Source organism: Papaver somniferum, chromosome 8 (genome assembly GCF_003573695.1).
Source record: "Papaver somniferum cultivar HN1 chromosome 8, ASM357369v1, whole genome shotgun sequence".
Lineage (NCBI taxonomy): Eukaryota > Viridiplantae > Streptophyta > Magnoliopsida > Ranunculales > Papaveraceae > Papaver > Papaver somniferum.
Genome location: NC_039365.1, coordinates 74,396,558 through 74,468,646, shown reverse-complemented (window position 1 = coordinate 74,468,646; position 72,089 = coordinate 74,396,558). Strand labels below are relative to the sequence as shown.

Sequence of the window (72,089 nt, the reverse complement as noted above, 5' to 3'; positions counted from 1 at the left end):
AATAGCAATTTTTTGGGGTATATGAAATAATTTTGGTTGTAAATAGCCAAAAATTCCCGGGTGCCTTTATCAACTTTTCCGGGACATTTCTGGGGGTGCCCTTATCCAAAATTGGGGCGCCTTTAGTACTTTTATGGTACCAAATACCACTTTTCGAGTAGATTTCTCCGTAAAAGCTTATTTCTCCAAAAATACCTACAGAGACATAAAAACATAAAATAAATACAAAATTGAGCACTAACAATATAAAAAATCGAGACTAATTAGACACATAAATGCGTCTATCAATTGGTGTAACCGAACCTAAGTAATCACCATGTGATGGTATGATCGATCCTTGTAATTGGTGTGACCGATCCTAGTAATTGGTGTGACTGATCATGAGTGTGTGTGTGTGATTGATCCTTGTAATTGGTGTAACCGGTCCTGGTAACTGGTGTGACTGATCACAAGTAATACCATGTGTAGATGGAACCGATCCTTGTAATTGGTGTAACCGATCCTAGTGATTGGTGTGACCGATCACAAGTGTTTCCATATTTAGGTATAACGGATCCTAGTGACTGGTAGAACCGGTTGAATCCATGTATGTGATTTGGTATTTGATCAATCACATAGTAGTCTTGGAAAACAGGCGAACCAATTCAAAACTTGTTTGGAAATGTGGTATAACTGATTCTGAAAAAGCGGGGGTCTAACAACCTCACCCAATATTTCGCGTAGCAATATGTATGGACTAAACCAGTATACTTTCAAGAGAATCAACTAGACAGTCAGACTCAATATTAAGAAAAAGTATATCAAAGAGTTATATCTCAATTTCTCATTTCAATTTGCAATCAAACAAATAGGAATTTGCGAGCCTGATTGAATACAAGAGAAATAACTTGAACGGTACCAAAGACCAATGTTCAAGGATCAATCAATTTAAATCAACAACTAAAGGTTGGATTTACCAATTGATTGATTCAACGCACAACCTGTGATATTTCAATTATATGACAAAATATAATGCGAAAAATACATAACACATATACCAGAAGTTTTGTTAACGAGGAAACCGCAAATGCAGAAAAACCTCGGGACCTAGTCCAGATTTGAACACCACACTGTATTAAGACGCTACAGACACTAGCCTACAACAAAGCTAACTTTGATCTGGAATGTAGTTGAACCCTAATCAATCTCACACTGATTCAAGGTACAGTCGTGCTCTTTACTTCTCTGATCCCAGCTAGATACTACGCACTTGATTCCCTTAGCTGATCTCACCCACAACTGAGAGTTGCTACGACCCAAGGTCGAAGACTGTATCACACAGAAAAGTCTATTGAATATATAAATCTGTCTCCCACAGATATACCTACGAGTTTTTGTTACGTATTTTGATAAATCAAGGTGAACATGAACCAATTGATAACCCGGACTTATATTCCCGAAGAACAGCCTAGAATTATCAATCACCTCACAATAATCTTAATCGATTAATGGAACAAGATATTATGGAATCACAAACGATGAGACGAAGGTGTTTGTGACTACTTTTCTATCTTGCCTATTGGAGATATAAATCTCAAGCCAATCTTACGATTGAACTCAATCACGATAGAAACAACAAGGTCAGATTACGTAACTACAGAGAAAATAGTTGGGTTTGGCTTCACAATCCCAATGAAGTCTTTAAGTCTTTAACCAACAGGGTTTCATGAAAAACCTAAGGTTAAAGGAGAATCGACTCTAGCTTATACAACTATTATCACACAGGAGGTGTGGGGATTAGGTTTCCCAGTTGCTAGAGTTCTCCCTTATATAGTCTTTCAAATCAGGGTTTGCAATCAATGTTAGCTTAGTAACAAAGCATTCAATATTCACCGTTAGATGAAAACCTGATTAGATTCAAGCTAATATCTTTCAACCATTAGATCGAAAACTTAGCTTGTTATACACAAATAAAATGTAACTTCATTTAGGTTTGAGTAACCGTACCTAAACGTGTATACCTAGTCGGTTCAACAATAGTTAACCAATGGTTAGCCATATGAACACTTTCATTTCAACCTTATTCATCTTTACCATAACTAGTTCAAATGACTCAAATGAACTAGTTAGAGAGTTGTTTAATTGCTTAGATCTCATAGAAGTATACAAGACATAATCGAAGCAAAATTGGTTTTGATTCACTCGAATCAATTCATGAACATTATAGCCACGGTTTGCAAAGATTGCATTCCTTATTATATAAATGTTTTAGTTCATGAACAAACCGATTTTAGAAAGTAACCTACCTAAGTATGCAAACGGGTACGCATACTTAAGTAGCCGGATTGAGTTTGTTTTTCACTTTCAAACTCCAGCAGAAATTCACGGACGTGAAACTTCCGCCAGTATGCGTACGGGTATGCATACTTACCCCGATTTCCAACAACCGCCAGTACGTGTACGGGTACGTATGCTTTGGGTTCCCGGTTTTGGACTTTTACGCAAATGTGAGAACACACTATGTTTATATCCAAAGATGGTTACTTGTTCTAAACTCTCATTTCAATCATTGAAACTTTCTTAGAGGATGTTAAAATAGTTGTTATTCACAAACTATTTTCATCAAAGCGATTTTCAAGTTATTGAAATAATCAACATGACTTTCGTCACGAGTAATAATGAACTTGGCTAAAGCGAAAGCTTACCAACACATATTTAGAGAAATAGATAGGCGAGATAAACTCGGCTCGAAATAGTAAATGTTTATTGAAGTCTATATAGCAATACGACTTTTGTCTCAAATAGGAGATATAGTAGATAGACTTTTGAGTGATAGGTAAGTTCAAGTCTCCATATACCTTTTTTTGATGAAGTTCCACAAGTCCCCTTAAGTATTTCTTCGTCTTCAATCGACGAACGCCGTGGAGTCTAAGGCTCAACTACACTTATTATCCTAATCCGAGACTTAGCTGTAAGTAGACTGGAAATGATCAAGACTTATAGTTTTGGAAACTAAACTTGTCAAACAAGCTTGAGATAGCAACGCTTGCAATTTCGACCGAGCAATGCTCTAAAAATCTCCCTCTTTGTCAATTTTAGTGACGAAACTATCAATACATATGGAATACAAAATAAATAAACTTTGTAGCTTCTCATCCAAATGCTTGATCTCCTTGGTTCTTCAACATTACTCGAAATGTTCGTCACTTCCAAGTACTCCAATGATTCTAATGGTATTCAACTTAGCATCATCGTTGTTGAAGATCCGTAGCTATAACAATGAGAAAACAATATCTCTCAGTCATTGTTATACACTTATACATTGTCATAGTATTATTACACGTCATCGAAGTTCAATTGTATCACAACTTCGACAACAATATTATGGTGATATGTATCACTTCCCCTTAGTCAATACTTCATCTCACATGAAAACCACTCCCCTTTACATAATGATCCGAAAACTATATGTATTTGTAGTATGAACTACACATTAATTCTCCCCATTTTTGTCAATAAAATTTGCAAAGGTACGAAAATTAGTGGGATCCTAATGAAATTTCCATAGAGATACTTCATGACCAAAAGAAAAGCACATATCAACTTGTTTAGATGCAATCATATAGCCTAAACTAAATGCATTCATCAAGGAGTTTATAAAGATACAAGATAAGCCCTATAGTATTCCAGAGCCCCACTCCCCACAAAGATTTGGCAATTAAGCACAAGTTCAATTAAGAACTCTCCCCCATAAAACGTCATTCCCGAAAGAACAACAAGAGCGACCTTACTTTCACAAGAAAAAAAGGATTTCTTTGGACATTAACAAATTTCATGAAACATGAATTTTGTATCCAAAATACTCAATTAAATTAACTACAAGAGAACCCATGATTGATATAATGGGAAATGCTCACGTAAGAGAACTTGAAAAGGAGGGGGTACAACAACCACAACCAATACTTCGATTAGCAATCTGTATGGACTAACTCCAATATACTTTCAAGAGAATCAACTAGACTCAATCTTAATAAAGAATATCAAAGAGTTATATTTCTCTTTCTCGATTCAATTCTTACTCAAGCAAATAGAAATCTGCGAGTCTGATTGAATACAAGAGAAATCACTTGAACGGTACCAAAGACCAATGTTCAAGGATCAATCAATTTTAATCAACAACCAAAGGTCAGATTTCCCAATTGATTGATTCAAACGCACAACCTATGATATTTCAATTATATAACAAAATATAATGCGGAAAAGAAATAACACAGGCACCAGAAGTTTTGTTAACGAGTAAACCGCAAATGCAGAAAAATCCCGGGACCTAGTCTAGATTGAACACACACTGATTAAGTCACTGCAGACACTATCCTACTACAAACTAACTTCGTTCTGGACTGTAGTTGAACCACAACCAATCTCACACTGATCCCAGGTACAGTTGCGCTCCTACGTCTCTGATCCCAGTAGGATAATACGCACTTGATTCCGTTAGCTTATCTCACCCACAACTAAGAGTTGCTACGACCAAAGTCGAAGACTTTAATAAACAAATTTGTATCATACAGAAAAGTATATGGTAATAGATAAATCTGTATCCCACAGAAATACCATCGAGTTTTGTTCCGTCTTTTGATAAATCAAGGTGAAATGAACCAATTGATAAACCAGACTTATATTCCCGAAGAACAACTCAGTATTATCAATCACCTCACAATAATCTTAATTGACGCGGAGAAAGAAGATATTGTGAAATCACAAACGATGAGACGAAGATATTTGTGATTACTTTTATATCTTGCCTATCGGAGATATCAATCTTAAGCTAATCGTTACGATTGTACTCAATACGATAGAATCATCAAGATCAGATCACACAACTACAAGAAAGTAATATCGGTCTGGCTTCACAATCCAATGAAGTCTTCAAGTCGTTAACCTACAGGGTCCCGGTAGAAACCCAAGGTTAAAGGAGAATCGACTCTAGCTTATACAACTAGTATCACATAAGAGGTGTGGGGATTAGGTTTCCCAGTTGCTAGAGTTCTCCCTTATATAGTCTTTCAAATCAGGGTTTGCAATCAATGTTAGCTTAGTAACGAAGCATTCAATATTCAGCGTTAGATGAAAACCTGATTAGATTCAAGGTAATATCTTTCAACCGTTAGATCGAAAACTTAGCTTGTTACACACAAATGAAATGCAAGTTTTAGGTTTGTGTAACCGTACCCAAACATGTACATTCGTTGTTTCAATAGTAGTTAACCAAATGGTTAGCCATATGAGCACTTTCATATCAACCTTATTCCTCTTTACCATAACTAGTTCAAATGTCTCAAATGAACTAGTTAGAGAGTTGTTCAATTGCTAAGATCTTATAGAAGTATACAAGACACAATCGAAGCAAAAACGATTTGATTCACTCGAATCGATTCATGAACTTTATAGCCACGGTTTGCAAACTTGCATTCCTTAGTTTATATAAGTCTAAGTTCACGAATAATCGTTTTTAGAAAGTAACCAACCTAAGTACGCGGACTAGGTACGCGGGACTTAAGTACCCGGAATAAGTTTGTAAATGGTTTACAAACTCCAACAAATTTTCTCGGGAAGAGAACCTCCGACAGTACGCGGACTAGGTTCGCGGACTGGGTTCTGGTTTTCCTGAGCAGCAAAGTATGCATACTTTGGTCCAAGGAATAATGACTTATATATATATATATATATATATATATATGTGTTACCACAAAATGCTTATATCCAACAATGGTTATATAATCTAAACTCTCATTTCAATCATTGAAACATTCTTAGAAGACGTTATATAGTTGTTGTTCACAAACTATTTTTGGTCAAAGCCATTTTCAAGTAATTGAAACATAATATGACTTTCGTCACTAGGTAAAGATGAACTTAGCCAAAGCGAAAGCTTACCAACACATATTTCGAGAAATAGATAAACGAGATAAACTCAGCTCGAAATGGCAAATGTGTATAATCAAAGTCTATATAGAAAAACGACTTTTGTCTCAAGATAGGAGATAGAGTATATAGATTTTTGAGTGATAGATAAGTTCAAGTCTCCACATACCTTTTAGTCGATGAAGTTCCACCAGTTCCTTGAGTAGTTCTTCTTCTTGTATCATGATCGCCATGGAGTTCTTCAGCTCAACTACACTTTCTATCCTAGTCCGAGACTTAGATATAGTATACTAGAAATCAATACTTATAGTTTTGATCACTAACATTGACAAACATGCTTGAGATAGCAATGCATGCGAGTTCGACCGAGCAGTGCTCTAACAATCTACCCCTTTGTCAATTTTAGTGACAAAACTATTAATACATATGAAATACAAAAATAGATAAATGAACTTTTCTAGATCTTCTTCCACATGCCTAATCTTCAACATTACTCGAAATCTTCGTCACTTCCAAGTACTCCAATGATTCCAAAGGTTGTAAGTTTAGCATCATCATTGTTGAAAATCCATATCTATAACAATGAGAAAACAAGAATTCTCAATCATTATTACACAGTGTCATGGTATTATTACACAGCATCAAAGTTCAATTGTATCACAACTTCGAAAACAATACTATGGTGATATGTATCACTCCCCCTTAGTCAACACTCCATCTCACATGGAAACCGCTCCCCCTTACATAATGATCCGAAAACCATATGTATTTGTAGTGTGAACTACACATTAATTCTCCCCCTTTTTATCAATAAAATTGGTGAAGGTACGAAAACGGGATCCTAATGAAGATTTCCATAGAGACATTTCATGACCAAAAGAAAGCACATATCAACTTATTTAGATGCAATCATAAAGAAGAAGCTAAATGTTTTCATCAAGGATTTTATAATACAAGATAACTCCTATAATATTCCACAGCCGCACTCCCCACAAAGATTTGGCAATTAAGCACATGTTCAATTAAGAACTCTCCCCCATAATATGTCATTCTCGAAAGAACAACAAGAGCGACCTTAATTTCATAAGAAAAGAATGATTTATTTGGACATAACAAATCACATACGAATATGAATTTGAATCCAAAAATACTCAATTAAATTAACCACAAGAAAACCCAAGATTAATCTAATCGGAAATGCTCAACATAAGAGAACTTATGGAGCCTCATAGTATATACATAAAGTATGGATCATGGAAGATCAATATCGCGGAATAGACAAGGATTCATTCTATTTTCCATCACTATTTGCACAATGGCATACAATAGACATAATCCCCGTAAACAAAAGTTCATCATATCTTCCATAAATATTTGCATAATGACATAATAGGCTTCAAACTTTTGTAATGTCAAAAGTTCATGTAAAGACCCTCAAGCTCGTCAACGCTATTAGAATAGTCAAGTGAAGAATTAGCCGATAATAACTCTATTAGTTTAACACGAACGTTAATTCATAGGAATTAATCTAACAACGATATAGATACGAAATTATTACCGTTGATTAGATCTCGAAAAGTTACACAGAATAGACTACTCGAACGTGTCGTTCGGACGTTTGACGAAGAAGATATCATCATATTGATTTGAAGGGAAAAATAGTATTTTCGCAAATAGACTGACCTGGCCTTCCCTTAGCAAAGAGAGTGGGTGAAATAGCGTTATCCTTGGTATTATCTAGACCCAATCGAGAAGATAAACTCGATCTCATTTATTTCTTCCTTTTATCTTCTTCTTTTTTCTTTTTCTTTCTCTCTTTTTCTGTTCTTCATGCTCGTGTTTCTGAGAGAGATTTGTTAGTTCTTAGTGAGATTTGATTGATAAGAATCAATTTATGAAGATGTATAGATGATGGAGGAGTCGAGATTGTTGTTGATGGAGAAGAAAAGATGATTCAGAGAACCAAGTTGGGGTTTTTTGTGATTATGAATTGGGGTTTCGAATTAGTGATGATTAAGATGAAATTGAAGATGGGTTCGTTCTTAATTGAGTTTGATAGAAGTTGAGGGGTTGATTTGAGGATCGAATCAAGAGCTAGGGTTCATAAGAAAAGTTGAGAGGAGAGTTTGAAGATGAATTTAATGGTCTAGTGGACTGAATTAATGATGGGTTTGTTCTGAATCGAAAAATAAGTGGATATATTGGGTTAATTACAGTTCTTGTAGGAGATTGAATCCGGAATTAGGGTTTTTTATATAATGGAGATTTAGGGTTCTTGGGCTTGAAGTTTAACTAGAGAAGGTGAAATTGACGGTTTAGGGTTTTGATGAAATCAAGGTAGAAGATAAACAGAGAGAATTGATTTCAGTTATTGTAAAGGAAATCATTCGAGGTAACTGTTCTTATAAGACTATTCTTGTTTGATTTTTGGTATATGATGTTTATGGAGTTAAGATTGAAGTGTTTTTGTGAATCTGTGATAGAATTGCAGATTATAGAGTAGGTATATGCATTGTATTACAGTTGAGGAATATATGTTTGAAATGTAGAAGTTAGTGGTGTGATGCAGATTGTTTTGGTGTTGATTTAAGTGGAACTGTTAGTGGTGTTAGTATTGTTTGTGATGTTGAAGCTGCAGGGAGATACAAGACAAGATGGGTATAGAATGGTGTTGAGGTTGTGGCCTTAGCTGTGATAAATTACAAGAAGTTATTGGTAAAGTTCCAGTTAGCATTGCAGATAGTCATAGTGTTGTTTGTGTTAGTGGATTAATAATAATGTTTGGGGTGGTAGGTTATGTAATTAGAACTGCAGGTGGCATTGTATTATTGTGCAGCCGTTGAAGTTAGTGTTGCAGATGGAAGTTGAAACTATGTTGGTTGTGGTTGATTACTGAGTTTGAATGTCAGTGAAGAATTTTGTATGGATTACATGAACTGTTGGTGGGTTCTGCTGAGTGTGGAGTTGGGGATGAGCATAAGTGTTGTGAGGCAGGGTTGATAATGAGGGTTGCAAGATAGTAGTTAGTGCTTCCAGTGCAGGCTTGCAACTGCAATTATAGGTAAGATATATTGTATTTGAAATTGAATTGTGAAGTTGTTTTTGAAGGAATGATTTGTATAGTGATTATATGAACTTCTATTCTTGAGACTTAGGCCTATTAGTCATCGCAGTCAGTCTAGCTGACTTGTCCGACTCAGTATCTGACTGAGTTGAATCGTGTTGACTAACTGAGTTCCATGTGTTGACCTTAGTTGACTCGTGTGACCAAATCGTTGACCACTTGACCATTGACCCTGGACTTTGACCTGACGTTGACTGTTAGTTATCCCATTTGACCGTCAGTGACCGTTAATAGACCCATTTGGACCAAGCCTTAGATTAATGGGCCGGAGTAGTGGACTGGGCTTAGGGCCAGTTTTATTAATTAGAATTTTTGGACCTCTTGTGATCCGAATTAGCATTTGGAATCTTCTACAAAGTTGTAGATATTCATATGACTTAGCTATAGACTAGAGAATCAATCTAATTGGATTGGTAAACTCTTAGTTATGTTAAGGATAGATAAATAAAAGGTGTAGAACTTTAAATGGACCTAGAATCATTAGAAAGACTTGTATGATTCTTGTGTAATCCATTTTGGCTAGATTCTTAGACTTCTTGTATAATTAACAGTTAGTCTATATTAACAACGATCGATTCAAAAGATGAACCGGTGGATCGTGGATCTCAAGATAGGCGTGGCTTGTCATCAAAAGAGGTGGGAATACTTTTAACTCTTTTGTGATTATTGTTGTTTTCTTTACCAAAGTTTAAGTTTAACAAATTCATGCATTATCTGATTGTGTATTCCATGCATTGTTTTATTTAAAATTTCGAAAGTACTGTTGGTTTCTTTTAATCTTTCCATTGCTTGGAAAGGAATTGTAATGCTTTGTTTGTCTTCAAGAATTGTTTGGGAAATAAGAATTTCCATTTGATTGTTTGGAAATAAGGATTTCCATCTGTGGTATATAGGATACTGCTCCTTCATTTATTGGTGTGGGACGAGTCACCATATTATTATCTAGGTGCGGGACGAGTCACCATATTATTATCTAGGTGCGGGACGAGTCACCATATTACACATTGTTTAGAAGGAGTTAGTTCCATATACATGATTGTTTACCTCTGTGATTTGGTTGTGTTTAGTGTTAGAGAAAACATGAATTGTTTTCAAATCATTTCAATGATTACTTAAAAGTTAAATGTTATTACTACGGGGCACCCCTTTTAGGGATGATGTGCTCACCCGTTCCCACTTTCAGTTTCAGAGACAGATCAGAGTTGCGCAGCAAAAGCTTCGAGGAGTTGATTTCATTAGTTAGTTAACTTAGGCTATGTTTATTATGTTGCATATTATATTTGTTAACCAACTGACTATTGTATATATGTATCATTTGAGAGGAGTTCTTGTATTTATATATTTCTGACTGGGGCTAGTTTTGGGTTAAGTTTTGTAGCAGATTTCTTAATTGAATGCTTAAGTTTATGATTTGGTTTCTTAGTGACTTTTTATTCAGTTAATATCTTGGATTAGTCAGCTTCTAGCTTTGGGGCGCTACAGTTCATTCATTCTTTTATCAATACATGCATATCGACATACGAATGACTTAACTTTTTACAAGGTATGAGACAATCATAGTTCACGGACGCAAACACCGCACGTCTTTTCAGGCACCAATCTTCTTACACCAAAATGGAGTTGTGGCCGCAAGAAGGTGAATGTACAAGAGTTAGAAACTATGTTGAAAACTCTGGTTTCTACAATGCCGTTGTGAACTCTGTGATTGTGTATGACAAGGTCGCAGTATCTAGTTTTTGTGAAAGGTATTACGGTGAAGTCGACACATTCCAACTCCCTTTTGGCGAGATGGCATTGACTCCTGATGATGCATACCAGATATTAGGGCTACAGGTTGAAGGTAAATCCACCAATGACAAGTTCAAAAAAAAGCTTAGTTGGGATGAAATTTATGCATTGGCCATGAACTTGTTTGGCTAGGATAAAGATAAGACTGATGGGATTTTCGTGCTGGGAACTAAGTACCCGAAGAAAGAGTTCAAACTTGTAGAGATTATGCAGATGTTTGCTGGGACAAAAAATAAGGAAAAGATGAAGGTCTCTCTAATATGGAATGTCGTTATGCGGCGGCTGCGTATTTGTTGTACGTCCTTGCGTCGGTTGGGTTTCCCAACACCAAAGGTAACAGGGTCAGCGCCAACCTTCTTCAGCTTTTGGATCCCTTGGAAGATGTGAACAAGTACTCTTGGGGGAGTGCCATAGTTGCACATATGAATGGTCAGCTTTTCCAGGCATCTCGCGAACGAACTTCTCAAATTAATGGGATTTTGGCTCTAATCCAGGTATTTGGATTGATGAAAGTTGTCTTCTTTGTGTACATTGTTTTCCTTTGATCTTTTTATGTTTATTTGATTGCTTTAAAATTTTCAACTTTGCTTGTTATAGGTGTGGATTTATGATCATTTCCCGTCATTGTTCAAAGATAATGAAGACGTGCAACTCAACCCAAAATGGAGCAAAGGTAGTCCATCAGGAACTCGATACTTGTTTACCGGTTCTCAGGATAGGGAACAAACTGAAGCGTTGATAGAAATGCGCCAAAAACTGGACAATATCACGTTACCAGTTCTTAGGATAGGGAACAAACTGATGCGTTGATAGAAATGCGCCAAAAACTGGACAACATCACGGCGAAAGAGGTAATCTTTAATCCGTACAAGGATGGTAGAGTTGGCGCAATGGAAGATGTCGTGTATTACCATGGCCCTTTGTTTCATCCTAACGGTTTTTCAATGTACAAACCGATGAGAATCATACGTCAACTTGGGTTTATTCAAGATTCACCTGATGACGACTATGTACCTCCGTTCAAGCACAAGTTGGAAAAATGCGAGGCTGACGAGTCGGACATAAAGGTGGTTTACGAACCTAAACCTGATATAAAGCATTGGAATGATAGAAACTCTAGACTAGTAGACATCACATATTGGGATCATGTGAATGAAGGTCACGAGGCAACAACATATTACTACGCATGGTACGAAGGCTTCTCCCACGTTAGGGTGATACGGATATATCAGACTACGGGTAGGAGGACCAACAGAGTATCCACTCCTGCTTCTCAAGATGACACTAGAGATGATACTACCTTTCTTAAAGTGGTGAGTATTTATTTTTGTAATTGTGTTATTCATATACATACAAATATAAGTTAGTTAATGTGAATTGGTATTTGAATGCATATAGAGGGAACGAATGAAGCTTTTTTTCAAGGCACTGTGTTGCTCGGCTGACAAAGGGGAAGTGTTTGATCCTGAGAAGCAACGTCGGTACGCTGATTACTGCACGCACATTAAAAATCCCAATGCAAAGAAGATGTTTGCTGAGCTGGATAAGAAAGGTAAGAGGACCCGGAAAACACGTAGCCATCTAGCACAAGAATATGCTGAACATGAGCAATGTATCCAACATCATGATGAACAAGGTACTAGAGAAGATGGTGGTTCCCTATGTGGCAGTGATAATCAGGGTCCTCCTAAGAAAAGCCGGAAAGTTTACCGGTCGGGGAGGTAAAGAGGAGGTCGAGGTCGAGATGGTGGTCTTGAGTGAGGAGATGTTACCGTTGACTTGAAATTATGTGTAATTTTACTTTATGACTTGAACTTATGTGTTTTTTGAAAGAACTTATATGTTTGGTTTGGATGGTTTGTTGAAACTACTTATGTGTTTGGTTTGGATGGTTTTTTGAAACTACTTTGGTTTTAGAAGGATGTTTACAAGATTATATATTGTGGCAGAGTAAGGGTCGTTAGCTTTAAATCTAGCAGAATGACGACCCTAAATCTAATAAGTTGTATTTTTTCTTATCAGACAAAAAGTCGTTCACTGTATATTTATAAGGGTGACGACTCTTAGTTGAAAAAACATCCAGGAGAACAACAAAATTTTAATCATAAGAGTCTTTAGGGTAAATGTTTATATTGATGATGACTCTTAGTTGAAAAAACATCCAGGAGAACACCAAAATTTTAAACAAAAGAGTCGTTATGGTATATGTTTATAGGGATGACAACTCTTAGTTGCAAAAACATCCAGGAAATTGCTTAAAATATTTATTGAGAAGGTCGTCAACGTAATAGTTATATATGAACGATTGTACCTTTCACAAAAGGATCGTCATTGCCTGGACTTAATAGACTATCGACTCTTTGAATCATGAGGACAAAATGCCATGGATTTCAATAAGAAGATGATATTACATAAACCTCGCATTACAGAAAATCTAGTAAGGGTAATCAAGAAAATGACGCATCAAATGTTCGTCAATGAACCTTCTTGCTCGTCGATACAATATTGTATATTCTTTGTGGTGAATGAACTTAGTTTCCCCATTACGTATTGTCCATAACCCATTGAAACGTTTCAGCTGAAATTAAACGAGGAATGTTATACGTTAGTAACTTTGAACCATTAGCAAAGTATAAATATTATGGGTTTACTTACTTTTTCCCTAAGAGGAGCTCGTGGATTATGTTCGTATACCATATTTCTAAGTTTTACGTACTCTCGCATTTCACCTTTAATGTAGTTGAATCGAAATGCCAAATATCTCCATTGGCGGTTATTAGGATTCCTGGTACGCCCATAGAAGAACTCCTTAACTCTCTTCCAAAACATTGAATAGATTTCATTTGGACGTTCACGAAAATATTAGCAAACGATTTAACGAGACACAAATCTTCATTCGGTTACCATTTCTCCATTGCCACTAAAAGTTTAAATATTTTGGTAGAAAATGGAATGTTTTTTGTCATTTTCTCAAGAGGAGGGGGTGTATTTTATAGAAGGAAACCCCAACGGTCGGATTTTTTGAAATCCACAAAAAGGGTCGTTAGGATAGAAATAAACAAATTGACGACTCCAAAGTCGTCAATTTGGAACTTCTAGGTGGATAACGACCCTTATTCAGAATAAAGAGAAATTAAATTTATTCAGAATAAATGTAAACTCCATTTAATTGAAACTACAATACATCAAGTCTAACATAAATCTTACTCAACAAATTATATATTACTCATTTTCTCGGTGCGAGATTGAACTACCATTGAGGCTTCGATGTGATAAAACGGCTCTCCTCTCCATTTGGTATATGCATCCTGGGCCGCACGACCTATACTGTTTGTGCCTCGCGAGAAACTTGTTGTACTTGGTGCATAATTTCATGACGTGAATCGTCCTATCACAAATATGAGACGGTTCATAATCATAGCGTAGTTTCTTGTTATAATTAACGAAAGGACTCCAACCAACTTTACTACAAATATACTATCATGTTGATTTTTTTCAGGAAGATCCTTGACGATGTAATAATTTTTAATCCATTCGGTCTCTTCCTCGACTTGAATATTTCCCGGAGATGGGATTGTTCTTCGCCTCGTTTTTTGGCCCCACACATCTCTTCTTCTTCCTTCGTAGGATATTACAATGGAGTGAATGGTTTTTTAGTAGGTCGCATGGTTTTTTTGTATATCTCTTCTTCTATTGTCAATATTGATTTGGTTGGTCGCTTGCATCTTCTAAGTATGTTTTCAATTGAATTGCTAGTTGATGGTTGCCATTGAAAAAATATTTTGTGAGGTTGTTTTCAATTAAATTTGGTAGTCTATGGTTTCCTCTATATATAGAAAATATCCCAATGGCTATATTTTTGGGAAAAAGTGTACACAAAAAGAGTCGTTGAGGGCATTTTTATGAGAGTCGTCGCTCTATAAATAATAAACCAAAAGACCCTTACTTATTTTTTTAAAGATAACACCAAAATTCGTACCTCTGGAGTCGTTATGGTATAGAGTGACGCAATGACGACTCTAGATGGCAAAAACATACAGGAGAACACCTAAATTGTAACCATAAGCGTCGTTATGGTATAGAGTGACGCAATGACGACTCCAGATGGCAAAAACATACATGAGAATACAAAAAATTATAACAAAATAGTCGTTGTGGTACAGAGGGACGCAATGACGACTCTAGATGGCTTTAACATACAGGAGAACACCAAAATTTGTAACAAAAGAGTCGTTATGGTATACGGTTATCGTGGTAAACGACACAAAATATTCACTGGAAGCTACGTGTCATTATTATATAGAGGGATTCAATGACGACTCTATATGGCAAAAAGATACAGGAGAACATCAAAATTGTATCCATAAGCGTCGTTATGGTATATGGTTATAGTGGATAACGACTCTATAAGATAAATCAAATCGACCCTTAGGGTCGTTGGTGTTGTATTGCATATAGGATAACGACTCTAACTTATAAAAAACGATCCGGTATAACAAGAGTGAAAAACATTTATGCCGCAAGATAAAACGCATTGTATTCATTAAGCATTCTGCAAAATACAAATATTTGGGTTCAAGATACAACCATTATCAAAAATTATGCTTAAAAATGCAATGCAAAGCTGAAAATAAACATGTTCTCTCACGATTCATCGCCCATGTCTAAGTAAATCGGGGTTGGGTCCATAGCATTCCAAATGTTCATTCCATACTCATACTGGTTTGTCCACCCCTTGGTGTACTCTCCCCAGTCACCATAAACCACCCGTGGTAGAGGACATTCTTCGGGAATCTTCAACCTTATATAATGGTTATTGTTGACATGTGACATTACAATTCTTCTTTTCTTTATTGCCGCCTCACACCTAGTTCTTGAGGGTACATACATACAAGAGCCTCTGGGGAAGCCTTAGCTTAATACAATTATAACACAAGTGAATGTGTCCGCTAAAAGTTGACCACCAAAAGACATTTGCATCCAAAACTTATAACCGGCCTTCTTCGACCCCTTCCTCCATTTCATGTTAGAAACCAACTCCCTAAACTTAAATTCCTTCTCTTTTGGATCTCCTTCAATGATCATTGTCAATTAGAGTTGCTTGTCCTCAACGAGTTTTTCTGCCATTTTTTTTCTTGCATATTCGATTTGGGTGAGCTTAAGTTCGTCGTCCACGTCGAAATTCCCTAATTGTTCCGTTGAAACTTGGTAACCACAATTTCCATCACCGTCAACGTCGTCGGTGGATATAAGCTGATCCAAGATGACGTAAGGAAGTTGATTGGTATACTCTTTATACAAAGTGTAAGCAACATGATGTGGTCTTCCTTGGGAATCTCTAGGGGTGCGCGGATTACCCTTTATTCCTCTTATCGTCACCATTCCGCTAGTTTGGCTCTGCTGGGTACCGACCACATGCTCTACAACATCCATGTCTGCCTTCTGTTTCACTTCTCTATCACTTTGGGTCAATTCTTGCTTTTTTGGACGACCCCTTGACTTGGGAAGGAAAGAGTTCTCATAATCCATATATTTCTCCTGGACATACTCATGACGTGACGGATCACTTTTGCAGCTCTTGTCAGCATTCACAGTTTCTCTAAACGACATTTTAGTTGTTGGTCTACCCGGTGGTGTGGTTTTTGTTTGATTGTCTCTTCTTCTACTCCCAAACTCTTACGGTCAGCCGACCACAAATTATAAACCAATATTTGTCTTCCTTCACAATTCATTTTTCTATATTTCTCATTGATGTACTTGCCGATCTCCAAGTCTCCAAATTGTTCATCAGCGGCTCCTGTGGGATTTGGGCTGAATGAAAGTTTCTTCCAAAATGGATCGATATCTTCAAGAGGAATGATCACCTTGTACCCACCAAGCTTATGTTTACACGGGAGGCCAAGCCACGTCTCGGTTGTACAATTACATTTAATCACTTTTCTATTTGAAGCTTTCGCTCGAAATCTGTTAAGTTCAATCATCATATGCTTTATTGCCCACCATGATACTTGGTGTGCAACCCCTCGTAGCAATTCTTTATCTTCTATGTATTGCATCATAAAACGGTCTCTATTATACTCCATCTGAGTCACTATCTTTCTTAGATCATCCTCGGCATGCTCATGAATAGCTTCTTGTACCATAACTACCCCACCACTGTTCTCTTCAATAAATTTTTTCAAACGTCCGTGAGACTGCTCTGCAATACTCGTGGACTCATTTTTGAAGTGCTTGTACTTATTGGTCCATTTATAAACAAACTTATCCTTCCAATTATTCAACCATGTATCTAGACAATACTCAACCACCTTCTTATGATCCGTACTCCAATCATCAATAAACTTCTGCAAATTAGCATAATACTTTACTTCAGTCTTCGAATGAGCCAAATGGTCCCAATCTTTGCAGATTTCCTTCCATAGATCCCCATCTTCATCATATTTTTCCTTTTCTTTATTTTTCTCTTCCGCTCTCTCTTTTTTTGAAAGTTGACTTAGACGCTCTTCCTCCTCCTTGGAACGTTGATTACCCTTCGCAGGTTTGATCTTTTGGATATGATTCTTGCAATTAGAAAAAAAATTCATTTGGATGTGCCACGTACAAAGGAAATGTTGAGCAAGTGGAAAAACTTGACGTACGACACTCATAACTACAGTCCCTATCCGTAAATATAACCCGCGGTGTCTCTTCGCCACGGTAAATCAACCTCACTTGTTCCAACGCCCAAACATAGTCCTCTATTTCTTATTTTTCCATAAATCACCATGCAACGGTGAATGATTGTTTATCCGAAATATGACTAACAACGTTCAACATAGGCATGTTATACCTGTTAGTCTTATAGGTGCAATCTATGAACAAGACATGATAAAAACACTGAGCCAAATCCACCATCTTAGGATGGGAAAGAAAAATATGAGTTACTTTGTCGCCCGGACCCACCCTTGTTTGCATGGCGTAGTTTTGTTTTTCTGCCAACCACTCTGATTGTTGCATAATTAATCTACCATCCCATTCGGTTCTCTTGATCATTGCTTTGGCAGCATAGATTGTGGAAATAGTAGACACGTTTGACTTATCTTGCGCCCTTATCGCATTTAGGATCTTAAGGGGCCTAAATCCCTTCATCTTCCGGACCATTTCCATTTGATGTGGTTTCAATCGGGCATAGGCTGGGTGTCCTAAAAGACTTCTAGGTGGAGGATGGTTGTCTCGACCATCCGGAATACTATACAAACTCCATAGATTAGTTTCATGATGCCTTTTGAAAACAATCCTGAACGGGCATTGTATCTTCTTCGATGAAGTTTTGTAGACCCTCGTCGTCGTCTTCTCGTAGTTCTTTCCTTTGTGACTTTCTTCCTTATCCCCCGCTCTCTCGCATACCATCTCCATTTTCTTAAAATTGACGTGTTTGCTTTGAACAACTATGCACATCTTCTATTTTGCCTTGGAAGTTATCCATTCCTTGACCTCAGCCTTAGTTTTCCACGTCTACATTGCACAAATATATACCATCAGGAGAACACTAATTAAACAATTTTCAAAAAGATATACATCGATTCAAACAATAAAAACGTACCAAATCGGTCATATAGTGTTGGGAAGTATCCGAACCGATGGTTGAGAGCTCTCAATCGGTTCAGGTTGAGAGCTCGTCTATAAAACCAACTACATAAAAAGTAAAAAAAAAAAGTCATTAAAGAATCGTCAATTTATAAGACGTCAACATGACGACTCTAATGTTAATTTTAACTTTCCATATAAAGGGTCGTCATCTTTACATTTGCAGAACGACGACCCCCAAAGTCGTCACCTGTACAGGTTAATGACTTGTTTGCCTGAAACTCTGATCTTGAGTCGTCAGGGTGTGTTTTAGCATAACAACGACCCTTTTTCAAAAACGGACGACCCAACTTGAACAATGACGACTCTACATTGACAAATATACACCATTTTGTTCAGTTTTCACCTTGAGTCAAACCTGTATTATATATATATATATATATATACTAGGGTATGACCCGTGGGTTAGGTCTGTTCTTGAACATAAATATGTATAAGATGCCGAAGATGAATTGAAATTGATGATCGGATTGCACAGAGACTTCCATGGGCGTCCAATACGACAATTCCAAAAAATAATAACACAGACACTGCTCTATACATAAAAACATTGTCATAATATATGGTGGTGCTATTCAGCTCCCCATTATCCACCTCCCTACTCTGCTCCCTCTAACCTAAATCCCACATCTGGAAAATGGTGAACTCCACATGTATCTGGATGTGATTTGAATCCTAAATGGTGAACCCTAATAAAGTGGTGGAAAATAGGGAGTTAAATAGCACTTCTGCGTAATATAAGCGGAAATATAATTAATGACACAATTTCAATTTCATTTGAGTCCATATTTTAATACATCACACAATTTGGGAAGTTGAAATCTGTGATGTCATTCACAAAAAAGGGTTCCATAATTTAGCTAGTCGGACCCTACTTAGTAAGTTCGCGAATGATTCGCGAATTTTTCCGTATCACGAATTTTACCGTCTTATTCGCGTACGTTTGCAACTCCGAACCCAAGTCGCGTATTATGTGGCATTCCCGGATTATTTGCGAATCGTTCACGAATTTTACGTATCCCGAATGATACGTCCGCTTAATTCGCCATAAATTCTTTAGCTTTTACTTTTCAAAGACTCCACTTTTTGGGCTTTACTGCCTCTCGAGCATACACGACCGAATATTAGACGTGTTGTAATTTTTATGAAACAAAAACGACTGAAGAGATTTGAAGGTGAAGGTGAGAGAGATCTCAAACTCACTAACCAAGCATCTAAACCACCATACGACGTCCTCTTAGATAACTAATGTTGTATATATTATTAATATCATCATATTAAGTTTATTTTTTCTTTAAATAACTCACACATATGCATAAAAATTGGTCTATGACCTTATAAATACAAATTATTTGTTATATATAGATACCGAATTTTTAGAACCGAACTCACATTTATAAATCGAATTATACACGTACGTATGCCGTTCCGAATTACTGACGAAGACCGAATTTTGGACCGAATCTGGATTTTACAAAACCGTATAATACTCGTACGTTTACCGTTCCGTACATTTGACAAATCCCGAATTGCTAACTAGGAGTCGGACAATGTATTGAGGTGGCGCCATTATTCCCCACGATAGAAATCTTTTTTAATACCATTTCTTGATTACACGGTGGATAATTGCTTCTTCAAGAGAAACTTCAGTTAACTCTAACTTAAAACTTTCTTTTCCATAGACGCAGTTGATCTCTTCCTCGCAAAAACCAAACTTCTAGATAGTGTTATTGTTTGTTCTTATCTGAATCAAAACCTATGCTTTAAATCATTTCAAAGTTTGAAATAAAACAATCTCAACAACTTTGCTGTGTCCATAGAGTATCTGCGTCCCTAGATCCATACATATGGATACGCGATACGGCACCCTTTTGAGGTTTGTACGCAACCCACTGAAACCGAACCGTTTTTATATTGGACAGTTAAATTGGTGCCTATGATATTTCCAATTGGTACGATTCTGGCTCGACTCTTGCCAGGTAGCTTAATTCATCTTTGAAAGAATAATTACAAACACAGTGATTCGCAAGCTTAAATTATATTATCCCTCCAACATAGTGTTTACACCGAGCAAGTTTGAGCATTTGAAATCACGATCCATGACTGGAAAATGGATTTCAGATGAAAAAAATGGTCGAACAATTACTTAAATAGGTCTGCAACATATCGCACATATTACATATAGTAATGGATTTAGGGAATTTGTCAAAATATACGATACGGTCATGGTTAATGAAGTCCATAACCACCACTAGGGCTGCACAACGGGTAGGGTGGGTAGGATATGACCTATTTCGCCACCCTACCCGCTGACTGGCGGGTAAGAAATATTTTATCCGCTACCCTACCCGTCAATAAACGAATAAGATCCTATCCGACCCATTAATTGGCGGGTCGGGTAGGATAGGGTGGCGGGTATAACCGTTTTGCAATTAAGATAAGAAGAGCCTTGGATTTGTGACTTGGTTTGCAATTACCGGTAAACTAATAATAGAAAGATCAACGGCTACTAACGGCTGTTAGATAAATAGGCGGGTAGGCGGGTAGGGTAGGATAATTTCGAGCTTTACCCGTCATCCTACCCATCTAACGGCGGTTAAGAAAATCTTTATCTGTTACCCTACCCGCTAAATAGTGGATAGGATAGGATACGGTTAAAACACTGGTGGGTAGGGTATGATTGACAGATATGGATAGGATATGTGCATTCCTAATCTATCCCTTATGTATATGTTATAATAAAGTCGTCGGGAGGTTTTGATGAGTAATTTTCTAAAGGAGCTGTTGGTCTTAAATGTGAATCTACTGACATCTTGATTTGGTAGTGGTGGTTAGGGGTGCACATATCCTACCCATATCTGCCAATCCTACCCTACCCGCCAGTGTTTTAACCGTATCTTATCCTACCCACTATTTTGCGGGTAGGGTAACGGGTAAAGATTTTCTTAACCGCCGTTAGATGGGTAGGGTGACGGGTAAAGGTCGAAATTATCCTACTCTACCCGCCTATTTATCAAACAGCTGTTAGTAGCCGTTGATCTTTCTATTATTAGTTTACCGGTAATTGCAAACCAAGTCACAAATCCAAGGCTCTTCTAATCTTAATTGTCGCAATAACTTACAAGTGAATTTCTGTGAGCTGAAAATAGGTTTTGAGCATATAGTTGCTCAACAGCAGCATCGCAATGCATTGCAGTAGTAGTACTACTTGCAATGATATTACTCACAGATGCATCCGAAATTGGGTGCAACCCTACAAGTGCATTTTCAGTCGTTAATTTCCATGAACCTTCTTACCATAAACAAGAAGAAAAAATAAGTGTGAAATGAAAATGAAAATCAATTAAGAAAGTGGTTTAGAGAACCTGGGAGACTAAGGTAGTTAAGAGGTGAAGGTATCTCAATGGCTGATAATGGAGAAAAGCTACCAAGGACTTGATTATTACTGAGCTGAGACTCATGAAAGAAATTGTACTCACAAACACTTCTGCAAAATGAAACAAAAAAGATATTTAGAAAAATCAAAAACAAATTCTAATTAATTGATAATTCGTGTTCGTCACCACCAGAATACAGAAAACTAAAAAAAAAACGGTTATACCCGCCACCCTATCCTCCCCGACCCGCCAATTAATAGGTCGGGTAGGATCTTATCCGTTTATTGGCGGGTAAAAAATTTCTTACCCGCCAGTCAGCGGGTAGGGTGGCGAAATAGGCCATATCCTACCCACCCTACCCGTTGTGCAGCCCTACTTTTACCTAGAACAATCATCATATACCTTGCCAGATGCACATAATAGAAGCAGTGAACATCCGTTTCGAGATCTGTAATATGAACTGCACTTTACCATTACAATGGGTAGCTCCTAAATGAAGTACATTATGTCTTACCACTCCCGTTGAAATGAATCTCAACAAACTTGCCAAAGATAAACACGAAAAAGACCTTTCTGATTGATACATGTACAACCAAAAACCGATGAATAAGGAAACCAAGTGATATGCAAACATCAAAAATTCTCATAAAAAAAACCATGTCGAGATTCTTATGCATATGTAGATGGTGGATTTTCGACAAAGGGTAAAATCATAAAGCCATAATTATACATGCTCCTGATCCAGCAATCAGATGAGTATTGAGGCTCATGTCTCTCATTAAAGCGTGAAAGCTCATGCCACACCTATGATCGAGCGTATTGCCTCTCAGAATATCTTCAAAGGTCTTTGATCGAATATATTACTTCTCAGAACATAGATGTGCAGTCTCTCAGCTGAGACCACAACATATCTCATAGATACTGAGCAATTTCAGTAATCACTTCTGTAAAGAATCGAAATGATTGGACGACTCCTAGATGTATTACTCACTAGTATAGAGCACTACGTCTTCAGGATGTCGCAATGTTCCCTGACTTTACAGAATAAACATTCAAATCGAGCATTCTTCTCCAGCTAGCTCATACCTCGATTTCCGAATAATTATATTGCTCCTAGACAGCATGCCTGCTAGTATAGAGCCATCAATTAATTATTTCTAGTCGCAAGATTCATCAATTGAATTCCTAGAAAATATTCTACGTTATAGTATTTCGTTACTTCAATTTATGGCTTTTACCAGCAGAATTTCATGGGTTAGTAATAAATATTCAACGTACGGGCATCTGAGCCACCACCGAGTAAGCCCCGAGAAAATGGTGCAAGTGTACTCAGAAATAATGCACTAACGAGCACCTGAATGCACGAACGAGCATTCCAAAACACGAAGGAACGATGAAACCATGGAGAAAAATAATAATAATAAATTATCTAAAAGAAGAGTCTAAGGGGACCAAGCCCACCGGCCGGCCGATCATGCCGCCGTGACCGGTCCCACGCCCCTTTCTTTATTTTATCACATTTTATTTTTCCTTGATCCCATGAAAATCCTTTCGTTTGAGAAAATCCCTTCAATTCATGATATTTCCTTCACATCAATGAAATTGTGTAAAATTACATAAAATTAGGAAAGGTGTCACGGGACCGTGGTCACTAGCCGGCCGGCCATGCCCTAGCCGTGACCAGTCCCACAACTTGTAATTCCTTATTTTATTAATTATTATTTCCATCATCTCATGGAATTCCTTAATCTTATGAAACTCCTTAATTTCATGATATTTCCTTCATATCAAGGAAATTGTGTAAAATTACATAAAATTAGGAAAGGTGTCACGGGACCATGGTCACGACTAGGGCATGGCTTATGGAAATAATTATTAATAAAATATGAAACTCCTTAATTAATGATATTTCCTTCACATGAAGGAAATTGTGTAAAATTACATAAAATTAGGTAAGGTATCACGAGACCTTGGTAACTAGCCGGCCGGCCATGCCCTAGCCGTGACCGGTCCCACACCTTGTAATTCCTTATTTTATTAATTATTTCCATAATCTCATGGAAATCCCTTAATTTCATGATATTTCCTTCAAATCATGAAAATAATATAAAATTAGGGAGACTCACGGGATCGGGCCCTAGCTGGCCAACGATGCCCAAGACGGTCCCACACGCCCTTATTTTATTAATATTAATATTATTTGTTTCCCTCATCTCATGGAAACTCCTTCACTTTAAGGAAACTCCTTGATTTCAACAAACTCCTTGATTTCATGATATTTCCCTAAAATCATTAAAATAATATAAATTTAGGAAAAGTGTCACGGAACCGGGCTCATTGGCCGGCCGGCCATGCCTTGGCCATAGCCGGTCCCACACTTCATGATTCCTTCATTTTATTATTATTTCCTTCATCTTATGAAGTTTCCTCAGTTTTCAGCAAAAACCTTGAATTCTTCATATTTTCTCAAAATGTTGCTCAAACGCGCATCAGAAAATATCAAAATTCTCAGGACTGAAACACGAACACTTTGATGACATGAGCATATTACTTTGAGCGACCAAGGTTGGATCTTTGTCTTGCAAGAGGCCGGTCCCGCACATTTTCATCATTTGACCTAATTTGTTCACATTAGGTTCAAACTCTTCCAAACAATTTTGGAATTTCATAAAATGATCGTCAGTCGATCCCGTAACCAACCAGGACCGATTTCGTGACCCCTTGGTGGGTCCTTCATCTCTTCATAATTTATTAGGTTTTATCACCTAAGGTTCAGATGAACATTATTTGAATAAATGATTAAACCAGCATTTAATCATCTTTTCACCAAATGGTCTTCAAGAGACTTTGGTATTTTGCTCACTCGAGCATCTAGGCGTTACATGGTCGACTCACCATCCCGTGTAGTCGGTCTCTCCTTTACTCCGTGGTTGATTTTCAATGAATCATCAATTGATCAAAATTAGGGTTTTGGATCCAGAGCTCTGCAAAACATAATTCTGAGCAGATTCACTAATAATTTTACGATGATCCCTTGATCGACACTTTAATTATTATTCTCGGCCAGTCGTCAGTGTCTTAAATTAATATTTCATTTGGTCCCTCTACCAATATTTCATCAAACGAGCAACATTCACTCAAATGAGCAATATTTTCTCAGACTAAGGAATATTGGTTCAACTATCAATATTAAACAATTCATCAAGTGAACAATATTTGTTCATCTTAACTATCAACATTTACTCGAGAATTATACCTCTGTCTCAACAACCACGTTCAATTCGTGAGTCTTAGAGCATTTTCAAATCACGTTCGACTCAGCAATACAAGGACTCATCGTCCCATAAAGTCAGCAACTGACTAACTAAATACACGTTTTCCTTGCAGAATCCACAATCATTAGACAACAATCGTGTCACATGGGCGGATATTAACTAGGGTTTTGGTATGGCGTCCTACAGTACGTGTGTTCACCCACGATGAGAATGTGAGCAAGTCGTGCAATCAGTTGAAGGAGTTAGCAAAGTAGTGGGTATAAAATCAACCAAGTCTCTACACGATGAGCAATTGGTTTTAAACACGATTTCCACTTCCCCATTCTTTGACTCCAGCAACTTTCACATTTCATGGGATCAAGGTGTTTGCAATTCTAGCAATATAAATAAGTCTCTGAATCATGATGGAACAACAGACAATTCTCGATAGACAATTTTTCGTCTATGCGAACTCATCGTCTTAGCAATTACTCTCAACTGAGTAAACTCAATCATTCAGAAACTATTTTCACGCAAAATACACAACACATCAACAATCCTTAATCACCATTGATCTCACACATTTCTCATCTTCCCTCCTACAGATCGACCCATCCTCTCTTGTGGCCGAATTGACTCTGGAACGGCCATTGTCTTGGTTTAGGCCGGAGTCCTACAGATTGATCTCTCGAACTTAAAGCACTCCCTTCTTGCAGTGCATCTGTGTGAGTTTAAACATTTCGCTCGGTTCAAGGAGTCTCCTTCGCACGGTCGTCTCCTCAATTCAGTAAAAACCAGCAAATCGTTTTTCCCCATCTATAGATTGGCGACCACAGTGGGAGATCATTCTCTTGGTTGCAATCTCAATTATAACAAAGATGGTCGAACTTAGGTCTGGGTTAGTTACAAATACAAACGACGCTAGTACTAACAACAATAACAATGATGGTATTCCATAAACCATTCCTGCTTCCAACAATGGTGGTGACATTACTCCTCCTCATCCCAACACTGGAAATCATCCCCTCTTTGGCCGACATCCCGAAGAAGTCAGAGAAAATCCGCCTACCATAGGCAATCTCATGAAGGTGCAAGAAACTCTTGCCGAGAATCAGACTGACATGGCTGCCACTCAGAAGGAATTATTCAATTATCTCAAGACTCTTACAGACAAGGTGTCAGAGAAAACTCAGGAGAAAGGAAAAGCTAAAGAAACATCTTCGGATGTTGATCCTGAAGTCGTTCCAGTTCATACAGTGGATGACAATGAAGTCCGCAAAGCTGCAGACGATCCATCTGCGAAGGAATCATCAAATTTCATTACTCGGGAAGATTTGGAAAGCCTCTTGGAGAACCGTGGAAAAGACAAGACACCACATGTCCATCGTCACCAGCCTCCGTACCCTGCTTCTACGCAAAGAATTCCTCTTCCAAAAGGTTATACCTCTCCAACCTTCACTTTGTATGATGGAACGTGCATGCTCGAGAGCATGTCTCCCAGTTTCTGGAAGCGTTGGGCGAACATGAGCACAATCATGTCGTCCGTCTGAAGGAATTTTCACAATCCCTGAAAGGCAGGGCATATACCTGGTACAACAACATCACGCCAGGAAGTATCACCAGTTGGGGAGAAATGATTAACGCCTCCTATAGAAAGTACTTCTTCGTATCAGAGCAAATTACTCTCTCTGATCTGGGAAGAATGTTTCATAGAAGCAATGAACACCCCAATGAATATGTGAAAAGATTCAGGGTTCAATCCTTGGACTGTCATGATCCTAACGTCACGTAGCAGCAACTTGTAGACTTGTGCATCAACGGCATGATCCCGATCAACAGAGATTTATTGGAAAATCTTCGTTTCCAGACCTTTTCAGAACTTCATGAGGCGGCGAAGAGGTCAGCGACTACTGCACCCGCTTTACTGGAAAGAGAAAAAACTACAAAAGTTAAGGAACCGCGAGAGACTCGAGCTAGCAGGCGTCTGATCAACAAACTACAACCTCCGGCATTCCACAAATATTGTTGCATAAGAGAGCAAACGGAAATCCGAACCGCAACGCAAGCCTGCATCTTTAGCTCCTCCGAAAGCACCAAGAAAGGGTAATCAAACCCGGGACGCACAAGCTCCAACCAAAAGCACAGATCCAGCGGAACCTGACTTCCCTCTCTCCATTGAAGAGGTAATTGAACAGCTGGATGCCTGTATCCAAGACGGTGCAATCAAGTTGCCATATGTCAGAAAAGAACCAACTGAAGAGGAAATGGAAAACCCTCGCTACTGCCGTTTGCATAGGTTCGTCAATCATCCCACCAGCGACTGCAGGGTCTTAAAGCGCATATTCCAATAAAAGGTCGAATCAGGAGAACTCAACTTGGGGACTGAAGGAGTATACATAGATCCTCTCCCAGTCATAACTTTTACTCTTTCTGAACCGCCTGTCAAAGAAGCAGTTTAATCCTTAATCGAGCATGTCTACGAACTTCTGTACTTATCAAAGGCTCAAAGGGGAGACATGTTTGCTGCATTGAATCACATCGTGTCATGGACGTGTTTATTGATTCAAGAGACATTTCCTGAGCCTACTGCAACAGACAAAGAAATGTACGACTGGGGACTTCTTACCACAGTCTATCTTAAAGGAAACGAGTTCAAAGGAGCATTGATAGATGTTGGCGCTGCAATGTTATCCCTCTGAAGACTCTCAGAGCTGCTGGTATCACACGAAAAGAAGACACTCATGCTCCAGTATCAATCATGGATCACGAAGGGACACCCAGAGATGTTTACGATCACATTACTCTCAAGGTGAACATAAACTCAACCTGGACAGAAACCAAGTTTTACATAATCCGGGAAAATCCAGGATATGACATGATCCTTGGACGTGCGTGGATTCATGCTGGAAAAGTAACTCCAACACCTTCAACTACACATTTTTCCATCGAGGAAACCTCTGATTCGGAAGAAGAAATAGAAGATATGTCACCGTTTGAATATCTGAAGGAAGTCAAAGCCTTGACGGAGATGACAAAAAAGCCTGAAGAAAATGCAAATGCTTTCATCAAAAGGTTTCGCGCTCAGGCAAGTGATGAGTGCTAAAAAGTGCATATTTCTATATATTTTTCTTGGCATTTAACTCATCTTTTGTGCATTAATTCTCCATTTTATCCCATATTCTGTATTTTCATTGTTTTCAAGAATAAATACTTTTCTTAATTAATTTTGCATTTTTAGGTACTAAATAAAGCCTGGTTAACTCACGAAGTGAAAAGAGCAAAGAAACGGCAAAGACTCCCGCAGAAAGGCAGCGAAGAATGATGTTTGCAAGAGCCGGATCAACTAGAAGTGGGCTTGGAAGGATGAATTTGTTCTTAAAGAAGAAGTGGGCTCAGAATTGTCTAAGCCCAAACTCTAACCTAAGTCCAAGAACAAGCCCAAAGCCTGCCTAAGCTCGTAGCCGTCAGATTGGATCCACAGATGCATCCTACGGTCGCTTCATCGTCGTGCATCGAAGTCTGAAGCTCCTGTCAAACACTACAGCACCTAACTCCATCTTGAGCCGTCAGTTTCGTTGTACTTCCGCATCCAACGGTCGCTCCTCGCTTCCTTCTGTCTCGCCGTTAGATCGATCCATCATCTTCGCATCCAACGTCTCATCCTCGTTGTTCATCAACAATTGCTAAACCCGCTCAACACCCGAGTACCAAATACCCTATAACCAAAACAAACGCACCCCAATCCATTTTCCATCGACTTCTTCTCTTTCTCCCTCACCCTCTGCAACACCACCATACCCTGCCGCACCACCATCATCACCACCACCTTCCTCAACTGCCACAACCACCACCAAAAGCCATCATGGCTATTACCTAACGAAACCCCATCTATTTCCCCTTCTTTCTAGCCAGCTATCATACCAATTTCTCTCCTAGAGTTTCAGAGACAGGAAAGAAGAGAAATTGATAAAATAGCTCGAGCTAGAGGAGCAGTTGGAACAGGAGATGGATAAGGAAGAGCAGAGGAAGGATGGGTCGAAGACATGGGAACGAATCATCCCATCAAATTAACCCTAATTTCTGTTGTTTTTGGGGATTTGGAGAAAACTTGTGTAGAACCCTAATTGAAGCTTGTAACTATAAATATGATGTGTGGGTGTGTGTTAGAAAACATGCCTGGGCTAGCCAGTGCTTCACCCAAGAGGACTGGAATAGCCAGTGCCTCAAGGGTTAGTTCTTAGTTTAAATTGTTTTGTAAATTTCAGTTCATTTTAGAATTTAATTTCAGTTCATGTTCTAAATTAATCTGCTAGGGTTTAGATGAAACCCTTAATCACATGTTAAGATAATTCAAGTTCATATTATTGTTCTTATAATGCTTCATAGCTTTAGGGATGCTAGTTAGCTACATTGATCAAATGAACCTGTGATAAGCTGTATTGTAAGAAGACAGTTTATGCTAGGGGGAATTAGTGAAGTTGGTTGATAAGTTATCCATTTGAGATCCCACCATAGAATAAGAACTGTTCTTAATTGAGAAAGGAATGAGAGTTAGCTAATTGAACCAAATTAGCCTGTGATAGGTTGTGCTGTAAGAAGACAGCCTATGCTAGGGGTGAGTTAGGAAGATTAACTGATAAATCATTCTTTGTAGTTTTCTCTGGAAAGGAACAAGAACATAATTTGAATAAATATTGCCTTAGCATAGGAATAAGAAGGTGGATTCAAGACCCTAGTAGTGTTACCACACTGTTTACTTTGATCTTCTTTGCTTCTTTTATTCAATGCACTCTTTCCATCACTGCCACTGTTTTACTTTGTTTCTTTGGCTCTTTACTTCACTGCCTTGTACTTAGAGAGTAGCTTAGGAGAATTTCAATACACACCCTAGTCCCCGTGGATCCGACCCGTATTTGCACAAGCTACAATCGACACCGTGCACTTGCGGTATTAGTTTGTGATTCTTTTAGAGGGCCACCAAGTTTTTGGCGCTGTTGCCGGGGACTGGTGCTGTGTAGAAAAAAAAAATTGCTCTTGCCTTTCTGTTTTCCACCTGTAGTGTAACTTAGTATAGCTTTAATGTTGTTGTTTTAGTGTAGCTGTAATTTTGTATCTTTAGCTGTAACTGTAGGTCTGCATCTTTTGCATCATTGTCTGCATCTGCATCTCTGCGTCATTACCATCTGCATCTTGCATTTGCATATGTGTTTTGCATTCTGTCATTGCATCTGTCTTTGCATTCCATATTCATCTTGCATCCTGCATTTTAGCTTTGTTCTCACTGCATATTAGTGTAACTCAGTGTAAGCATCTGCATCAGCATCATTAGCATTGCATCAGCATCTGCATATTGCATCATCTTTTGCATGTCATCATCTTGCTTCCTCACTTGTAACCCACAAATGCATCTTAGTTGTTGCTTCATCTTGCATGCTTCCCAGTCTAGGCCTTGCCACAACTGTTCTGTAATGTGATAACTGAACCTCATGTTCTTCTTAGTGTGCTAACTGACTTGCAAGGTGGTGGGTATCACTTAGGTTTACAGTTTTTCATCCAGCATCTGTGGCTTTAAGATTCCATCACTGCATCGTTGTCCTGTTCATCTTGGGTTGTTGTTATGCTTCTTTGCCTCACCTATTTGCTTCAAAGAGACTGATCTTCTCTTATAAGCTACCAGGTACCTGATGTGAAGCCTGAATTGGTGTTGATGTGCTGCTGCTGCTGCCTGCTGAACTGAGCTGTGCTGCTACTTTCTTCTTCTCCCTGCTGCTGCTGAGTTCCTGCTGCTGCTGGTGCTTGGCCATTGCTACAGCCAGCCTCTGGTGTTGTTGTTGTTTTCCTTCTGCTGTTGTTGAGTTGCTGGTCTGAGCTTGTTGCTGAGAACCAAGCCCAACTAGGCTGTGCAACTAAGGAGCCCAACTGGGCTCCCCTTTTCAAAGTGTAAGCCTAAACTAAAAGTAGAAATTCTGAAAGTGTAATTATTCTGGGCTTGTAACAAATTCTGTTTCTGAAAATTTTGATAACCCATTTCTAAAACTCACTTCTGGGCCTGTTTCTACTCTGGGCTTGACCCAAACAAAAAATTGAAAAACATTTTCAATCCCCGATGGGCCTAAGCTTTTGGCTAAACTGCTAGCCCAAAACCCAACTGGGCTTCTGAACCCAGTTTGTGGGCTTGTTCTAATTGTTTTTGGGCTTTATTAATTTATTTTTGAGTTTGTTTAAAACTGTTTTGGGCTTGTTTGAATTTACTGTGGGCCTGTAATTGTAACTCTGAAAACCAAAATCTAGGCCAACTTTTTAAACTGAATTTTGGGCCTCAAACAAACTGCAACCCCCCTTTTTCCCTAAAAAAAAAAACAAAGTTTTCCAAAAGTTTCCCATAAAAACCAAATGTCTCCCGACAAAACCAAAATTTTCCAAAATGTCTCCCGACAAAACCAAATTTTTTTTGTATATAATCCAGTTAAAAAAAAAAAAAGTTGTTTCTTTTGTACATATTTTGCTAATCCAATATGATCTCGGCTGACATATGTTGGATTCTTGCCTTGAATAACGGAGTTCTAATCTTGCTTTCGCCGAAATCGGGTATTCTCTTTCCTTTTTCTCTACTCAGCATGATCCTCTTCATATATTGTATTATAATTCTTTACATCTTTTGAAACATTGAGGACAATGTTTAGTTTAGGTTTGGGGGTATAGAGTAGATACCACGATAATATGCCATAATTGAAAACAAGAACTCCTTCTTTTTGAATTCTTTTTGAAAAAATTGAAAAAAAAAAATTTAAAAATTAAAAAATCATAAAAATGGAGCTCATTTACCTTGAAATGTTGACTCTTGTGCATGTATGTAAACATAAGGATTCTTAGTCTAGATATTTAGGCACCCTGATTCTAGCACAATTCACATAGTGATAAGAAACTTGCACGCGCACGATCTACCAATACATGTATATCCTCGATCTTCAAGGTGTTTGATAGGAAGTTAGATTGCCAATCACTTTAGAATACTGAATGAGACTTGACTAGCTTGTTCTTTGGTTGGCTGGGATAGAAGTTGGAGGATACGTTAAGAAAAGCAACCATAGAATTTGACCGGATGCATTCGATAAGGGCCACCTCTTGCTAAGAGTCATGTAATTATGTTTTTCTTTTTGTTCATGTATTAAAAGTGTCACTATGTTGTAAAGATCAAAGTTATTAATTTAAAAAAAAAATCAAAAAAAATCAAAAAAATCAAAAAAAAAATAAAAAAAAAAATATCAAGCATTTATTCCATGTTTTGTCATGTTAAAGACAATAGTTCTCTCTTGTTCCAAAAATAAAAGAGAGTAATCAATGTAAATAAGAGTCATGTAAAGAGTCATCTTTTTGTTGTAAATAGTCTTGTAATAAGCAAGGAGGGTGCATCCATCGATGTATAACGCGGGTAAACTGAAATATCACCAACTCATTGGGTGAACATTCACAATTCTCGTAAAGCCGGACAGCTAGCTTGGCTTAGAATTCGGTTCTTAGCCTAAAAACTATCTCTTGGTGATTAGTAGTCATAACTTCAGGTCATTCTAGAAACATGTGTAGATACACTTTACACTCTTATCACGTGTCTTTAGTTGTTATCAGCGCTAGGATTGTGCCTTTGATAGCTAGATTGACATCTCCATTTTGCTGTGAGCTTCTACTGTCTTGCACATGTCACATTTCATGGAATCTGAGCTTATATTTTGTCCTAGAACTTTGTAGGTACGTTCTAAGCAAACCTTCACGAGACTTCACTCGTCCACTAGGGACACTAAGTGGTTTAAAAGGCTTAGTGCATACGCTAAATGCATTCGAGAAACCAGCGACAGTGGTATAGGTAGGATTTCCTTAGTTTTGTTTTACTTGAGGACAAGTAAAATTCAGGTTTGGGGGTATTTGATGAGTGCTAAAAAGTGCATAGTTCTATATATTTTTCTTGGCATTTAACTCATCTTTTGTGCATTAATTCTCCATTTTATCCCATATTCTGTATTTTCATTGTTTTCAAGAATAAATACTTTTCTTAATTAATTTTGCATTTTTAGGTACTAAATAAAGCCTGGTTAACTCACGAAGTGAAAAGAGCAAAGAAACGGCAAAGACTCCCGCAGAAAGGCAGCGAAGAATGATGTTTGCAAGAGCCGGATCAACTAGAAGTGGGCTTGGAAGGAAGAATTTGTTCTTAAAGAAGAAGTGGGCTCAGAATTGTCTAAGCCCAAACTCTAACCTAAGTCCAAGAACAAGCCCAAAGCCTTCCTAAGATCGTAGCCGTCAGATTGGATCCACAGATGCATCCTACGGTCGCTTCATCATCGTGCATCGAAGTCTGAAGCTCCTGTTAAACACTACAGCACCTAACTCCATCTTGAGCCGTCAGTTTCGTTGTACTTCCGCATCCAACGGTCGCTCCTCGCTTCCTTCTGTCTCGCCGTTAGATCGATCCATCATCTTCGCATCCAACGTCTCATCCTCGTTGTTCATCAACAATTGCTAAACCCCCTCAACACCCGAGTACCAAATACCCTATAACCAAAACAAACGCACCCCAATCCATTTTCCATCGACTTCTTCTCTTTCTCCCTCACCCTCTGCAACACCACCATACCCTGCCGCACCACCATCATCACCACCACCTTTCTCAACTGCCACAACCACCACCAAAATCCATCATGGCTATTACCTAACGAAACCCCATCTATTTCCCCTTCTTTCTAGCCAGCTATCATACCAATTTCTCTCCTAGGGTTTCAGAGACAGGAAAGAAGAGAAATTGATAAAATAGCTCGAGCTAGAGGAGCAGTTGGAACAGGAGATGGATAAGGAAGAGCAGAGGAAGGATGGGTCGAAGACATGGGAACGAATCATCCCATCAAATTAACCCTAATTTCTGTTGTTTTTGGGGATTTGGAGAAAACTTGTGTAGAACCCTAATTGAAGCTTGTAACTATAAATATGATGTGTGGGTGTGTGTTAGAAAACATGCCTGGGCTAGCCAGTGCTTCACCCAAGAGGACTGGAATAGCCAGTGCCTCAAGGGTTAGTTCTTAGTTTAAATTGTTTTGTAAATTTCAGTTCATTTTAGAATTTAATTTCAGTTTATTTTCTAAATTAATCTGCTAGGGTTTAGATGAAACCCTTAATCACATGTTAAGATAATTCAAGTTCATATTATTGTTCTTATAATGCTTCATAGCTTTAGGGATGCTAGTTAGCTACATTGATCAAATGAACCTGTGATAAGCTGTACTGTAAGAAGACAGTTTATGCTAGGGGGGAATTAGTGAAGTTGGTTGATAAGTTATCCATTTGAGATCCCACCATAGAATAAGAACTGTGCTTAATTGAGAAAGGAATGAGAGTTAGCTAATTGAAACAAATTAGCCTGTGATAGGTTGTGCTGTAAGAAGACAGCCTATGCTAGGGGTGAGTTAGGAAGATTAACTGATAAATCATTCTTTGTAGTTTTCTCTGGAAAGGAACAAGAACATAATTTGAATAAATATTGCCTTAGCATAGGAATAAGAAGGTGGATTCAAGACCCTAGTAGTGTTACCACAACTGTTTACTTTGATCTTCTTTGCTTCTTTTATTCAATGCACTCTTTCCATCACTGCCACTGTTTTACTTTGTTTCTTTGGCTCTTTACTTCACTGCCTTGCACTTAGAGAGTAGCTTAGGATAATTTCAATACACACCCTAGTCCATGTGGATTCGACCCGTATTTGCACAAGCTACTTCCGTTTGCATAGGTTCGTCAATCATCCCACCAGCGACTGCAGGGTCTTAAAGCGCATATTCCAATAAAAGGTCGAATCAGGAGAACTCAACTTGGGGACTGAAGGAGTATACATAGATCCTCTCCCAGTCATAACTTTTACTCTTTCTGAACCGCCTGTCAAAGAAGCAGTTTAATCCTTAATCGAGCATGTCTACGAACTGCTGTACTTATCAAAGGCTCAAAGGGGAGACATGTTTGCTGCATTGAATCACATCGTGTCATGGACGTGTTTATTGATTCAAGAGACATTTCCTGAGCCTACTGCAACAGACAAAGAAATATACGACTGGGGACTTCTTACCACAGTCTATCTTAAAGGAAACGAGTTCAAAGGAGCATTGATAGATGTTGGCGCTGCAATGTTATCCCTCTGAAGACTCTCAGAGCTGCTGGTATCACACGAAAAGAAGACACTCATGCTCCAGTATCAATCATGGATCACGAAGGGACACCCAGAGATGTTTACGGTCACATTACTCTCAAGGTAAACATAAACTCAACCTGGACAGAAACCAAGTTTTACATAATCCGGGAAAATCCAGGATATGACATGATCCTTGGACGTGCGTGGATTCATGCTGGAAAAGTAACTCCAACACCTTCTACTACACATTTTTCCATCGAGGAAACCTCTGATTCGGAAGAAGAAATAGAAGATATGTCACCGTTTGAATATCTGAAGGAAGTCAAAGCCTTGACGGAGATGACACAAAAGCCTGAAGAAAATGCAAAAGCTTTCATCAAAAGGTTTCGCGCTCAGGCAAGTCTTATTCCTCCTCATGTGTCCATATTATCAATTTTCAAGCATGCTGCTTTGGTTCGAGGGCTTTACTCCACCAACAACTTAGCTATTGCAAAGTGCTATGAATGGATAACCTCACCTCACCAATATTTCACTAAGTGGTTGGACGCAGAACCTCTCTGAATCGAACACCTCAGTAATACAGCCATTGCTGAAATAATGGTTGAACTCAACAAACAGTATCCCAAATATTATCCTTTGCGCAAATGTTCATGCGAACCGCAAAATTGGAAGGCTTCAACAACATGGAATTCCACTGCATGGATAATTCTGAACTAACAAAATATATTCAGGGCACGGACGATCAAGTCTAAAAAGTTCCAGGAAGGAGATTTAGTTCTCAAAGCGACTAAGCGTAACCTTCATTCTGCAAAGAATTCCAACTGGGAAGGACCTTTTATGATCTCTAAGTCTGTTGCTGGTGGATACTACAAATTAGTCAACATGGACAGCAAGGAGAGTGTGGTCGTAATACACGAGAATTGGCTCAAGGCCTTCGACGTCTAAGGTTTTGGATGTTCTAGGTACTGGATGTTCAAGGCATGAACACCCAAAATATTTGGCATTTAGAATTTTCTTTCACTGTATTTCAATTCCTCCAAAAACGTTTGCAATACTTGCATTCAGTATTTGAGTTCAGCAATTTATCAAAATTTAGTTCATTTTTAGAAAATATCTATCAAATCCAAAAGAAAATCCTCAATCATCTACCAATCCAAAACCAATCAAAAATCAAAACCAAAATAAAACCTCACATCTCTCAGAAGTTCAGAAGTTCAAGAGATTATGAAAAAGGAAATCAAAGAAAATCAGCAAAGAAAGATTTCCGCTCGTCTGCATCCTTCAAGACTTGTAAGGCCGCCTTCTCCATATTCAGCTCTTCAATCAGCCTAGCAATCTTGTCTTCTTTCTCCATCACAGGAGCGTTGGGAAAGGGTATGTTCTTCTCACAAGAATCCTTAATGGCATTTATCTTCTTACGAAGCCACTTCACATTGAAGCCAAGTCTCTCAGAATTCTCCAAGTTGAACTCCGAATCAAAGACTACATCTGAAGTGACAGTATTTCTGGCCCTAGCGCATATATCACTTACAACACGCAAGATAACACTTACTTGCATGGTTAAACAATAAGCATGCTTGGGATCTCTGGTAACGATGATGTGACCAAATTTCCTCTATATCTTCTCGTACAAGTCGGCATATCCAATAGGAACGTTGAATCCACCAACTAGTTCGTGGTATGGGAGTGATGCATCAAATGGAGAATCAAAATCAATCCCTGCACTCGGGTATTCATGCACCACTATACGATTCTCAATTACTTGAGCAACTTCTACAGCGGGGAAACGGTTTCTTCAGTTTCTTCCACTCGTGGTTCGGCTTCTTCCGCCACTAGAGCAACAACAATTTAAGTCTCAATTTCCTTAGTGGTTTCAGTAGCAATCTTCTCACGGCTTTAAAGTGCAGAGATGGTTGTCTCTTCATCAATAACCCCAGGGTCGCTCGAGTTATCATTATTGGTTTCATTATTCTCAACTTCGGTATTTGGCACCTAAATACAAAGATTACATGATATTAGAGCAATCTAAACATAAAAAACAAATAGAATCATAAAATACAGAATACAAGTGGTCTAAAATCATCAAAGTTCATCATCATGCATTCAATACACGAGCAAATAGCGTGAAAGTCATAAAAACACGTTTTACAACGAGCTCGTCTGAGAGGATTTTACACTGCCTGTACAAAACGACGAACTGGGATCAATTGGTGAAGAATATAAGGTCAGGTTATATACCATTCTCTTCGTATGGATGTTATATAAAACATATAAAAATTTCATAGCGATTGGATGAGAAAGTAAAAAGATGTGGCCAAAACATCGAACTACACGCCAGCTGGAAATTTTCTGAAAGTCTCCTGGAAGTTTACTGTTTCGCTGATTTCGGCCCCTAAATGTGTTCAAAACTCCAAAAGCTTCTTTGTTAAATCTTGGAAATTTCTGGGCATGAGGATACATGGGTAGATCGCGAAAATCTGACATTGGACGAAGATTTTATGGCGTTTTTGCTGAAGGCTGAGTTCTAAATTTTCTGGTGACGTATTTCAGCAAAACTTTTCGTATATTCACATGAATTCTCATTCATTCATTCATAAATAAAGAAATTTATTCTTTTATGGATAAAATTCAAGAGAAATACTTACTTGGGTGGTCTCTGAAGCGTTCAAGGAACCTGAATTGCCCGTATCAACATCAAGAGCACCATTGCTTTCATTCGGTGTTGGGCTCTGGGAATTTTCTTTATCGCCATTTTTTGGAGATGAACAAACATCACCAGCACTCTCCAATTCCATGGCGACATACTCTTGGATATATTCTCAACAATTAGCATTTTGTCTACAGAGCATCATAATTGGTTATACGAAGAAATACTTACGGCCTCTTCTTCATCACTCAAGTCAGAAACTGTTTTCCCAGCAACAGAGAACTGAAGACTGTCAATACTCGATGGAGTGAAGTTCTGCAACAAAATAAAAAATATTGGTTTTCTAATCCTAATAATACGGATGATAAGAAGTCGCCGCAAGGGAAGTACTAACAACTCACCAAAGAAACAACTGAGGACTTTATGATATTGGACCACAATTTATAATTCTTGCTCCTGCCTTCTCCGTCATGAACAGTTGCTTCAGTTTCTGAGAGGTCTACATCGATTTGAGGTCTTACGTTACGACCGTCCTGTGAAATTTTTTGATGCAATAATTAAAACACAATTATCATAATTTTATGAAGATTATGCAGAGAATACTCACTTGTGAACATCCTGGAGATGTTTTCCGTTTATCACCACCAGGGAAATGCTTCAGCCTTGGTCGAGTAGCAATCATCTCAGCAGAAGAAGGCTCCTTCACCAAAGGTTGATCAACTCTCACGAAATCAAGTAAACGGGTCATGAGCTGTTCAACTGATGGTTTCCTTCTCCGAAAAGTCGGAACACATTGATCCATACCCATTTGCCGAGCTTCCCTATCAATATTATATTCTTCCACCGAGAATTCTTCATGTATTGTTGATATCAGGTAACCAGGAGTGCAACTCAGCATAAAATACCTCTCGTCGTTGCTCAAATCAGCACCATATTTCAAAGTCATACTCTCTTCAGCATTGAAAGTTGTCAACTGAGAAATATGAGGAGGAATTGACACCCATGGACGGAAGTTGAATTCGGATTCACGGTCTAACACATCAACGAAACGAGTCTTGAGTCGGGGATGCTTTGTAGACCAGCGCATGGTCCTGGCATTGTCCCTCTCAGAGAAAACATGACGAGCATCAGCATTCAGTCCTTGCAAGATAGTACGTGGAATGAGTGCATAATTCTTGAAACGTTCCCATATCAAAGCTTGAAGAAACATCGTATTGGCATAGCATTCAATCTTCATAAAGCCATTCGAGATGCTGGAGTCTATAATCAAAGAGTCTAAGTTAGAGTATAAAGAACCCAAGAACAAACTATCTATTCGGAGTTGCTCACCCTGAGCCATCTTAATGGCATAAGGAATCACGAATGGCTTCAACAGACTTCCAGCATCTTCAAATACATCTCTGGGCAGCCATAAACACAAGAAAGCAGCAATATATAACGTACTGTCAACAGACCAGTCAAGAGGAGTATCTCTCGGCCACCAATGTATTAACCAATGAGCGTAACAACCTTTGATTCCGGATACCTTATTGATCTCCTCCATTGCAGCTGTCAAGATGTTAGACATTGCTTTTTCCTCTAAGGAAGAAAGACCTTCAGGAAGGTTCCCGTGATTGGAAGATGTAACAAAGCAACTACATCCTCCAAGGTGATGGTAAACTCTCCCCATCTGCATAGAAAGTGTGAGTTGGAATACACCAATAAGCAAGTAGAGCAATCATACCTCGCGCATCATGAAAAATGAACAAGTTTCCAGAGGCTTGGATAGCTCGTGTTATTTGTGCATCATGCAGCATGGCTCGAACACGAGGAAAACCCAACATATACTTCGCCCATCCAGAAATTTTTTCTAAAGACCGTCGAAAAAGCTTGAATTCAATCATTGACGCAGAAAAATACCCTCGTTCAAGACGGAACCGAATGGCTTCCTGATGAGTCACCAACTTTTTCTGAGTAACCTCTCTAGGATTCATTAGAAAACGAAATGGAGTTCTGAGGCGCTTTTCCGGTCCTTGATCCACAAAGAATGCATCCTCTATGTTCGGGACATTCTTGATCCCAGGTGTTTCATCTTCTTCTTCACCAATGAAAGCCTCATCCATGCATATATCATCTCTGGAGACATCATTTTATTGAGAGTCAGACATCCTTGCGAAGTAGCTGTAACATGCACACAATACTCTACTTCAGTCTATCATTCATACAAGATGCAAACTTCGACAAGATGATGGAATTATGCATACAGCAAAACATCTACAAAATGGTAATTCTTAACTCTTACCTTTTTACGATTCCACTAACAGTAGTGATTGTGATGCAAGAGTTAGCACTTCAAAACTTGCTCGTTTCTTCGAAATCTACAAAAGACGAGCAAAACTCAGGTTTTTCATAAAATCGTGAACATAATTTTCATAGTGTGAATAGCCAAAATTGAGTCATAAAACTCACTCCAAGACAATATTTCATCATAAATAAATTGTCTAACTTCAAGGGTTACTCAAAACCTATATTTTGATTTTAACAAAATAATAAAACGTGAATTATTTACGTAAATAATTTTTCAAATTTTTTTCTTTAACGGGAGCAAACTTACGTGAATAAAATATGTCATATATTTTTCATGGAACATGTCACGATTTCATAATAATAAAAAAAAAACTTTTTTTTCCTTCGTATGATCGCTTGTCTTCAAAACGAAGGTTTATGCTAATTTTGTGAAAGCTGACGCCTTTAAGATAAATTTTGGTTCTCATGAAAGCTCATAAACAAAATTTTATCATTAGACACAAGTCTATTCAAAATAAAATCTCTTCTAAATCAGAGATTATTGGTAGTTTCTTAAACTAACGATCGAACAAACGTACGTTCCTAAAACAAGGGTTTTTCATAAAACTCACGTCCAAAATCATGTATATACACATATGATTTTTATGATGAACAACACATGAACAAAAAACAAACTTTGAAAGAAAAAAAAAAGATCTCGCGTACCTATCGGCGCCGGTCGGAAGTTGGTCGGACGGAGACTGCTCCGGCTGCACGACGTTAAGCTCCGGTGAAAATTCCTTCCCCTGCTGCTGGCATGAACGAGTTGAAGAGATGAAGGTGGTGGTCGGTCATACAGGTGAAATAAAAAAAGAGAGGATTAATTCCTTTTATATCAAATTTTATTTCCAAAACCTAATTTCACAAGGATTTCCTTTTGGACCCGGGCCCGTGAATCCTAAACCGACCAAGGTTCTATCACCAAACCAGCGGTTCTATATCAATTTAGTCTCATTAGACGATGCTCTATCGTTCCACTGGGATCTTTGTTCAAGCCATAGTCCGTTCATGCAATCGAAAATCCGGTAACATCTTATTTTACGACTAAGTTCAACTACTTATTTTCGGCTGTAACTGTAACAAAAAAATAACCATTCAGTGCTGACTGAGGAACATGACTGTCCCTCACTAAGCATGGGACTTAATGTAGATGTTGGATTTTCGACAAAGGGTAAAATCGTAAAGCCATAATTATACATGCTCCTGATCCAGCAATCAGATGAGTATTGAGGCTCATGTCTCTCATTAAAGCGTGAAATCTCATGCCACACCTCTGATCGAGCGTATTGCCTCTCAGAATATCTTCAAAGGTCTCTGGTCGAATATATTACTTCTCAGAACATAGATGTGTTGTCTCTCAGCTGAGACCACGGCATATCTCATAAATACTGAGCAATTTCAGTAATCACTTCTGTAAAGAATCGAAATGATTGGACGGCTCCTAGATGTATTACTCACTAGTATAGAGCACTACGTCTTCAGGATGTCGCAATCTTCCCTGACTTTAAAGAAAAAACAATCAAATCGAGCGTTCTGCTCCAGCTAGCTCATACCTCGATTTCCGAATAATTATATTGCTCCTAGACAGCATGCCTGCTAGTATAAAGCCATCAATTAATTATTTCTAGTTGCAAGATTCATCAATTGAATTTCTAGAAAATATTCTACGTTATAGTATTTCGTTACTTCAATTTATGGCTTTTCCCAGCAGAATTCCATGGGTTAGTAATAAATATTCAACGTACGGGCATCTGAGCCACCACCGAGTAAGCCCCGAGAAAATGGTGCAAGTGTACTTAGCAATAATGCACTAACGAGCACCTGAATGCACGAACGAGAATTCCAAAACACGAAGGAACGATGAAATAATGGAGAAAAATAATAATAATAAAGTATCTAAAAGAGGCGTCTAAGGGGTCCAAGCCCAACGGCCGGCGATCATGCCACCATGGCCGGTCCCACGCCCCTTTCTTTATTTTATCACATTTTATTTTTCCTTGATCCCATGAAAATCCTTTCATTTGAGCAAATCCATTCAATTCATGATATTTCCTTGACATCAAGGAAATTGTGTAAAATTACGTAAAATTAGGAAAGGTGTCACGGGACCGTGGTCACTAGCCGGCCGGCCATGCCCTAGCCGTGACCGGTCCCACACCTTGTAATTCCTTATTTTATTAATTAATATTTCCATCATCTCATGGAAATTCCTTAATCCTATGAAACTCCTTAGTTTCATGATATTTCCTTCACATCAAGGAAATTGTGTAAAATTACATAAAATTAGGAAAGGTGTCACGGGACCGTGGTCACTAGCCGGCCGGCCATGCCCTAGCCGTGACTGGTCCCACACCTTGTAATTCCTTATTTTATTAATTATTATTTCTATCATCTCATGGAAATTCCTTAATCTTATGAAACTCCTTAGTTTCATGATATTTCCTTCACATCAAGGAAATTGTGTAAAATTACACAAAATTAGGAAAGGTGTCACGGGACCGTGGTCACTAGCCGGACGAACATGCCCTAGTCATTACCGGTCCCACACCTTGTAATTCCTTATTTTATTAATTATTTCCATTATCTCATGGAAATCCCTTAATTTCATGATATTTCCTTCAAATCATGAAAATAATATAAAATTAGGGAGACTCACGAGACCGGGCCCTAACTGGCCGACCATGCCCAAGCCGGTCCCACACATCCTTATTTTATTAATATTAATATTATTTGTTTCCCTCATCTCATGGAAACTCCTTGATTTCAACAAACTCCTTGATTTCATGATATTTCCCTAAAATCAAGAAAATAATATAAAATTAGGAAAAGTGTCATGGGACCGGACTCATTTTCCGGCCTCCCATGCCTTGGCCATAGCCGGTCCCACATTTCATGATTCCTTCATTTTATTATTATTTCCTTCATCTTATGAAGTTTCCTTATTTTTCAGCAAAAACCTTGAATTCTTCATATTTTCTCAAAATGTTGCTCAAACGCGCATCAGAAAATATCAAAATTCTCAGAACTGAGACACGAACACTTTGATGACATGAGCATATTACTTTGAGCGACCAAAGTTGGATCTTTGGCTTGCAAGAGGCCGGTCCCGCATATTTTCATCATTTGACCTAATTTGTTCACATTAGGTTCAAACTCTTCCAAACAATTTTGGACTTTCATAAAATGATCGTCAGTCGGTCCCTGACCAACCAGGGCTGGTTTCGTGACCCCTTGGTCGGTCCTTCATCTCTTTATAATTTATTAGGTTTTATCACCCAAGGTTCAGTTGAACATTATTTGAATAAATGATTAAACCAGCATTTAATCATCTTTTCACCAACTTGGTATTTTGCTCACTCGAGCATCTGGACGTTACATGGTCGACTCATCATCCCGTGTATCCGGTCCCTCCTTCACTACGTGGTTGATTTTCAATGAATCATCAATTGATCAACAATTAATCAAAATTAGGGTTTTGGATCCAGAGCTCTACAAAACATAATTCTGAGCGGATTCAAACATCAATAATTTTACGATGATCCCGTGATCGACACTTCAATTATTATACTCGGCCCAGTCGTCAGTATCTTAAACTAATACTTCATTTGGTACCGCTACCAATAATTCATCAAACGAGCAACATTCGCTCAAATGAGAAATATTCGCTCAGACAAAGGAATATTGGTTCAACTATCAATATTCAACAATTCATCAAGTGAACAATATTTGTTCATCTTAACTATCAACATTTACTCAAGAATTATACCTCTGTCTCAACAGATACGTTCAATTCGTGAGTCTTAGAGCATTTGCAAATCACGTTCGACTCAGCAATACTAGGACTCATCGTCCGATAAAGTCACCAACTGACTAACTAAATACACGTCTTCCTTGCAGACTCCACAATCATGAGACATCAATCGTGTCACATGGGGGATATTAACTAGGGTTTTGGTCTGGCGGATTACGACACGTGTGTTCACCCACGATGAGAATGTGAGCCAGTCGTGCAATCAGTTGAAGGAGTTAGCAAAGTAGTGGGTAGAAAATCAACCAAGTCTCCGCACGATGAGCAACTGGTTTTAAACACGATTTCCGCTTCCCCACTCTTTGACTCCATCAACTGTCACACTTCATGGGATCAAGGTGTTTACAATTCTGGCAATATAAATAAGTCTCTGAATCATGATTGGAACAACAGACAATTCTCGATAGACATATTTTTGTCTACGCGAACTCATCGTCTTAGAAATTACTCTCAACTGAGTAAACTCAATCATTCATAAACTATTTTCACGCAAAATACACAACAGACCAACAATCCTTGATCACCATTGATCTCACACATTTCTTAGCTTCCCTCCTACAGATCAACCCATCCTCTCTTGTGACCGGATTGACTCTGTAACTGCCATTGTCTTGGTTTAGGTCGGAGTCCTATAGATTGATCTCTCGAACTTAAAGCACTCCCTTCTTGCAGTGTATATGTGTGAGGTTAAAAATTTCGCTCGGTTCAAGGAGTCTCCTCCGCACGGTCGTCTCCTCCATTCTGTAAAAAAAAAAAAACAAATGGTTTTCCCCATCTACAACATATTATATAAATAAAGAAGGTTTACCGATAAATTTATAGTGACCGGGATGCTTCCCGTAGCCAGATATCATTGAATTCAACTACTAAGTCTCCAGATTTCCCATAAAATATAATTAATTTGGAATCTACAATTCTATAATCCCGATATTTTCAAAATATTGCATGGTAAATTAAATATGAATTTCAAGATATAAGGAAAATCTTAATTGCCGTAGCTAGTAGTCAGCTGAGGTAAGTTGTAAACAAAAAGCAAATTCTTAAAACTAACGGTTATGGTCTTATTCATGGCATATCTATTAACACCATAAGACGTTCCATTCCCTCCCATAAAAACATGCAATATTAAATTCAGGATTATGAGTGAGCATCAATCCAAAATTAAAAGAAAAAAAAAACACAAAGATGATAAAACCTGTTTGTGTGATAACTGTTGATGCGTCAATTGCATCTTTAATCTACCGCTTATGGGAGTTCCTAAAATTATCTCATTTCAGATAAAGAAAACGTTGCCTACCTGTTTTTAAGAAAATTCACAAAAAAAATTGACTACGTGCTATGACCATCCTGACTCCTGCGGCTGCTAGGGCAGACTTCCCCATCAAGGAAACACACTACGGCCAATTTTACTTCCAAAACAGGATGGAAGAGATCTTCGGCTATGTAAATAATACAAATTAAATCAATTTTCTAATGCAGATTAGGTACCTTAACAACCTCCAAGAACCTCATATACAGATGCTACTTGCCTACTTCTTTGTAAATGCTATTACAGATCCAAGTCTAACGTCAGAATATGAGTTAGATATTTTCAACATGATACCTTTGTTTTAAGTTTGAACTGAGCCATAAGAGCAGCAATCATTTCCCGTTGACGGTCCGGTTATTGATTAATCATATGAAGAATAGTGATTCCAACAAAGTCCTTCCAATCTAGTGGCTTTCACTGTAAAAAAAAAGAAGAAAGAATACCATCTTAATTAAAAGCCATCCGAATTTGAAAATAATTTATACAACGATATTTCCTAGTTTGCCAATAGAAATTACCATTACTTGTGCAGCTTCCATAACCCATGATAATATATGGATGCCGCGGAAACCTCACCAACTTCAAAAGCTTACTCATGATAATGGGTTGAATTCAAGTAAACAGATACTGACGAATTGAAAACACTTGGTTTGCAAGTCAGAAAGAAATCATCAAGGTTTCCTCACTTCACAAACACTAAACCTTCTTCGGCTTTTGCTTGTTTGGATGCCTAACTGCTTAAAAACATAAAAAAAAAAAACTAATCACCACCACAAATCTGTATCAAATGCATAAACTAAAATATAGTTCAGTTGACTTTCTTGTTTTTAATCAATACATTGCCTTAGCTAATAAAGAAAAGCCAAGAATGCACTGGCAGAGCAAAGAATATTGACATAATAATAACCAATAGTTTTGAGCATTTGAAACCACAATGATAACATAAAGCAACAATAATAAGATCAAGTGAAAATGGAATTATATAACTGTATATGGTAGTTAGGAACTTCAGAAGTCATTCAAGACCTAATACGTGGTTAGAAACAGATTAAAAAACTTTAATAATTGTTTGTTTTCAAGACCTAAAAGGTGTTGAAAACAGACTAAAAAACTTTAACTTCAGAAGTCATTCAACAACCTCCTTGGATGACACTATTATTAGATCCTGGCAGTGAACGTAAAAAATTTCCTTATACACACATAACTAAAGAACTAAATAACTCAGCACCATAATGTCACGGACCAATTAAATTATAATGTGATGCAAGGGTTGTGAGATCTGATAATGAGAATGAGCATAGTAGCAAATCTCATTGGTTCGGAGCAAAAAAAGATTTACTAAAAATTTGATGAATGGTGACAACACCAATTAAATTGGGGACGAATTTCAATTTTGCTGCAGTGAATAGATCAACACTAATTCGAGATGATAAACATAGATAACGATGAATAGAAACCCAATGATTAAACAAATCAAACATAAGTAACAATGAATAGAAACCCTATGATAAACCCCAAAACAAATCAAATAAAAAATTGATAATTACTAATAAAATCAAAATTCACAACACTTTCTAATTGTAGACGACTATGGGGAACCCCTGTGATTCACAATAGAAAAATCAAATGAAAAATTAGGGCAAGAAAAACCTCACCCTGGATCAACAAAAATCAAATTGAAAAAAATACATAACTTTGGAATCGTCGAGCTACAGAAACGAAGAAAAATGAATCGCCTCATGAAGAATCAAAACTTAAGGCCAGAGTTTGGCTTGCAGATTCTTTTGACCGCAGAAGGGTAGATTTCAATCTCTACTTCAGTTACAAAGGGCGAGAGAGAAAATGGAGAATTAATGGCGCGGGAGAGAAAAAGGAGGAAGCGTTTGAAAGGGGCGTTATGAATTCAGTGCACAGGTCTATCTTGGCCGTTCTTTATATCCCCAAATTGTATATGACCATTCGTTTTGGGAACATTCGGGAACATTTATGAGTTTTTAGATCTGGACCATCTTTTATAAGTCCAAAATGTAGATTTCTATCATGTCCGTCCTTTATGTGTCCAAACTGTTAGATCACCGTCCATATAGAAAAACACTATTGTCCCTTATAATATAGATAAATATATATAACATGGCAACTCTATACGAAGTTATTGCAAATTTTGAAAATCAACGACAACTCTGACTAATACGAGCAGGTATTGCAGATTTGGGAAAAAGGTAACCGTTTTTTTTTAAGTAAACATTGGGTGTTTTTTTCCTATAAAAGGAGACCTATCCCTTTCAAAGTTATTCACCCATCACTTTCAATCTTCCCAAATCAGCCACTCATCACTTTCAAACACCAAAAATGGCTCAAACTGAATTCCATAATCAAGAAGATGTTGCTATTGTTAGAGCACACATCACGGTCACGAAGCACGACTTTGAAAGAGAGCACTGGGTCGCCAGTAACCACGACCAAACCAGAGATCCGTACCTTAACATGGATCAAACATCCAATGCTTGGTGGAAACGTGTATTTACGATTTTTAAAGCACTAAACGGAAATCCTAATAGAAGGACGCTCCAGCAGATAACACGATTATTTATACAATTAATGCGTATTGTTGAGAGACGAATTGAAAGCTCGGGCTGACGCTCTTCCCAACGAACCTCGAAATGGATAGAGTAAGTTTGTGAATCAATTGGTCGTTCATCAAAAGTTATTTCTTTGCTTATTTTTATTCAAAAACACAACTTATAAAAAAAAATGTTTGTCCAGTACTCTTTGGGTCGCAGCCAATACGAATTAAAGTACGTCCCTGAGTTTTTGCACGAGGACTGCTACCGTCTCTTGAGGGAAAGTGAATGGAAATTCGACGCATATGATTAAACTCGTTTAGGTGTTCAAGCGCAATGTAGTGAACTATTTTATGTGTTTTCCTTTTATTTTATTTCATAGTACATGTATGTTTTTTTCGGATTCAATAAAATGCATGCGTTCAAATATTGATTCAGTAAATAAATTCCCAAAATGGGTCGTCATGGTTTGTAAATATACGAGTGACGACTCTATAAATTGTCTGAAATTGTTGGTATGAGTCGTCACTTTTGGAGAAAGACATATTAACGACCCTAAATGTTATTTAACATAGAGACTTTCTGATAGTGGAGTCGTCAGCCAATTACCACAACAAATGACGATTATATGGATCTGCAAGAGTCGTCACTTTGTTAATTTGTCCGATAAAGACCCTCTTAGCAGTTAATGTGAATTTTGAATTCACCAAATATAGTCGAGTCGCCCAACGAAAAAAATTCAAAAACTTGACAGTTGGGTCGTTAAATTCTATAAATAGAGACCCATATCTCACATCTTCCTCACCCAAACCATCATTCTCAACACTCTCTTCCCCTTCTCATTTATTTATCATCCAAGAGGAAAAGGAAGAGGAAACACCATGACTACTCCCTACACTTCCGAAGAGAATTGTGCCATTGTGAGAGCTTGGTTGACAGTCACAAACCACTTTGAAAGTCAAGGAAAAGACATTGATGAATCATCGGATGCTTGATGGAACCGTGCATTCATCGTTTTTGTGGCGTTAGACGGAAATTGCAACTCAGGGTCTTTGAAACTCGTCAAGGAACGCTTCGAGGAGATAAAATTGGAATGTGATACTTTCAAAAGAGAAATTAAGGTCGTAAGGGAAGTCATGCCCAATATGTTGGGTGCTATAAGAATAAGTATTTAAACAAGAGTCAAAACTTATCAAAAGCTTTGAACAATACTAACTAAGTTTTTGTTTTGTGTTTTCAGTTGGGGAAGGCGTACGCGCGATATGAGGTGCTTCGTGGGAAAAAGTTTAAGTCCGACGATTGCTACTTTATCTTGGAAGGCACTATGTATAATTACGCCATTTATGGTTAAGTGTATAAGTGCACCGTTATTATCTATTGTATTTCATTTCCTTCAACGCAATGCTATGCGAGATGTAAGCCTTTTACGATTCAATGAAATGATTCTATCAAATCAAAAATTATGAAAATCTGTGATAGAGTCGTTAATATATATTACTACCGTACCTAACGACTCTAAAAGAAATCAGTAATTGTTGGCCAGGATGATCGTTTCATACGACTTTATATATGACGACCCTAAGTGTTATATTTTACAGAGAGTTTTGGTTTTAAAGTCGTTCTTGTGTAAACAAAACAACATAGCGACTCTAAGTGACCTAGTTAAAAATAGTCGTCAATGTTTATCACCATACCCTAACGATTTTTCATAACCTGAAAAAGTTACAAGTTTGAGTCGTCATTGGTAGTGTCAATAAAGTGACGACACTAGAGAGTCGTTATTGTATAACCCCCCGACAATAACGACCCTCACTCTGATTAGTTCCATAGTGACCATGAATCGACCACTTGGAGCACCATTCAGACAATTTGCAGAGTATAGGAAGTTTACTTGATTATTTTGAGCTCCGGGTTCTTCATTTCGAGGATTGGTTCCTTCATTTTGAGTAACGGTTTCTTCATTTGCACAATTATTCGTGACTTCCTCTATTAACATCTCTTCATCAAACATCAAATCCACATGATTAGTTGAGACAATCTCACCATCAACACAATCATGTTTGCTATTTGAAGCTTCACCAACATCATTCTCTCCACTTGAATCACTCGTTTCTAAAAACCCTAGTTTTTCCTCTGAAAACTCCTCTTCTTTTTCTGAACACACTAATACTCTAAAACAAAATCTCCCCAAATTTTTATCCCAAAATCAGATTTTAATTTAAACACACTTACCACACTAATTAACTTAATTAATTTTTAATACTAATCATTCAGGGACATTTTAGCCATTTAGAAATCTTTTTAATAAGGGATGACTCAAATTAGGGTGGAATGACCTTTTTTTGTCCTTTAGTGGGAGGCCCCCCATTAATTTCCATGGCCCCCAATCAAACGAGGATAAATAAGCCTATTCCCATTAAAAAATAAAAGAAGCTAAATAAGTGGCTAATCCCAAGCCAAGTAAGGCTCGTTAGCTGCAAAGAAACCATCCCGGACGCCAAATGAAATCATGAAGTCAACATTCTACGTTTTGAAATCCGTTTCATCGTTCTAAGAGAAAAAAGGTAAAGCGTGTAAAACTGTCCTTTGAGAGAGACAGCAAGAAAAAGAAGAAGACGAAGAAGAAGAGGAAGAGAGAGAAATTTCGAGTTCAGACTTCAGTCTCTGGTTAGGACGAGAGAATTTGGTGATTCCGGCGCGCTCAATCCGCGATATAGATAGGAAGGAAGTAGAATTTTGCGGGATTCACCATAAATCCTTGGTTTTCTTCAACAAAATTCTACAAGAAGTTGAGGTTTGAGGTATGTTTTCCTGAAGAGTTTCTTTTATGTTTCCTCAAATTTATATAGTTTTGAAGTTATTAGGGTTAATAAGTCTCCATGAAAATGAAATTCATCCCCAATTAGTTCATTCTGCCTTTTTTCTCTTTGTTTCTTCTGTGGTTATTATTTGCAGAACTATGAGGGTTGTGTGAACAAATTTAGGTTGTCTTCTCATAGGAAGGTTGTAAGGGAAATTAGCAATCTGTTCGGATAGGGTTTTCGTTACAGAATCTTTAGGGGTGGAGGTAATATGAACAGAGCTGGGGTTTATACAGTTGGTATTGCGTAGAAAATTAGGGTTTGGAAGGTAGGGTGCAAGAAAACAGAAAGGATGAAAGGTGGCCGGTCTCACCGATTGGCGAGTACCGAGCCTCCAGATGACTGGGTAAATGGTTCATGGACTGTCGATTGTTCGTGTGGTGTTACTTTTGATGATGGAGAAGAGATGGTTAATTGTGATGAGTGTGGTGTATGGGTTCATACTAGATGTTCTCAATATGTGAAGGGGGAAACTTCGTTTTCTTGTGATAAGTGTAAGAAAAAGAAGAGTAGAAATGATAACAATGAAGAAACTGAGGTTGCTCAATTGCTTGTTGAGTTGACTAGTAAGACGATGAGGATGGATAATCTTCGCCGTTCAACTCCATCAGCTCCTCCTCGGCCTCGTCCTGCTTACAGGCTTTGGACGGAGATCCCAGTTGAAGATAGGGCTCATGTTCAAGGGGTTCCTGGTGGAGACTCTTCTCTCTTTCAAGAGTTATCGTCGGTTTTCAATTCTGAGTTGTGGAAGTGTTCAGGTTATGTTCCGAAAAAGTTTAATTTTCAGTATAGAGAGTTCCCTTGTTGGGATGATGAGAAGGAGGAAGGATTGATTGATGCTAGAATTGAAGAGGAAACAGATAATATTGCCGATAGAGGTGCAAATGTTCTGTGCTCCTTGTGGAAAGACAAGCCAACAGAAATGGAAGCTAGTTTTGGAGGTTTAGTTGAGGAAGCCGATTGTAAGGAGAAGATTGGTCAAAAAGAGAAGTATTCGGAGAATCATGTGAAGATTGGTCAAAAAGAGAAGTTTTCGGAGAATCATGTGAAGAAGGATAAAACCCATCTTGCGCATGCAGTTCACCCGAGCAAGCAGAAGGAATTTGTGAGATCCAAGGAGAGGAGTGGAAAGAAGAAAGCTAGGAGTGCCGAAAAAGAAGCTGATAGGAAAAAAAGAGGTATACTTTAGTCTTTTTGTGACTTTCACTATGAGTATTTATACTAGTAGCCTCGTGAAAAACTGGGATTAATTTTTTAATAGGTTTTTAATTGTATGTACAATCTAGCAATTAATTATGACTGATGCTTTTCAATCACACCAAATTTATTTTGCATTACATAAAAGAGTTCTGCAGTATACATGATTAGTAATATGTCATACCCATAAATTCATTGAACGCATCAGTCTAGCTTGAACAACTAGTGTTTAGGAAAAACTCTCCCTAAAGTGACTGTCAAGTTTATGTACAAGGAGGTTGTTAACTAGTACAAAAATGTCGGACATACTATATTTTGTGGAATGCTGCCTCTTTCTTTTTTCCTTTTTCTGAAAGGAAGAATGCTTCTTTGTGCTAGTTATCATATTTCTGAATCTTCATATTAACTTTATCTATGGCTGTAGCAGACCTAGATCTGTTAGGATGCACTGAGCTATCCTAATTTTTGCCTTGAAGAGGACTTAAATTATTTCTGTTCCCTGGAACTGAATTTTATATTACTTCTCTTACATGTGCATTTATTTTCTAGCTTTCACACCTCCTGTTGATGCACGAAAAGTAGTATGCCATGATGATGGAGGGTCCAAGGTTGGTGCTATAGAATTTCAACATAGGAAGAAAAAAGTTAGGATGGAAGTCAAATCAACAGAGCCAAATGGGGGTTGCCCTGATGCTGCTAATAGCTATGAAATGATGAAACATCAGTCAGCAAGTAAGGTACATAATTCTGAGCACCTTTTCGAAGAGGCATCAAGAAGTCATGTTTCTGTAGAAGTAGTAGAAAAATCAAAGAAAGTGAACAGTCGAAGTCCTACGAGGACTGGTGATTCTCCAAAAATTGCTGCTGTTTCAGCATTCCTTACAGAATCAAATACCGTTGGTGGTTCTCTTGCTAACATTGAGGTATGCCCTTGTTACCATCGTTATCTGCTTTATGTCTTTTAGCATTCTGCATTGCTTGGTCGGGGAATCGTTTATTTCTTGAAATGCGACCATTTGTGATAAGGTTTTGCTGTTTGATGGGGTGCTAATAAAGAAGCTTCTCATCAATTTATGTCCTTCATTCTGCGGTAATAGTTTCTAATGTATTACTTGCTAGGTTACTCTATTTTGGTTGAATAACATATAATTGGTGTTTTCCTCAGCATGTTAACATGGTCGTTCATAGTTCAAACCATGTTAAGGACGAAAACCATGAATTGAAGGACTTAAGTGGAAGTTCTTTCAGCGTTAAGGAGGATCAGAAAGTGAAGTCCCCTGTTAGAGATCTACAGAATGATGTTACAGCCATGCAAGACAATAATAAAGTTCAAGTTTTGTCGGATGTTGGGGTTTCGAGGAGCCCAGTACAACGTGATACTAAACTGGAAAAAAAAACTGATGTTGATCTGCATAATGGGGATATACGTTTGTTGTCTTCTTCTCTAACTGATGAAAAGCTTGAACCAGCAAAGCTCTTGGAAAAACTTGGAGCAAGCATCAGCCCATCCCTTGATGAAAAATGTCAGAATGGTAACAGGGAGATGAAAGCAGTGGACCATTGTCGTAAGAGTGAAACAGTGGAAATTACAGTTTTGACATCTAGGGAACGTAGTCTGCATGGAGAAAAGTCAGAGAGCTCAGCAATACCGCCGTCTGCAAAAGAAGCTTCTTTGGAGTCGAAGCCTGAAACGAAAAATGTTGAAGAGCCATCAGTCTATGATGGCTTGAACACAGACCCTCGGGTAAAGGTTGATCAGCAAAAAGCTGTTTCAGCTGTTGGAAAATCTTCGACGTCACCCACCATAGTGTTCTCTAGATCATCTTTTTCAGCTAGCTCCAAGACTCATGAAACCAAGGGATCCTTAAGTTCGCCGAGATCTATTAACAGCAGTAAACAAGTAAAGACAAATGTGGAAATTAAGAAAGATCATCCAGCCAATGACGTACTGAGGAAAGGTGGCAGACATGACGCGGAGAGAAAGACGGCAAACGATCTCCCGAAGGTTTATTCTAGTTCTGGATCAAAAGCATCACAGATCAGCAAGACTACTCATGTACCCTCCTCCAAGCGTGTGTCTCATTCAAAAGAGCAGGTGCCTGTACCATCTTCTAAGACTTCTACGACCCATAATGTAGCAGTTCCGTCAAGCTCATTTGAGTCTGCTAGTTCATTGCACACTCAGAATACTTCACATGTACAAAACAAGGGCACACCTTTTGGATCCTCCCTTAAAGGTGACAGGTTAAGTCAATCAAGTTGTCAGCCATCGCAAAAGCTTAACCATTCACCAGCAATGCATCCTCCAGCACCTGTTAACTCTTCTCCAGCCTTGAGTGATGAAGAGGTGTGAGCAAAAATTTTATTATTTTGTGCACCTTTGTTTGTTTACTAAAGATTATATTGCTCATGTCACTCAGGATATCTTCCCTTCTATTTTGTAGCTTGCACTGCTGCTGCATCAAGAACTTAATAGCTCTCCTAGGGTTCCTCGAGTGCCTCGTGTACGCCATGGAGGTACTCTACCTCAGTTGGGATCTCCTACGGCTGCAAGTATGCTTGTTAAACGAACATCAAGTACAGGCACAAAGGATCAACTTCTGGTGCGATGCCCCTTTTCTTACTTCTATTAATGACATTATATTAAGTGAAAATCATTTCAAACTGTATGCTATACCTGTTAAGATAATTGATTGTGGGAGTAAATTGATTATGACCCCTACTATGTGGAGAAAAAAGTCTGGATAATCAATTGGAGGTCCATAATCAATTAAGATTAAGGTTAGCAAATAGGAATGTTCTTCTGTCTAATTTTGCAGCCTTTGGGATATATATGAAGGCTCTGACATTGTTCACTTCCGTAACAAGTACAGTTCTTTTACATTTTATAGTTTTCTAGGAGAAAAAGAGAGGACGCTTCAAGAGACAGTTCTCGCAAACCTAATGACCGTGCTGACGAAACAAAGAAGGAGAAGTTGCCTTCTTGTCTAGATCAAAGAAGACAAGATCCACAGAGTACAGCTAATGGTTCTACTAAGGTGGAAGCATGCAATGGCTCTTCTCATGTAATATCTGCTAAGAAGAATGCGCTGCCTCCCCTGTCTAGCAATACTGCAATTGGTGGTCCATCGTCCTCGTCTGAAGTTAATGACCATAAACCTTCTTCTGTGCGTAGCTCATCGCGGGATATGTCTGACGATGAAATAGGTGCTGTTATGGGACCCACACCTCGTACTTTACCAGGTATGGCTTTCATGTTGGCTCTAGTCTGATATCTTTAATGCTTACTTGCAGTGATCTGATTTTCAATCTACATCTGTTTTATGTCTCATAAATGACCGTTCTTTTATAACTGTTTCGGCAGGTTTGCTCGATGAAATTATGAGCAAAGGCAAAAGGATGTCCTATGAAGAACTTTGCAATGCTGTCCTCCCTGTATAGTTTTGTTGATTTTTCTCATTTTACTTGCTTACTTTTGCCATTGTTTTTAGTAACTGAACCCTTTCGCATGCAGCACTGGCACAAGCTGAGAAAACACAATGGGGAGCGCTACGCGTACACAAGTCACTCGCAGGCTGTTCTTGATTGTCTGAGGAACCGGAATGAATGGGCTCAGCTGGTTGATCGTGGACCAAAGGTTTGCTTTTTAAATCTGTTTTCAGCCATGAATTGTCATTTAATAGATTTTTATTCGGTCTAGCTGCAAATAATTATATAAGCAAAATCATCTATTATTGAATTTTGCTTAGGTAGGCAAGAGCTAGGATCAAATGCCGTGTTGCTTTGGTCGAAATATCATTATGCTGTCATGCATATGTGTTGGGTTCACAGGGAGGTGACTGAGGGTGTGATGAGGCTTTCGTCGTCGTGCGTTTTCTGTATAAGGAAAAAGGTTATTTAGTTTAGCTTTAATGAGAAACTGTACAGCCAGTGAGTCACCCTACAGCTAAATGGGGTTTGAAGTTTCAGAATTATGTTACTTCACCGTGAAGAAGATATCCACATGGTGGCATGGCAATGCTGTGGCATTTGATTCTACTTTTGTAGGGTGTAGGAATAATTTTATTTTCGTACTTTCAAGAATTTTGCCTTCGAGCTTGCCCTCGATATTGGACCCTTTCACTGCTTCGGAAATATGAATCCCAATTATCTGTTCTAGACAAATGTTCCGGAACCCTTTTTTATGTATTCCTTATCTCAAAATTGCTTGTTTTCAGACTAGTGCCAGCAGAAAAAGACGGAAGCTAGATTCGGAGTCACTTTCCGTCGTTGAAGGTGTAGAAGATGACTTTGACAAGAGCAATTTAAAGGAGGTAGAAGTTAAGTATGTTGAATCGCAACGAGAAGATTACCCTAAAGGAAAGAGGATGGCGCGAAAGAGAAGACGACTGGCTCTTCAAGGAAGGGGCATTATGGATATAAGAAAGAAGCAGAAGGCAGATGCTGCTATGGATGGAGAAGACCTTAATCTGTCTTCTCAATCAAGTGAGGGTACTGAAAGCATGTTTAGCGAGGAAGAAAGCCAAGGAACCAAAACTGGTACCACTGAGGCTTTGACCAGTGAAGATGAGACTGGATCAATGTTATAGTATCTCTTATGGAAGGAATTTTTTTGGTGGTTCTTTCTACTTATTGGGAAAGAAAACAGGAGGAGAAGACCTTCTTGGGGTCAGCCAGTACTTAGTTATCCCTAACCATCTCTTTTTGACTACATACCTAAGCTGCTTTATCAAATTTTTCGATGTTATGGTGAAGTTCAACAATTTTATTGTGGGGTTATTCAGTTTTTTTTTCTTCTTCACTTCGATCTCAGCATTGTAACTCAGTTGATGCTACTTAGGTTGGTTATCTGTGAATAATTATCACTGTTTGTAGGACTTGTCAAACTAATCGATGAATGTAAAATATAATCTCTTTTCATGACCATCATTTAGTGGAATCTTGTGGTTGCTGACGTTTTAATTTTGTTGCCTTGGATCTTTAGAAAGGGGAGCGAGCGTTGAACTCGTGACTTCTTTCAACTCTTTTGACCTTCCCTAGAAGGCGACAGGAATATTCCAATGAACCATGGCTCCTCAAATATTGTCTTGCATGAGGCTGTAGTAAGTTTTTTTTTTTCCTTTTTGTTTTTTGGTAAAAAGGTTTCTTTATTTGCAATAACAAGGAGCAAATTACGAGAAATTGGATAGGTGCTGAGCAACAAGATGGACTCCAATCCTTTTCTGAATGACAACCGCTAATTCATGAAAAAGGAAATCTCTTATTTTGACATTCGCATCATGACTAGCCATGTAATTTCGGAACCTTTTCAGAAAATCTATAGTATCTCCACCTAACCCAGATTTTACTTTATTTTTATTATTTTTTTGCCCAAACCCAAATTTTATCTTATGGTGTGATGGTGGATATGGGGCTTCAGGAGTTCCATAATTCTACCAAGGATTATCTCTATACTTACGACGAGTATGAGTAGATTAGTGGTTCCAAGACGTCCCAAAGTTCATCATTATCTTTTGAGAATGTTCCCAAAAATGTTGGTAGTAGTGGACGAGTGGTTTATGTACTTGTTTAAGTCTTTCAACTTTTGTTATGCAAGACTTTGTTTTAGTATATCTGGTTATGGACTTGGGTGGATTTTCTTTTGATTTAAGTAATGGGATATTTGTTTACCTTGGATGATTGAAATTTAGTGTTTTAATTCTATATATATTGTGGAAGAGAAATCAAATGATGGAAAATTCCGGGTCATTTACGGCTAGGTTAACCTTTTATATAACCTAGAACCTAGCCGTGTTTTGCTTATGGTTGGGAAGACTCGACCGTGAAAAGGTATATCCCAACCGAAACAAATATTTGCCAACCATTTTACTTTTACGGTTAGGTAGCGTCCTATTATCCAAGCCGTGATTACCATTAAATTTCCAAAATGAACTAAAAAGATCACAGTAAACCAAATAAAATTTTCGATTTCATTGAAATTAGAAACAATGCATTTTTTAATAGCGCAACACTGAAGAAAAATACATTGCATAGATCACCACACTTAAACACTTATTCATATACGTCGAAATCATAGGTTAAATTTTCCAAGATATGATAGCTATCATATTGCTCAAACTCTTTACCATCGATAACCTCGTATCTTGCACAAGCCATCCCCCATGAAAATAAGAAACAAATATAAGTCAGGGAGTTATTCAAAAATTGAGATTAGGATTTGTTGAAATACTTACTCTTATAGCACCCGTCGTAGTGGCATTGGCTTCCTCTATGAATTTCATTTCCTTTTTGAAAGCGTCACATCCTTTGAATATCTCTTTGAACCTCTCTTTAACGACTTCCAAATTGCATGAGTTACGATTTCCGTTTAACGCCACAAAAACTATGAATATACAGTTCCAAAAAGAGTTTGATGTTTGATCTATGTCAATTTTTAGATCTTCATCATGTTATCTGACCGTCACCCACACTCTGACAATAACAGAATCTTCAAAATAAGCGTAAGGGAGTTACCATGGTGTATTTTTTCTGAAAAAGATGGATAAGAAAGAGATGAGAATGAGTTTGAAAGTATGGATTGGGTGAGGAAGAGATAATATAGAAGGGTCTTCTTTTATAAAGTTGAATGACCCAACGACTTTTTTTTCTTTCTAAGATGGCCGTTGAAAGTCTCAACCATATTTGTTGAAGTCAAAATTTTGCAATAAGTGCAAAAATCTGGCAGACTCAACCAACTTACGGCTGGGCAACCATGTCGTGATACACCAAAACTGATGGAATTTATGATTGTACGTAGCCCTGGTATGTTCCAAATGCACTTTGTTTTATGAATTAAGAAAAACGGCTCCGTTTCCCAGCCACGTATCTGAGATACTGATGGTTACTTTCTAGTTTCAGAATTTCAGCTTGGCTTTCTAGCCGTGATTTCGTGTATCAACGTTTATGGCTAGAAACCAAGTCATTTGTTCCAACCAAATTCCAAAATATTTCCAATATATGTCCTTACGGATAGGTCAACACTGCACAGATCCTAGCCGTAAGTACAGATAAATTTCCAAATTTTTTTTTCCTTTATAGAATTGCGCAAACACTGAAAACACAATAGATCAAAATATATTGTTCATTGATAATCAGTCATTCAATATACATAGGATCAATATAATCACCACCTTTCAAAATGCACCATTAACATCAACCATCCTCATCGAAAGTCATTAGTACGGGGCATCCCTCGACAAATGTAATGTCGTACACAATTCAAAACTTTTCCCGAACCGATTACACCAACCTTTAGGTATTGCGCCATCATTATCGTCTCCCATCCTTAATGGAGGTAATGGGAAATCTTCTTTCAATTGGAGGCCGATAACATGGTTCATGTGCACAAACCCCATGATGACTCTCCTTGGTGATAATTCTTCGGTGAAAATACGTCTTGTTGGTGCGTATGTAACACTATGCCCATAGGAGATGAAATGAATAACGCAATGGAATGAGTTGGCGAGTAGATAGCCACATATTGGTATTCTCATCTAATATTCACTTGTCAATGTAGTGTTCCCCTTTAAACGTTGTTCAAATGCTTGGAACTTCTCATTTAATACCGCTTCCGTTTCTTCTTTTTCACATCTCATCATCGACCTGTAGAAATCAAGGAAACCACGTAGTTCAAGCAAATACTTTTCCCTTAAATAAGTAACTTGGTTTACACCCCAATCTTTTTCCGTATCAAAAGTTCCAAGTTGATCTGCGAACATATGGTAACCACAATTTCCGTCGCCCTCGCCCTAAACATCGTCAATGTACTTAACATACTCATGAATAAAATGTGGTAAAAAGTCCATGTAATTTTTATATATTATGTACGTAGGTCAGATATAATTACCTTCCTCATGTATAAGAAGGTGATTTCATCGGACATATTTCCATGTAAACCGTCTCTTTCTCACTACTAACAACTCTTTGTGAGGTGATTGTGATGGATCGACTATCGATGTTTTTTCTTTAACATCATTACCTCGGATTTTTGCTAATTTTTTAATACCAATTTTACTACCAACTCTTATTTGGACTCCACTACCATCTTTTATTGTTGAACCTTCTTGGGATGGAACAACTGTCTCTTTAATTTTGACTCCACAACCAAATTTTGTTGTTGAACCTTTTTAGGACGGAACAACCGCCTTCTTGGGGCCTTTTACCTTCACTTCACTACCTCAGTTTGGTCCTCCTTCTTCTATTTCATTTCGTTTGTGTTTGTTTGTAGCCGCACCTTTCCCCTTATCATCATCCTCCTTACACAACTCGTTCAAGTGCTCAAAACTCGAAGGATCTCTTTGACTTGAAGGCGCCAATTTTTGACCCTATTGAACCTTTCTCTTCGCTTCCACACTCTCTTGTTTCTTTGTAACTTTTTTCGAAGGCCTACTTTTTCCCATCCCCTTGGTTGGTTCAAGAATATCTTCTCTAGTGAAGGGCCGGTTGAATTTCCGCAACTCACACAACCAAAGTTGTCTTTGCGCTGGTACTAAAGAAGCGTACTTCTCAAAAAGGTTCCTTGGGAACCTCGTTGTTCCAAAACACGTCCCCGAAACCTTGATTGGGTAATGGACTAAACGATAGTTGTTTCCAAAATAGATCTATATTTTCAATGGGGATCATCTCTGAGGAATAATTGGCTATTATATGCTTACATGGGAGGACCAAAGCTGACATGTAGGGAGAATTACATCTTACTCCCTTGGGAAATTTCGACTTCTCCCAAGCTTTCACTTCCTTCATAGTCCTCTTAATTTCCCATTGGGAAAGATACAAACTAATTCCTCGGAGCCAAGGGCTATTCCAAATAATCAACGAGCTTCCTAGATCGGATATTTTCAAAATCCCCTTTAATTTTATCGAGATCACGCTTGAAATAATCGTTTATCGCATCAAAAAAAACAACAAATGCACCATCGCACACATTTAGCTTACTTTTGAGCTGATAGTGAGAAGACTCCGCGGTGCTTGTGGCTTGGTTGTCATAATGTCTATGATGGTTTATCTATGCATTAACGAACTTTTCTTTGTGGGTATCCAATAATTCATTCTTCAAATACACTATAACATCCGGGTAGGTAGCCCATTTTTCCAGTTAAAAAGGCTTCTTCCATGAGCGACCATATTACTTCTTCCCAATCCAATTGAAATTCTTCCTATTTGACCGTCGCTACTTTGTCATTGATCTCAAATTTATATTTCTCTTCTTGTTGTTTCCCCAACTGTAGTTTTTTAATCCTCTTCATCTCGATTTTCCTTGGTGGCCATATAACCCTCTTGCAATTACTTTGCACCTTGTTCCATACGTGGAACGTGCAAAGATGATGAACAAACGAGGGTAACCAAATACATCACAATATTTTAAATATCAACTTATAAGTCTTATACCAAGTGTGATTGTCTATGGACAAAGTCGAGCCAATACGACAACTATGGTATACACTTTGTGTGATTGTGTATGGATATGAAATCGAGACAATACAACAACAAAGTATTCACTTGATAATATGTACGGTATTAAACCGAAACACCATAGGATCATATCAAGTGATTAGGAATTAATGTAAAAAATAATTTACTTGAAATTATAACCAAATTATAATTGCGGAATAATAAAGTAAATAACACAATAAGATTTTGTTAACGAGAAAACCGCAAATGCTGAAAAACCCCGGGACCTAGTCCAGTTTTGAATACTCTCGGAATTAAGCCGCTATACAAAATATAATACCAACTTCGTATAGTTGAGACCAAGTAGACTATCCCTAGATACTTAGTTTCCTCAGTATCCACGCGCCTTCGACTTCTAGAGTCACACACGTTAATCACCACTCCTAGATCATGTTCCAAAAAACAAAGGAATGAATCTGTTTGGTAACCGGTCTATTCAATCTTTGGTGAAAGATATGTATGAGTTGTCAACAAAGGCCCTTCCGTTTAAACTAATAAACTCCTTTGTTTGGTAAGATCAACCCAATACTTGATTACCGAAATAACCAATTTCCGGATTCGCAATCAATCAATATAGAACTGAAAGAGTAACTATAAAGTGATGCCGATCTTACATAACTAGACAATCAAGTGTATCAAAGATAAACACGATTCTAGTTGGATCCCATCCGATCAAGATGTGTGCACAAAATTCACAAGATACGAAAACTAATAAGAAAATCTTATTTGTCTTCAAATCTTCTATTGCTTTCATAATAACCTGCACAATACAAACTTGAATCCTCTTGTGGTCAATCACACACAGAGAGGAGTCTGTTAACAATGGATTATCACAAGATGTATTTAGATCCGCAAATGGTTCCAAAGATCCCGTCAATACTTTGATCTAGTTTGAGTGGCCCTTATAAGAAGAGAAAGTTCTCAAAAATAATCAAACTAGGTGTAATCAAAGTTTCAACAACTATTAGTCAATCAAATAAATAATCAAAAACTAAAATAACAATGCAATTATCTAGTTTCCCACCAACAACACTCGTAGAGCTTCTTGATCCCACATAATTCTTTAAACGAGCGGTGGTAAGAGATTTCCACCAAAAACAACACGAATGAAATTTGTATGGCTCTTAGGATAGTTTTTAAGAAATTCAAACTCAAGTATTCATAGACCAAGGTGATAGACGCATTTATGTGTCTATTTTGTTCTCAATGTTCTGTATTGTTAGACTCGATTAAGTACTTACTGTGTTATTTTGTGTTCTTGTAGGAAATTTTAGAGAAATAAGCCCTTGCGGTGAAATGGTCTCAAAAAGCAGTGTTTTACACCCCGGAGAAATGTACCGTAGGCACCCCAGAAATGCACCGGAAGCGTCCCACAAATGTCCCGGAGGAACCCAGAAAAATTACTATTTCCACCCCAATTGATATTCGCACCCCAGCAATCTGGATAAGGGGCACCTTCTTCAACAATTTGAATTTGTGTTTTTGGCGGGAAATGAAGTTTTCAACTGGCAGAATTTTGATTGTCAAAATGAATGGGTTAGAGTGCGATTCAATCGTTGAAAATTGGCAGAAAGATGTGATTTGGCATAAGGAACAAAGTTTGGGTGGTGGTTTCGATCAAATTTGGCTGGAATACGTGTTTTGATTCTCGAGTTCAAAACAGGGCAAGCATGCACTGGAGGATGATAATCACGCGTCATGGAGAGTTATGGACGTGTTCTGATGATGTGGAATGGCTCGAGCATCACTTTGGGTCGTGAAGAATCGATTTGGAGCGTGGAGGGAGGAAGTTTACGCAAGAAATTCCAAGTTTGGTAAGAAAATATTCGGAAAATATTGTTATTCACTGCCCGCATAATGAAGAATTATATTGGAGTTATTGGCGAGATTTGGAGCTGTTGTTGGGTATAAATAGGCTCTTTGGGTCTACTAGAGAGGATGTCGAGAGTGGGGAGGAGAAGAGAGGAAGCTGCAGAGGAAGAATCACCAATTCTCTGCTGCTGCTGCTGTTCGTGATGAAGATGAAGAACACGAAGAACAGACTTGCAAGAACCGTCGTTTATTGACAGTCGTAGTTACAACGCGCGACAACGACACTTCAGCTTTTTATCGTTCCTTTTGTAACGGTTGAACAACGCGTTTGCAACAGTTATTTCTGTTGCGATTTTTCTGTTCAATTGTTTTACTCCCTTTAATCAACTTTTGAGCTTTATACATGTATTTTGAGATTATGATTAATATGAGGAGCTAAACCCCAACACTGGGGCGATGGAGGAAGCCTTATTTCACACTTGGGTAATTATATTTAATTCTTTTCATGACTTTTGCATTAATTTTAATTGAAATTATGATTTAAATTAATTAGTTGTGATTTGATTTGATGGGTCATGCTTAGCTTAGATGATTTGATGTCCCATGCTTAACATTTACACCTAATATTTTGAGAATCTATCTTGGCAATAAATTAGAGTCGATATATTTAATATATTTTTTGAGCTATTATTGATAAAAGAATTATTATTTGAACCTTAAGAAATGAATTTGGCGGAATCCTAGTCCCAGTACCTCTCTACCAATTTGTCAATATTTTTGTATATAATTTTTATAAATCTAAAAATCCTTCACCTTCACAAGTCTTAGAGTTCAACCATCCTTACCACTACTACTACAACCCCCATTAAATCATTAATCACAAGGTTGTTTGGACAACAAGGAAATTCCAAAACCGAAAACATTCTCAAGATATTATTCATTAAAGTACCTAATTTCGGTTTTTCTATTTCCAATAAATGTTTGCCTATATTTCCGAAATCTCTCTTACAAAATTTCTATTATTAGAATAGAACATTTACTAATAGTCCTTTTCTAGAGTATATGCTTTAATTGCTGGTAATTAAAATATATATAATTGAAAATCATAATTAAATGCTTTGCAATATTTCGGTTTGGCATCACCTTGAACATCAAGGAATATCTTTGAACAATTAATGATAAGAGTTATGTATATCTATTCTATTATATAAAGGGAACTCCCCTGAGCAACACTACTTGAAGCTGCAAAAAGTGTTTTCCGAATTTGCCCCTACACTACTATAATTTCTCTCGTAAAAAAAATATTTGAGGGCATATAAGTAATTTAGCTGTATTTACGTTTCCAGATAAGTTCGAAAAAAAACTCTTTGGATTCATTGATTATCACAAGATCCAGAAATCAAGCAACAGAAACAAATCCTTATGAAATATCCATTCAATAAATCACCATTGGTTGTAAACAATCAAACACCGATGCTTTAATCAAACGCCCATTACAATTCAAAAATAATAATCGAACACCCATTTCCAAAATTAAAACACCCATTTCCAAAATTAAAGATAATTGAATCAGGAAATGGGAATACAAGTTTAAAAAGAGGGAGAGATGAAAAATTAATTAGGTGTTAGTGGTTGTGACAGAGAAGGACGTGAATTTGGTAGAGGTCTTGCAGTAACAGTCTATCAATAACATACGAGAGTTTATGAAAAATGGAGATGAAATGGAGAAGAAGGCGGAGAGTGGGAACTGGGAAGTAAGGAAGGGCTACCGGGTTAGGGATTTGTTCTTTTTTGGTCTTTGCTTATACAATAAAACGAGATATCTCGAGGAAAATCTGGCGGTTCACAACGAGATACATGGCGTTGATTGTTAACACCTGTCTTCTGCACGTGCATTATATTTCAATCACGGTTAACACACGGGTTAACGGCCGGTTTCAGCACGCGTGTTGCGCGTGCCCAACGATCTTCTGTTCAAATAATGTCGACATCTAGAAGTTTCCCATCTCAGCAAACCCTAATTCAAAAATCACACAAAACATAAAGAGATATGTGAATATTGGAAATTTGGTTTTGCTCCTTGGGATCGGTTATACCATGACTCACAATTTAAGCTGTGACCGGCTATACCATGCTCGCCCAAAATAGGTTGTGACGGGTTACACCATTCTTCCCAAAGTATCTTGTGGTCGGTTACACCTTACTTCCAAAATTATCTTGTGATCGGTTACACTTTGCTTCCCAAAGTAGCTTGTGACCGATTACAACTGACTTCCCAATGTAGTTTGTGACCGGTTACACCTTACTTCAAAAAGTAGCTTGTAATCGATTACACATGCTACACATTATAGGCTATGACCATTTATACCTCAATTCTCAACATAAGTTAAGATAAATTTTACCTTGTCATCTTGTATTGGTCATCCAAAAGATATTCAATAAAGAACCGAACCAACACTACCATGATTTCCCTTTCGATTATGAAACAAGCTCATACATCTACTTCCTTAGACCAGTGTAATAATACATAATTTCTAGGATGAAATCATACATATATCGTACACATAATCAAGTAACTAAATACATATATTATGTTGATGTTATATTTACAAAGTTCAAAGATAAGCGTTATATGTAATTCCTTGATACCATGATCATAATGATATGACCAAGTCTAATCACTAGAATATTATATATATACAAATTCACATGTTATGTTTTCAATATAATACGACTTGAAAGATATGTTAGGAATGAAAAAAATATCAAGTTAATATACTAACCTCAAGTGGAAGGATGATGTCTTCGTTGCAGTCGTTACTTCTTCACATTCTCCAGGTCTTCAGAGTAATACTTGTATGTCTCAACATTCCTAGACTTTCTAGTCTAACTAAACGAAGTTGAGTCTAGTATATAATCAAGTGACTCTAGATGAGTTTTAATACTAAAATATGATAACCAATCTTGACATACCAACGCTTGGTGGGTTCAATCGAGTTGTGCTCTAACAGTCTCCCTTTGTCAATTTTAGTGATAAAAATCTACTCCCTCCGTACCTATTATATAGGCGGAGAAGTAGTATTCTCTTAGAATAAGAAAATGTTTAGTTTTCATAAATTTCCTTCTACTTTCCAAATTTATCCTTACCTTGTTCCAATACAAATATTATTTTATATATCTCTATCTCACATGTAAAACTAGATTGTATGATACCCATGCATCATTAATAGGGGTGTATGTGGAAAAAACAACTTTGGAAGTGAAGCTCCGCCTATCTAATGGTACTATAAAAATTTTAAACTCCGCCTATATAATAGGTACGGAGGGAGTATTACATATGGAGATAAACGAATTACAAAACAACTCATTCTTCATACGCTTGATTCCAAGTTTCAACAACACAATATCATGTATATATTCAAAAAAAAAATGACATCATTGCCATTTGAATAACAAAAGATTTACTCCCCCCTAAAGGAAACCTAGGTAAATATTCAATCCGAACATCTTTGTTATTCCCCTTTTGTAGTATGAAATACTATACAGCAAGATGATATTGTTAGAGCACTGCTCATTCGAACTCGCAAGCGTTTCTATCTCAAGCTTGTTTGTCAAGTTTAGGTGATCAAAACTATAAGTCTTGATTTCTAGTCTACTTATAGCTATGTCTCGAACTAGGATAGAATGTCTAGTTGACCTTTAGATTTCACTTCTTTCATCGATTGAAGACGAAGATCTAATGAGGAGAGCTTGGAGGAACTTCATCGACAAAAGGTATGTGGAGACTAAAACTTATCTATCACTCAGAAGTATATTCTATTCTATATCCTATTGAGACTAAGTCGTATAGCTATATAGACTTTATATTATACACATTTGATATTTCGAGCTGAGTTTAACTCGCTTATATCTTTCTCAAAATATGTGTTGGAAAGCTTTTTGCTTTAGATACATACATCATTATTCTTCACGAGTTTAGTTGGAAACTAAATAATGGGTCAAAAGATGATCATGTGAAAATTGCCTTGAAACATCTTACATGATTTGTGTGAGACAGTCATTTGATGTAGACTTAAAATGTTTCGTATTGATCATTCGATCACTTGAAAATTACTTATAAGCTAATAGTTTGTGTGAGACAGCTATTGTCGTCTTCTAAGGATGTTTCAATGATTGAAATGGGAGTTTAGAACAATTAACCATTGTCTGGATATAGCACAGTGTGCATACCAGTATGCAAACTGTTGTAGTATGATTCAGGTCCGCGAACCAAGTTTGCATACCAGTATGCAAACGGTTTTAACTTTCAAAGTCCTGGAACCAAGTATGCATACCATTATGCGAACGGTTTCACGTGAATTAGGTCCGGTACAACAGTATGCATACCCGTTTGCGAACTATCGAACAAGACCAATTTCCGGAACTTAAGTTTGCGTACCCATTTTCAAACTAAGTTGGTTTATGTTCTAAAATCGGTTAAGTATGATTTCATACTCATGAACAAATAAATAAATATATATATATATATATATTAAGGAATGCAATCTTTGCAAACCGTGTCTTAATGTTAGTAAATTGATTCTCTTTAATCAATTCGATTTTGTTTCAATTTTGTCTTCTTGTATACTTCTATGAGAATATAAACAATTGAACAAATCTACGAATAACACAATCAGATTGATTTGATTATCATTTGATCTAGAAGTGTTAGATGAATGTGGTTGATCGAAAATTGTTCATATAGCTAACTTCGGTAAACTATTGTTGAGCCAACTCAATATACACGTTTAGGTACGGTTACCCATATCTAAATGAAGGTATATTTCATTTGTATGTAACAAGCTAAGACCATCTAACGGTGGAGAGATATTTTTTTGATTTTAAGCAAACTTAGCTTGAATCTTAAATCAGGTTTTCATCTAACGGTGAATATTGATTGCTTTGTTTCAAAGCTATCAAACCCTAATTTGAAGATTATATAAGAGAGAAATCTAGCAACATGAAAACCTAATCCCCACACCTCCTGTGTAATATTAGTTGCGTACTAGAGTCGATTCTCTTTTAACCTAGGTTTTTCCTAAAACCATTATATGTTAACGACTTAAAGACTTCATTGGGATTCTGAAGCCAGACCCAACTATTTTATCTGTAGTTGCGTGTTCTTATCTTACTTGTTCTATCGTACTGAGTACTATCTTCTCTAAGATTGGCTCGAGATTTATCTCCGATAGGTAAGATATAAAAAGCAATCACAAAGCTCTTCATCTCATTCTTTGTGATTCCACAATAACTTGTTCTACTACCATATAGTTAAGTTATTGTGAGGTGATTGATATTTCTCGGCTGTTCTTCGGGGAATATATGACCAGATTATGAATTGGTTCATATTAACTTTGATTTATCAAAAGACGGAACAAAAACTTCGTAGGTATTTATGTGGGAGACATATTTATCTATCAGAATAGACTTTTCTGTGGGAGACAAATTTGTTTATCAAGTCTTCGACTTTGGGTCGTAGCAACTCTTAGTTGTGGGTGAGATCAACTAAGGGAATCTAGTGCGTGGAGTCCTGTTGGGATTCAGAGATAAACGTGACTGTAACTTAATCGGTGTGAGACTTGGTTAGGGATCAACTATATTCCAGTCCGATGTTAACTTGTAGTAGGCTAGTATCTGTAGCGGATTAATACAGTGTGGTGTTCAAATCTGGACTAGGTCCCGGGGTTTTTCTGCATTTGCAGTTTCCTCGTTAACAAAACTTCTGGTATCCGTGTTATTTCTTTTTCGCAAAAAAATATTTGTTTATATAATTGAAATATCACAGATTGTGCGTAGTTCAATCAATTGGTAAATCCGACCTTTGGTTGTTGATTGAAATTGATTGACACTTGAGCATTAGTTTTTGATCCCAGTTCAAGTTATTTTCATATCAATCGGGCTCACATATTTTTATCTGTTCGATGGAAGATTTTGTTTAGAAATTGAGATATAACTCTTAGATGTTTTCCCTTGATTGAGTCTGACTGTCTAGTTGATTCTCTTGGAATTATATTGGAGTTAGTTCATACAGATTTCCGAAAGAAATATTAGGTGTGGTTGTTGAAAATGCGGGGGTCTAACAACCACACCCAAAAATTCGTTTGGCAATCTGAGAGGACTTACTCCAATATACTTTCTAGAAAATCAACTAGACAGTCAGACTCAATCTAGAATAAAGTATATCAAAGAGTGTAATATCTCTAACTCTTAATTCAATCCGCAATCAACAAATAGAAATCTGCGAGCCCGATTGAATATAAGAGGAGTTAACATGAACGGTACCAAAGACCAATGTTCAAGGATCAATCAATCTCAATCAACAACCAAAGGTTGGATTTACTAATTGATCGATATAACGCACAACCTGTGATATTTCAATTATATAACAAAATATAATGTGGAAAAGAAATAACACAGACACCAGAATTTCGTCAACGAGGAAACCGCAAATGCAGAAAAACCCCGGGACCTAGTCCAGTTTGAACACCACAATGTACTAAGCCGCTACAGACACTAGCCCACTACCAATTAACTTCGGAGTGGACTGTAGTTGAACCCTAATCAATCTCACACTAATTCACGGTACAGCTGCGCTCCTTACGTCTCTGATCCCAGCAGGATACTACGCACTTGATTCCCTTAGCTGATCTCACCCACAACCAAAAGTTGCTACGACCCAAAGTCGAAGACTTGATAAACAAATCCGTCTCACACAGAAAAGTCTATATGATTGAATAAATCTGTCTCCCACAGAAATACCCAAGAGTTTTTGTTCCGTCTTTTGATAAATCAAGGTGAACAGGAACTAATTGATAAACCAGACTTATATTCCCAAAGAACAACCTAGTATTATCAATCACCTCACAATAATCTAAATTGTATGATGGCGAAACTAGATATTGTGGAATCACAAACGATGAGACAAAGATTATTTGTGACTACTTTTTTTTATCTTGCCTATCGAAGAATTAAATCTCAAGCCAATTTTACAGTTGTACTCGTACGATAGAAACAACAAGATCAGATCACACAACTACAAGAGAAGTAGTAACGGTCTGGCTTCACAATCCCAATGAAGTCTTCAAGTCGTTAACTTACAGGGTCTCGAGAAGAAACCTAAGGTTAAAAGAGAATCGACTCTAGCAATACAACTAGTATCACACAGGAGGTGTGGGGATTCGGTTTCCCAGTTGTTATAGTTCTCCTTCATATAGTTCTCAAATCAGGGTTTGCAATCCAAGTTACCTTGGTAACAAAGCATTCAATAATCACCGTTAGATGAAAAACCTGATTTAACCAAGATAATATCTTTGAACTGTTAGATCGAACTTAGCTTGTTACACAAAAATGAAATGTACCCTCATTTAGGTTTATGTAACCGTACCCAAACACGTACACTTATGTTGGCTCAACAATGGTCAACCGAAGTTAGCCATATGGTTACTCTCATGTTAACCTTATTCATCTTAACCATAACTAGTTCAAGTGACTCAAATGAAACTATTTAAAGAGTTGTTCAATTGTATAGAAGACACAATTGAAACCAAATCAGTTTGATTCACTCGAATCAATCATGAACATTATAGCCACAGTTTGCAAAGATTGCATTCCTTAAGATTTAAATGTTTAAGTTTATGAACAGAACGATTTGAAAAAATAACCAGCTTAAGTATGCATACGGGTATGCGTAATTAAACAACCGGATTTGAGTTTGTTAAGTTTCCAAAATCAGCATAAATTCTCGATTCGAAAACTTCCGCCAGTATGCGTACGGGTACGCATACTTAAGGTGACTAGTTTAGGAGTTTGTAATTCCCAAACTCAGCAGATATTTTCGGTTCGAAAACTTCCTCTAGTATGCGTACAAGTACGCATACTTAAGTGACTGGTTTAGGAGTTTGTAATTCCCGAAACTCAGCAGATATTTTCGGTTCGAAAACTTCCTCTAGTATGCGTACGGGTAGGCATACTTATGCTGTCTCCTTCACCAATTTTATATACACACATATGCATACACTTGGTTCCCGGTTTATGGATTTATACACTAATGTGCGAACACACTATATATGCTTATATCCAAAGATGGTTATATCATCAACTCTTAATTTCAATCATTGAATCTTTCTTAGAGGACGTTATATAGTTGTTGTTCACAAACTATTTTTCGTCAAAGCGATTTTCAAGTTATTAAAATTATCACAATGAAACATTCCAAGCAACACCAAATGATTGTATCATACAAACCATGTTGGACGTAACTCGACAATTTTCATATGATCTTATTCGGACTTTCGTCACGAATGTAAGATGAACATGGCTAAAGCAAAAGCTTGCCAACACATATTTCGAGAAATATATAAGCAAGATAAACTCAGCTCAAAATCTCAAATGTGTATAATATAAAACTATATCGTAACATGACTTATGTTTTAATATAGGAGATAGAGTAGAAATAGACTTTCCAAGTGATAGATGAGTTTAAGTCTCCACATACCTTTTGTTGATGAAGTTCCACAAGCTCCCCTTAGTATTTCTTCGTCTTCAAATGATGAACGCTGAGAGATATAAGCTCAACTACACTATCAACGTCCTAGTCTGAGACATCTATAAATAGGCTAGAAATCAAGACTTAGAGTTTTGATCACTAACATTGAAAAACATGCTTGAGATAGCAAGGCATGCGAGTTCGACCGAGCAATGCTCTAACAATCTCCCCCTTTGTCAATTTAAAACTATCAATATATATGGATTACAAAATAAATAAAAAATTGAAGCTTCATCCACATGCTTGATCTCCTTGGC

At 37.6% G+C, this 72,089-nt stretch overlaps 2 protein-coding genes and 1 long non-coding RNA gene across 4 annotated transcripts; 2 read left to right on the top strand and 1 right to left on the bottom strand.

Annotated features, from left to right (window-relative positions):
* The first annotated feature begins 10,642 nt into the window (after positions 1 to 10,642).
* On the top strand, positions 10,643 to 11,626 carry LOC113305670 (protein MAINTENANCE OF MERISTEMS-like). The gene is made up of 3 exons (XM_026554687.1): positions 10,643 to 10,868; positions 11,054 to 11,310; positions 11,414 to 11,626. The coding sequence occupies exons 1-3, from the start codon at positions 10,643 to 10,645 to the stop codon at positions 11,624 to 11,626; spliced, it is 696 nt and encodes a 231-aa protein (XP_026410472.1).
* Positions 11,627 to 44,705: 33,079 nt separating this feature from the next.
* LOC113303213 lies at positions 44,706 to 45,987 on the bottom strand. The gene is made up of 3 exons (XR_003337354.1): positions 45,847 to 45,987; positions 45,623 to 45,745; positions 44,706 to 44,760 (listed from the first exon to the last, which is right to left on the bottom strand). It is a non-coding gene; the product is annotated as an uncharacterized LOC113303213 (long non-coding RNA).
* A 4,483-nt stretch (positions 45,988 to 50,470) lies between these two features.
* Positions 50,471 to 56,873, top strand: LOC113301591. 2 transcript variants are annotated; one of them, XR_003336382.1, is made up of 10 exons: positions 50,471 to 50,690; positions 50,845 to 51,928; positions 52,497 to 52,870; positions 53,113 to 54,294; positions 54,392 to 54,550; positions 54,839 to 55,190; positions 55,312 to 55,382; positions 55,462 to 55,584; positions 55,697 to 55,839; positions 56,165 to 56,306. XR_003336382.1 is itself a non-coding variant. In XM_026550366.1 (9 exons), exons 2-9 carry the CDS (start codon positions 51,043 to 51,045, stop codon positions 56,534 to 56,536), a joined length of 3,519 nt encoding a protein of 1,172 aa, XP_026406151.1. In that variant the 5' UTR covers positions 50,472 to 50,690; positions 50,845 to 51,042; the 3' UTR covers positions 56,537 to 56,873. The 2 variants fall into 2 exon arrangements, 1 of the variants encoding a protein (XP_026406151.1); XM_026550366.1 differs by lacking the exon at positions 55,697 to 55,839 and having other exon boundaries at positions 50,472 to 50,690; positions 56,165 to 56,873.
* Positions 56,874 to 72,089: the final 15,216 nt, after the last annotated feature.

Bases quoted from the DNA above. Each gene is read 5' to 3' on its own strand.
- LOC113301591 (XM_026550366.1), top strand. From the start codon at position 51,043: ATGAAAGGTGGCCGGTCTCACCGATTGGCGAGTACCGAGCCTCCAGAT. The intron at 54,295-54,391 runs GTGTGAGCAAAA...TCTATTTTGTAG, and splicing joins CAGCCTTGAGTGATGAAGAG to CTTGCACTGCTGCTGCATCA. The intron at 55,191-55,311 runs GTATGGCTTTCA...CTGTTTCGGCAG, and splicing joins CACACCTCGTACTTTACCAG to GTTTGCTCGATGAAATTATG.
- LOC113305670 (XM_026554687.1), top strand. From the start codon at position 10,643: ATGGAGTTGTGGCCGCAAGAAGGTGAATGTACAAGAGTTAGAAACTAT. The intron at 10,869-11,053 runs GTAAATCCACCA...ACAAAAAATAAG, and splicing joins ATTAGGGCTACAGGTTGAAG to GAAAAGATGAAGGTCTCTCT. The intron at 11,311-11,413 runs GTATTTGGATTG...TGCTTGTTATAG, and splicing joins GGATTTTGGCTCTAATCCAG to GTGTGGATTTATGATCATTT.